Source organism: Lichenostomus cassidix, chromosome 2 (assembly GCF_008360975.1).
Source record: "Lichenostomus cassidix isolate B80296 chromosome 2, HeHo_3.0, whole genome shotgun sequence".
Taxonomy (NCBI): Eukaryota; Metazoa; Chordata; class Aves; order Passeriformes; family Meliphagidae; genus Lichenostomus; species Lichenostomus cassidix.
Genome location: NC_139482.1, coordinates 134,178,226 through 134,250,314, shown reverse-complemented (window position 1 = coordinate 134,250,314; position 72,089 = coordinate 134,178,226). Strand labels below are relative to the sequence as shown.

The 72,089-nt window shown below is 38.4% G+C and overlaps 1 protein-coding gene across 1 annotated transcript; it reads right to left on the bottom strand.

The window, feature by feature from the left end:
• Positions 1–22,437: 22,437 nt before the first annotated feature.
• On the bottom strand, positions 22,438–59,236 carry EMC2 (ER membrane protein complex subunit 2). Its single transcript, XM_085053414.1, has 11 exons — positions 59,086–59,236; positions 52,783–52,896; positions 52,071–52,135; positions 47,265–47,350; positions 44,378–44,435; positions 33,510–33,595; positions 33,288–33,347; positions 30,772–30,853; positions 29,553–29,663; positions 28,550–28,654; positions 22,438–22,847 (listed from the first exon to the last, which is right to left on the bottom strand). The coding sequence occupies exons 1-11, from the start codon at positions 59,123–59,125 to the stop codon at positions 22,761–22,763; spliced, it is 894 nt and encodes a 297-aa protein (XP_084909540.1). The 5' UTR covers positions 59,126–59,236; the 3' UTR covers positions 22,438–22,760.
• Between the last annotated feature and the right edge of the window lie 12,853 nt (positions 59,237–72,089).

Sequence of the window (72,089 nt, the reverse complement as noted above, 5' to 3'; positions counted from 1 at the left end):
GAGTGATAAGATGCTAAATACCAGATAAGTAACCTTTGGCAGGGAAGTTTGTTCATGGAACCTGAGGAACCCTGTGGTGATCTTCTACATACTTTGAAAACAACAGAAAGGCTTTAACTTTTCCAGATTCTTGTAATGAAATATTGCACTACAAAAATGCTTCCTGCAGCACACCCTACACTAACAAAAATCATATTTGTCAGTGCTTTAGAATGGAAATCAGCACTAGAGTGACCAGAAGAAAAGCATTTGAGTATGCAAAAACACTGAATAAACCACTAAGAAAATAAGTAATCCTCACAAATACCAAGATTTACCTAAATATTCTCTTTCAAAAGCAAAAAGAAGCGCTTTGGGAGGGTTCATAAAAAATGCCTCATGGCAAGCTGGCTTTAACTGTGTGATTCAAATCAATGCACAGGAGACTAAATTGTTGTCAAGATAAATGGAGCTGTAGTTTGATTTGACTGGTTTAGGGGTTCAGCAGGTCATCTGTGCAGACACCCCAACTCCTTCTGCAATTGGAGGACAAGCTAGAATAAGCAAGCATGGGTTTTGGTGCTGAAACTGAAAAATGAACCCTAATTCATGCTGTGAATGGTAAATGTGGTCCCTGGGGTGAGGTAAGCAGAGCCTAAAACTCTAAGGTAGAAACACTGAATCTTTCAGATGCTTTTGCTGCCTGTGACTATCTGTGAATGCTGTATATGAGGTGATGGCTGATGATGCAAATGTGCCTCTGGTGTGCTGTCTGGCACTGACACAGTTTCACCTGCACCACCCAGTGCTGGGCTGTGCACTGGGGGTGACATCCAGCCTGTGACATCTCCTGCATCAGCTGAATGGGCCCTCCAAAATTTCCTGAGGCAGGGAGAGCCCTGGCTACTGCCTATTTCACTAGCATAGAGATACCTCAACACACAGCATGCTGCTCCAAACACGCAGTGTGGTTCCCCTGTGCAAGTGACACAGGCACTCAGTGCTGGGCAGCAAACCATCCTTGCTCCCTGGTCAGTTCCCACACAAAAATACCTGGGATCAGGGCAAATGAAGGCAGGATTTAAGGCAGCATCACATCAGCATGGGTGCCATCGTGCTCCGCCTAAGCCAACAAGTGTAATATGATTAAGGGATGTAAAGTATCATTTCAAAACGCAAGTGTCAGAAGACATGGGGCCAGCCAAGGAGCAGCAGACGGGAGGTGCATCAGCCCTGCTGCTCCTCCTCAGTTCTGAGCCCTGTCTCTGGTGGGACCCAAAGCAGCAATACTTGCTGTTTGGGGAGCTGAAGCCAGGCCAGGAGCAGGGTCAAGCTCCAGCTGTCCATGCTGTTTAGCTGCTAGGCTGCTCTCACCCCACGCAGCACTCACCCAGGCAGTGTCAGGTCACACTGAGGGGCCAACATGTGCCAAGGACTTGTCCCAGTAGGCAGGAGGGGATGAAAAGAGTCTGCCTGGGCACAGCCTGGCCTGGTGCCTGCCCTTGGGCTGTTTGGTTTATGAAGATGTTGTGGGGATGGGAGTGAAGGCACTGTTACAGCCCTGCCACCCTCCTGCCACTGAGCCCCCAGCCCTTTGCAAGTCCAGCCCAAAGAAAAGTAAATGCTCATCTCAACATTTATAACAAAGAAAACCAAATGTCTTCAAATTTTTACAGCACTTCAGCTTGGCTTTGTAAGTTGTGTAGTGCTGGCACAAGGCATGTTTTTTACAAAGAAGCATGATTTTAAAAAGTAGAAATAACCCTACAGTAATTAGTCTTCTAACAGATATTAAAGCCATTTTCTGAATAAACTGCATTTTAAGCATGACAGAATGTCAGACTTTGGATGCAAAACTTTAAATGATCCAAATACCTTGGAAAACTCAGTGATGACTTTTGTGAGTCTTTGGGAGTAAAAACAACTAAAACTTTTTCCTCCCCTGTTATAAGCCAAAGTTCAAATATTGGAGCAAGGTCACTTTTAAATAGACACATTCCATCCAATCATTGTTTAGGTGAAACAAAATGTGAAAGTCTTTGTAGATTTATGCAGTAGCCACCAATGAAATTCTATTCAATATAAATCAAAGAAATTGGATCTATTCAGATTGATGGGGATAGGGGTCAGGGAAGCATGCCCGTTCCTCAGCAGTCAAAGTGACAGATTGTGTAGACTTTCCACAAATCTGACGTGGTTTCTTAATTAGAAACATAAAGGAAGCGGATATACAAATCCCACTGGTATCCGGTGGAAATGAGAGGAGAATGCCAAATGATAAACCAATATTTATAGGGGATTGTTTCCAAGAATTTATTACATTGTTTTTCCATTTAATTACCTTGAACTGGTCCTATAGAAATACTATAAAAAATATAAATGTGCTCTTCTTTAAAAAAAAAAACCCAAAGTCCTGTTTAAAATGAGCTAATTAGTCTTACTAAATACATTTGAGATCTGCTGTGAAATCCCAAGGCTTAGTCTGCTCACAGCATAACCACCTTAGCTGACATCTCTCAATGGAAAAGTCTAAGCTCTACAGGGCACTGGGAAAGACGAGCTCATATATTATTCCAACATTTACAAATCTCTAAGGCAACTGGTTCCATTTTTAGCAAAAAATCATACATATTGTATGATTTGCGGTTCATTATTTGCATTGAAAAAATTAATTGTATGTTTGCAAAAGAAAGAAGCAAGCAGCAAGAAAACCATTTGTCACAAAAATCACCTTTTTTTTAAAAGTAAGTTTTTCTAAAAGAAATTTTTAATCAGCATTCAGAATTAAACAAGTAAAAATATGTACCATTTCCTCTCAGTCATATCCTTGAACCAGATTCTGTTTTGATTTTAACTTTAAAAAAGACATCTTGGGAAATTGCTGGAATCAACACCTACTTTGAAATCAGAAACAGTAGTCAAGTGCTTCTGTTCCAGACCAACAAAAGTGTAACAGTACAAAAAAAACCCAGACAAACGCTGCAAGGCAGCAGAAGATAGGATATATTTCCCGCAGAATGAAGTAGGGTCAGGTATTTTTCCAAGTACTATTACTTTTTAAAATAATCTGTGCTACAATAACACCTTAGAGTTTATTCCTAGACCTGTCTGATTTAAATAATATGTCAGCCCTCCTCCAGAAGAATTTACCCCAAATTCAGAAAAAGCATTGAGCTTCATATGTCCTATTAAAATTTATAGTTCTGACAAGCTTAAATGTATTTTCAAACCTCATTTTTGCAATCACATTTAAAACAAAAGGCAATGGCTTGCTACAGATTGGCAAGACAATATAAATATGAGGTATGGATAGTCAGTTACACTTCACATTCAGCTAGTTTTCTATAGCCAGCAGGTAAAATGAAGATGTGGACATGGCTGTAAGGAATGGGGATGTGGATAGAGCCCTGCCTGGGCTGCAGGACAGCAAGGGAGAGAGCTTGGCATTGTCTGTCTGACAACTATCACGGGGTAATGGAAGGTGGAGTTGATCCTTTTTACTGAACAATGGGCAGGATGAAGGTTAAGTTTGGAAAGGTCTTATGAACTGAGAGAAAGGAGCTTATTTTTTAAATGATAAAGAAGGGGAATTGGGGAAGGATTACAGAGAGAAATGTCTCGGTCAAGGCAACAAGGCTGAAGGATACAGCAATAGGCTCGGTGGAAGCAAAGAGCAAGACTGCATTTATCATGTATTTATCATGCTAGAAAAAGCATGCAGAGATCAAGCCATGAGCTTGGTAAAGCTACAGGGTGAGCTTTAGCAGTGCTATTAGATAGGAAGGGCCATATCTAAGAGAGGCTAGGCTTCTTCAACCCTTCTTTCTCTCTGAAAACCCAGTCATCTTTCTAGGAGTAAAAGCTTTGAAAGATGTGGGGAGGTGATCTGTCAGGTAGGTGGGTGAGAGCCACGAGGTGCTGCTGTCTGCAGAAGGGATGATGAGGGGAGTCTCAGAGCCTGGCAGGCTGCTTTTTAGTATAAAGGAGACAAGATAGCTATGTACAGAGCATCAATGAGCAGAATCAGGTTACAGCCAGAGGACAATTTTTGTCCCCAAATACACACTCATCTGTTGCTATTTCATGGCATACAATGTGCCAGAGTGTTTTCTGGCTTGGTGCAGCACAGCTGATGTCAATGCAGCTTTACCCTGCCCCTCTCTCCTCCAAGAGGGTCCTCTCATTTCTTCTAGCTTTTGGGACATTTCCTTGGTTGCCCTCTTCCCCAGACTGTTGGGGATGCCCTTTCCATGGACATTCTTCCCCAGAGAAATGATAGTTGCCACAGCCCAGGTCAGGCTAGAAGGTGCTACCAAGTTACAAAATACGACTGCAGTACTGTGTTGTTTCATTTACTAGGAATTGTTGAGACTAATTTAGTTTACCAGACTAGTGTTACTTTGCTTGAGCCAACCTGAAAGTAGCCCTATTGCTGGGGAGAGTGGAGAGGGTGGAACATGTAGAGGGGAGACTTTGCTAAAGAAACAAATCCCAAGATTAACTAACTCACATAATCTCAAAAAACTCTTCCCCCATGGCATATCTACTTCTGGCTGGGAAATTCTACAAGGCCCAAGTTTCTGGATTGAGCTGTGAGCCTGGCTTTCCACCCACTTCAGGCTGTGGGGCTGACCAGATCCTTTTAACCTATCTGGTAACTCTTCATGCATATTAATCAATCACTTTAGTTCTAGGGACACACGTGCAAGCCCATCACCCATTTTACCAGAAAAATTAGGGCTGGCTTGTTCCACAGAGCTGTGTGCTCATCCCACAGCTCCCACCTTAAAGCTCTCCTGATGAGCAGAATTTATTATCTGCACCACAGCAGAGCCTGTGCACCCCGAGCCTCAGTGTATGAGGTGCTATATACAAAACCAGCACTAAAAGATGTTCCCAAGCTCCAAAGAGCTAATTCCGATCTGGCTGCTTAGCAATATTGAAATGTTTTGTTGAATATTGAGATTGAATAAGCAGACAAGGTTTGTGGCATGTACTCAAATATTTTTTAATGAAAATTTCTGACCCAGATGACCTTTGAAAGGTAGAAGCTGTCATTCCAAGAAATACATAGGGACAGGCGTCATCTTTTATGGTGCAGAATCTGACACACTTTCAAAACACTGGCATCAAAAGTGAGACTTGGGGACAATTTTTGGCATAAACATTAAGAAAAAGTGCCTAAACACTGGAAAAAACAGAAAAGCTTACACCTTTTTGAGAATTCAAACTAATCTATGGTGCTTCAGGGTATTTTCTTTTAGAATAAGTATTCTGTCTTCTATGGTGCTATGCAGTACATACAGCAGGGAATACCACTTTAGAGAAGCAAAATAAGGCTCATGACACAAATCCTGCTCACTGCACTTAAGCAAACATTCTTCATATTGAATCCAATAGGACAACTTATGAAAAGTAGAGGAGAGAATTTGGTCCATTATGTGGCTATCAGATTTAAATTACACCAATAACTGAGACGCATGAGGTATCAGTGACAGGAATACTGGACCCAGAGTGTATGATTACTCAATTACTTCAATGTCTGTTGGATGCTTAAAGGCTAAAACAATTTTGGGTTCCTTCCAGTCAGTGCATATCACTGTCAGCTCTTCAGACAGTTTACCTTTCCCAAGAAGCTTTTGCTTACCTTATCACCTTCCCAGATCTGCTGCCTGCATTCTCCAATTACTGCACTTAACTGCAAGCCACGTTACATATACTTTACACTTCATCTTTATCTGTTCAATTTCGGTGATGTGATATTAGGCAAACATCTTAAACTTACAGCACTGGGCTTTAAGTCACTGACATCTTAGATTTATTTTTCCCAAAGCTTTCAGTTTTAGCAGGAGCTCAAATGGAGCACTGAGAAAGTGGAGCAGGGAGCCATAGCCACAAATGTGAAGGCAGTTTGGGAAATTAATGTATTCTTAAAGTGCAAGACAAAAAGAGGCAAAAATCTTCAGTACTCTGTAATTCTGACTCATGAAGGAGATCACAAAATTTTAAGTTGAAAAGAAAGTTGAAACATAAAATATTTTGAACCAAAAAGGAGAAATGTGAAGCAAAGGGTCTAATGTAGATTACAAGAAATCTATAAAAGAGAACATATTAGCTAGAAATATTGCTTATTACTGTTGTTATTTCTATTTAAAAATCCTATAGGAAAGCAGCTATTCACAGAGTGAGTCAGAAATATCTACTTTCTTCATTAAACACTTTTATCTGATTTAGCTTTACCCTGCAGTACTACCACTTGAAATGTAATGCATCATTCAGGGAAATAACAGCCAAGACATAGATTACTTATAAAAGGAACATGCTTAATACTTAATATCAAAATCAAATGTGTTTGCCCATTCTAATTTGTCACTTGGGTCTTGCTTATGCATGCTGATAAAATTAATTCATAACCTAGTGGCTGCTGTTTCCATCCATCACACATTTTGGGCATCACTCATCACTTTATACAAATTCACACTAATATTTTCCTTGGTTTGTTATTTCTCTCTACTCTTTTCTGATCCAAAACTAAAGGAACAGTTGTGTAAGGCAAATAAAAAAATTCAGCAAAGACAAATGAAGTAAATTTATCACAGTCAATATATGCAGAAAATTTATATCAATAAAGGGAAATATTAAGAAAATAAGCAATGAATACCAAATAACCAAATTATTAAACTGCTTTTATATTTTTAATATCAAAATATGGTTGTAATATGAGATAATAATCAATACATTGAAAATATTGTCTAAAGAAAGCAGGGGTCTCTGCATAATTTCAGAATATTGCTTATCCTTGTGCTTCCAGGGCAAGGACTGAGGCTTACAAAGCACACAAATCGCACAGAGGAGGGCTAGAAACCTAAATACCTCTTCAGAGTCAGGCTACAGTCAGAAACAGGGCTCTGAAAGAAACTTTATGGGCACTGAAGGCCCTGATTTAAAACCATCTTTGGGTTACTGACATCTTCAGGGAAGCACTTCAGCATTCATTTGATTATAAGCAAATACTTAAACAGAGAAGACTCAAAAAACTTGAGAAACTTTCTTTCTTGAGAGGGTATCATCAGCACTGTCAGTTGCTCAGCAGCTCTGTAAATCATATTTTTTAAATATCAAGTCCAAGTCATACACACTTACCCGACCCATCTGTACATAAAATAAAATCATATAAATTCATGGACTGCCTTTCTCAATAAGGCTATATAAACACACTCCATTATTCACAATTTAAGAAAAAAAAACCCTCTCTAGGTAATTATATTAATCACTGGTTTGAACTTTGCATAATTCAGATCTAGTAACCCAAAACCTGTCTCAAATTAGAAAAAAAAAGGATATGGTAGTAGTTAATGTTAAGGTGGAATTCTCCTGATTGAACTATATATCTGGTAGTGTTTCAGATAATTAAACTGAGCTCTAAGTAATACGAAAGGGTACAGTTATGGTCAGTTTTTTATCTTCTAGCACTGCAGGGCTGTTGGGACTTGAAAATTATATGCAGGCAGGTTTGGAATGGGTCCAAGGTAGACCACACTGGACTAAGTAACATCTGGTGTATACAGCTTAGGTTTTTCAGAAGTGTGTCTGGACAGCTGTAAAATAGAAATGACAGACGTCTCTGACTAAAGGCTACACATAAAGTTGGCAGAGATAACTGTGTGTTACTTGGAAAGGTACTGCTCTCTTCTCAAAGCTGGGTACAACCATCCTGGAAAATGTGCAAAGACATTCCAGTTCTGCTGTAAAGAATTTGCTTTACATCAAGCGAATGAGAAATACTTGTAAAACCTTCACCAGTGACTAACATTTCTCCTACCTCTCTTTCATGTTTAACAAGTTGAAAATAAAACAAAACTGAGACACTTCTGAGAGCCAGGCCCAGCCTCAGGATGTTACCAACACAGCCAATATATAGATGATTTCAGAAACTGCTCCTGGGGTGTGAAGTGCTCCACAAAGCACCTCAGCCACCCAGTGCCCTGGGTGTTACTGCAATGACACTGTGTAAGGAAAGGGCATCTGACCTGGGCCTGAAAAGGCTTCTCCGTTTAAAAAGAGGTGGAGGAAACCAAATAGATGCTTCTAAGAAATTAAAGAATTACTGTCTTTGAGTACAAGTCAGGACTCCTTCTTTTTTTCTTTTTCTTTTTTTTTTTTTTAAGAAACAACTAGATGGCAGTTCATGATCTTAACAAAAACACCAAAAACATTTTTCTGTCATCTGACACATGCAAATTTTTGTTGGCAAAAAAAGAGGATTTGGGCAGAGAAAATTGTAATTAATCTTTAGTGAAACAAGTAAAAGGCAGGAAAACAATCCTATAAGTAAAATCATAGGCTGTCTTTAAAATAAGTTACATATTTAGGTCATTTTTACCATTCCCCAAGGAGAGCTGGTTGTTCCTGGGAGTGACTACAAGACATATGAGGCTGTAAGGCATAGCCTAAACCTCAGCTTCCCAAGGTAACTTCCACCTTGCAGCTCAGTGTGCTGAAACCTCAGACCTCACCTCCATGTGGTAGGTTGTGTCTGTTTTTTAATAGAAGCAGCTGAAATGCCTATTGATCAAATTTGCCTTGTCTGTGCCAGGATGGGGATCCTGACTGCTTTGGAGTGTCAGCAAGAGCGATGCTGGTCTTTGATGGAGGAGCTCTCACTCCACCCAATTTGTGTTGGAGCCTTTTTGCTGCTGTGACTGGAGGTGTGAGCACAGTGTGGGATTGGACCCTTGAGGAGGGGGAGGTAGGGCAGGGTGGTTCACGTGGAGGACTCTGCTTCTTCATTCGTAGGGAAAGGAAAAGACAAGAATTTCCTTTTAGGATCAACACGAAAAATATGCTTTTTGTTTATAATTAAGCTCAGAGCTAACCCAAATGCATGCCTGCGACAGTAAGAACAATATATTGTTGTATATAAATAAAGAAAAAATGTGTGAGATGGGGATGGCCATGGGGAGCTCCTGTTGAGAGCAAACCTCTCCCACTAGTTTGGGTGCCCAGCTAAGTGCCAGTTGTGGTAACTAAGTGGAGTCAATACTTCAGTTAAGATTGGGCCACGTATTTGCAACATGCCAAGCAATTATTAGTCCTTGAGACTATAAGATCTGAATGCTTTTTCATCTTCTCTGTATGCAATAGAACACATTTTTTCCAAAGGGATGTCTGAGTGCTGTCCCCTGCTGCAGCCACCCCGCCAGCATGGTGAAATGCTGGGCTGGGCAGGTTGGTCACACCCCACCAGGGTGGCTACAACACCAGCAACCTCAGCTGTCACTCCTGGCTGGCTGGAAGCCACTTCATGAAGGTTTGTGACCTGCTGCTTTCACAAAAAGTCATAGTGTAAGATTCCAAGAGACACCCCAGGACAAAGCACCTGCAAAATTCACTTACTCCAGAAATATTTTTTTCATTTAACAGCATCTGAAACCATTAAGTCAGAAAATAATAGTGTTCCTGAAAGTGAAAAAAAATTAAGCCAAACCATTTTGCTTCCAAAGTCTGAAACATAATTCCTAGGCTATGAGTATTGCCAATTTTTATCCCTCAATTACATTTTGCTAGTTTTAAATCTAAGTCTAATGCAAACTGCAACTGAGATTTTACAGTGTATCACCTCCATATTTAAAATTCTGTTACTAATTTCAACATGTCAGATTTCTTACAACAGGAAAAATGGACCCTTAAAAGCACTGGTTTATATTAAAAAGGGCTTAAAGGTCTAAGGAACTCTTTATAATAGGAATGCTCATTGCAAAGGTAAAGCGGAGAGAAGTAAAAGTGCAAGATTTAGAAATAGTACAATTTTGTCTTCAGAGCAGGAAGTTGCCTATGAAAATATGCCACTGCTCAGCAAAACATTTCAAGTGACCAAGGTGAAGGATGAGCAAAATTTTGCTATCAGAAATGAGACCTGGTTACAGGTCCTGTGGATGCTGAAGTGACAGCTGAGCAGAGTCCCCTTAGAACCACTGTCTGTCTGAGAGATGAAGAAATGCAGAAGTGAAGGACTGAAAACATGAAAGATTGGGCACATCAAACTTTCAGTGCAACAGTGTCACTTTAAGTTTTCTTCTCAAAACTCCTCCTCGCTTGAAGCAATACATCCATTTTATAAACTGTTTTGCAGCCATTTCAGAGAGGGAGATGTTAACACCACAGCCATGGAGCAGTGTGTACATGCTGAGCTGCAGTTATTTGCTGGACTTTTACTCCTGCTTCACCATCTTGCAGTGTGTACTTATGCTGGATACTCTAAATTCAGTCTCAAAGTCTTTAAGCAGAGATAGCAACATCCACCATGCCTCAGAGCTGCCCACCTGCCTGTTTCTGAAGTGCCATAAAAAATTTCCCTCCAAGCTTCCTTGGCAGCAGCCACTAACCCGAGGGGGAAAATTAATCCTTCCTTTGTGCTCCCCATATACACCATCTAAAAGTCATGCTTTGAAATATGAACAGCTTAGTATTTCACTACGTTTTCACTTTCACATGGAAAATACTATTACTTGCAAAGTACTCCCAGGTTTTCTTCTGCATCTGAAAATATTCATTCTGATTTGAGATACTGGGAGCACAGAAGAGGTCCTGCAAACTGAAATTCAGACAAGCTTCTAAGTGACACTATGGCCAGGGATAGCTTCACACTGATCTCTAATTGAATAACAGCTTGATCAATTTTCATAAGGCCCAAATACATAGAAGGTCAAAAAATGGCAAACGTACTTTTTATAATAAATTTTGGAAATTTACATACACCCTCATCCCCAGGTGCCCTATAAGTGGATTCACTCAGGAGCTACGAGATGCCACTGTGGACCACTGGAGGGAAAATCAGCAGACCTCTGCAGCACAGGTCCCAGGTTGCCTGAACCCCTTCATTCAGCTGAACTTTCCTCACATCCATGCTAGGTGATCACAAGCTAGGACACAACATTTTTTTTCTGTGACTGAATGCCAGGAGCAAAACCCTGGGTAGCATGGGTCAAAGTGTACACCAGTGTGTTCCCACCACACACGGACATGGACATGGAGTCAGACAGGCACTTGTCCCATGCTTCCAGGATCCCTTCATTTGCTGCCCATGGTAAGATGTTTTAGATCTTATCTCTAGCCAGCTTGCATGGAGTAAATAGTTTTGTGTCTTGGTGTTTTTCTAGGTCCGTCCTTGCAGTGCTTGTCCCAGTGCTGCTGCTGCTCTTCCTGACCACACCTTGGCTCCTCTCCCCATCCCACAAAAGAGAAGACCAAACATATCCCTCCTTGCTGGTCACCTGGCCAGAGCAGTACAGGGCAGAGTCCCTGTCATTACAAATCTGCTCCTTCCCAAAAGACAGGAATGGCTTGTTATTTCCTACAAGAAGGATTGGAACTTTACCTGTAGAAAGTTATACAAGTCACAGCCAAAGCAAAGCTACCACTCCAGTGTTGACCTCCAGCCACACCATGCACGCAACCAAAACCTGTTCCAAGTCAACATAAACCAAACTGAAATCCATGCAATACTCAATGTAATTAGAGCAGATCACGTTTAATTTCCCATTTAGCTTACCATGGTGAGTGTTCAGCACCCCCAATACAGCCTCCTCCACTCGTGAACAAAGCACTTTGCTGCTGATTCTTTTCCCAGCACAGTTCTCCAAGTATGCAGCTGGGTTTGGTGATTTCCTTGGCTGATGTGGCTGCTATATGAACAATCTGACCATATTACTAGGGTAGTTAATGTCCTTGCTTCATCTCTCTCAACATCTCTACTGACAGTCGTTAATAACTAAATAGAAGCCTTGCCTGGGAGTTTTCAAAAAGATTTTAATCTCTGCAAACCTGAATACTAGACTTTCAAGCTAGGCACATGGAAAAGAATTGCAGCAGGTGACACAATGAGATCTCAGCAACATCTCTGACTAACTTTTACAGAAATATTCTCCTTAGAATTGAAGCTTGCTATTTAATTCCTGCTAAAGTAATATTGCCAATAAAAAAGCACAGGAAAGGAGGAAGGTAATACAATACCAGAAACAATGCACTGTAGAAGCTTATGGTTGCAGCAATATCCATACAACATTCACAAAGAGGTGGTGAAGCTTAGCCCCATATCAGCCTAAAAAACATTAGGCCTGTGCTACACTCCTGTTGAAGCCCTCCAGCTCCCAGGGAATCCTCTGGGATTCCACAAGCAGGCACAGAGAAACATCCCCAGCTCAATGAGCCATGCACAGCCACCATGTGTTCCATGCACTCTGACAGCACCTCTGGTGCTCCTTCCCTGTTGGGTTTGAGGGCAGCAGAAGGCTGGAAGTCAAAAGTCTCTGCACTTCACCAGTGCACGTGGGATTTGTGCCCCAGACAAAAATCTTCTGTACAGCCTGGCTCTGGGGAGGGCTCTCTCACAGTGAACGAGCACAGCGAGTTTGGATATGCTGTACCTCATCAGGTAGAGGGTTTATCAGGACTTAAGCCTGACTATACCTCATAAACATGTCCCTTCAAAGAGTCACTCATAAACTGGAAACAACACATCCTGCAAAGGAGAAAGTGTGGCTTACAGTTAACTTATTTATTCCTATCTAACATACTACAGACATCCTGATTTTTACAGCATTACATGTTTTGAACCTTTTCAGTAAAGTGGAGGTTTCTCATTTCAGCCTAACTGCTGTTAATCTGTTCCAAATGTTAACATAGCAAATAAGGTCTGGTTACCATCTCTGCCCCAAGTCAATAATAGGAACAGAGCTGATCAGCATCTGGTTTAGTTCAGAGTACAACATGCTGCCTAATGCTGCAGAATTTGGGTTGGAAGATTGTTGTATTTCATGAACACCACAAAAAAAATTAACCAACAACACTCACATACAGTCATGTGTCATTATTTATTGCTCTATAGGTTTGCTAAAGATGGAATATCGCGTTACCAATTTTAGCAAATTTCAGCACACATAAACAGGCCAAAACCTCTTAACATAAATTGTACCAGAGCTGCCTAATGACAATTAAAGAAAAAATCAGTTGCTTACTTTCCAGACTTATGATGGAAAAATGGTTTAAAAATAAGAGAAAAAATTAGATTAATTTCTTATTTTATCTTGTACTTGAAACACTTGACTTTTCAGGTGTCCCATTCATTGCAAGGTATTTGGCAATCCAGCACCTTCAATATAGAGAAACCTATGATTATAAGTGAAAATGGTCTAAAAATTATTTGCAAAATATAAATTAGTATTTTAATGGAATATAATATTTGACCTAAAAGTCACAACATCAAGTTCACGTTCAGATCAAAATAAAAACTCCTGCTGAGTTAAATCAGAGCTGAACAAACTCTCAGTATACAGAATAATTAATCTCAGCCTTAGCTGTGAACCCACTAGCACTCAGAACCGCTTCTCATTTTTTTCTTTCAAGCCCTTTTCATGCTTTATTCCACAACCCTTTACTGTGTGATCTGTCATTTTGCAGTTGATCATATCAAAATTCTGCATACAACATATTTCAAATATATTTCTCTTGTTAAGCTAAATGGCAGATTATTTTCTATACAGTCAATGAAGACTACAGGATCAAAAGCTCTTGATAACTATACAAAATAAACCATGGATAAATAATAAAAGTTTTAGGTTAGCAAGACATGCTAATTTACATCCATCAATTCTTCATATTGAAGTTCAGCTTGAGCAGAAAAACTAACAACCACCTCAACTATTAAAAGACCATTTTTTAAAATGAATGCATAGAATGCTTAAAACATCTGGAGCTGGTATAAAATGTACATGAATACTGCCAAATTTACCCTACACTTTCCTGTCACTCGAAGCACTGACTGGAATGATCCACATGACATAAATTTCTTGTTACCTGCAAGAAATTACTTCTTTCCCCAGACAGATTTAGCTCGTTGATCAGCCAACTAGTAATATAATATTTATGAAGTTAAGCAGGATAAAACTGATAAGCACTGTATTAATTTCTTAGCAATACCTATGAGCAGTGATTTTTGGGGTCACAACAGATTTTATTGATTGTATTTTACATTTGAGAAATCTGAAGGAGAAAAATCCTAAATTACTGAATTGAACCATGTTGCAGAGCCAAGTCAGTAACAAAACTCAGGAAGTGGGAGGTTGCTTCACGCTGGTTACAGAACTATACCACTGCCCACAAGATTATTGTCATTAAAAAGGATTGAATAACTCCCATTGCGCAAGGGAAAAGTAACTAATCAAAGAAAATTTCCAGCTAAGTTACCTATTTTCTGCATACAGATTTCATCAGAGATATTTTAAACTACTTAGGAAGGCGAAAAAGGAATAACCCCACAGACTGAATGACTCAAGTGATAATGACATTTAGTGACAGTGATAGTGATTTATTAGTGACATTACTAATAAAACAAAGAATAGCATTTACAGGTGTCTTTTATAGAAAGATCAGCATGATAAAGAAATTTATCTACTTAGCCCTGCTAAAATCATATAAAAAACCAAAAATCCACCAACCTTAAGCAGGTAAGAAAAATGAAGTTATGTTTTAAGATCTGTCTTTGCAAGGGCATGCACCTTCCTTGCCATCACCAGTTATGGCACTTGATGTCTGAGACAAGCAATGTGCTAAGTTAATCTTAAAGCTTTGAAGATGCATCTGTATGTCTGGAAGACAACTCACTTAATTCAAGCTCAGTTAACACTTCAGTAGTTTGCTGATATATAAAGTTCACCATGAAAGAAAGGCAAAGTGTCTAAACAAGGTTTCTTGTCTTTTCAAGCTGCCAAGAGAAGCTTTCTCATACTGAGTTCTCCCTTTTTCCCAACTATCTCTGGGCCAGAGACTTGACTCCACAACATGATGGTTAGGTCATTTGCTGGGAATACAAGAAACACAAGTTCAAAGTCTCTTGTAATCAGGTAGACAACATAAACCCTCACCTCCTACCACAGAGGGAAATGACTCAGTCATTAGGTTACTGGTAATCCAGTGTGGAGTAAACCTTGTGGGTATGGCTTTTTCAGCAGTGAAAAGGTTTCTGTTGGCTTTTTCTCTTTTTCTGTTATGGAACCAAAACAGCAGTCAAACCTCAATTTTATTGTAAAATGAAATCTTGCATTCTAGCCAGTCCTCAGTAGTATTACTTCCCATCTATTTAGTGGTCTTCATTCAAGGTGTTTGTGCTCCCCTCTCTCCTACTCCCATGGTGGCACTGAAACACTGCTCCCACAGATTTCTTCTGATCTCTGGGGTTGCAACAGCAGACAGACATCCTCATGACACTTATGATTTCTCTGGCTCACTTACCTGAAATGACCAGAGGTAAGTGAACACAGCCAATAATATATGGCAGTCTTCTGGTATTTCTTGTTCACTGCCAAAGAACACACTCTCAAGGTCTCACCCACCACTGAAAAGGAAACAGGACAAAACAACAGAAAAACCACCACCCAGACGTCATCCCTCCATCCTCATCTGTGTCACAGTTGGCCACAGCACATGGACAGGAACCTGCCTCAAAGAATCACCACAAAAGACGTAACTGGTGGGAAGCAACAGGCAAGAGACTGTGGGAATGGACATGGAGGCATGAAGAAAAAGGACCACAGGGCTTCTCCAGAACCCAGCAGTGCACAGACTTTGTTACGCCTTCCATATTTCTAGCAGAGATCTAACCTCACTAACTCATACTATTTCCAGTATCTGTAGCCTTTTTTGCATTAATTTAGTTTAAAATGCTTATCTTACTGCAGTAGTCAGCAGTCACTTTCATCGCTTTCTTTCTCCACTTTAGGTGCAGATGGCCATCTGAAAAGTCACACTTCAACTGCTTACAAACACAGAGCCAGGGTGATTCAGAAAACTATCTGTTCTGCTTCCACTTAGGAGTCTGGCAAATGAAGGACACAAAATAAAATTTTAAAAAATTGGTGCCTAAATCTAAGAATAAAATCCATGTCTAAGCACTTAAGCACTTAAATATGTGGTCTAATTTTCAAAAAAATTTGGAACCAAAAAGGTGCCAGCAAGGCCAACTGGGAGCTGATGACTTGGAGAATTCCATCCCCAATTTTGTTGTCTAAATAGGAATCCAGGAACAGGGCCCAGGATCTCATTTTGAAAAAAATATTTGTATGTATGCTGCCTGGAGCTGGAAGGAATAAACTGGATCATTGATCTCCTCTGAACTGGGAAATCACTGGAGTTTTTTTTTTAAAAGCACTGTTCATATTGTACAGGCATTCAGAAGATTGAATACGACAGTTGGGCATTGAAAAGGCACGAGAATGGCTGTTCTCATCCTAAACACTGATGTTAGAGCAGGGTACCAGCTTGGGTACCTGCCTTGGCCCAGGTTTATCAACCTGAAACCAGGGTAAGACACTGCTCTTTGCACTGACCTCAGGTACCCACCAGCCTGTCAGGCTCATACCCCCCAAAATTCACTTTCTGTTACGTAGTTAGACAGCTGAAACACCAAACTTCTTTCACAGAAGGCTTTTTCTTCAGCAAACTTCACACTAAAAGAAGTGCCTAAAGAAAGACAGACGTAAGTCTCTTGCTAGGCTTCTCCATCCAACTCCAACAATGGTATAATGTATTGATTTGTTCTCAAAGATACTCCCAAATGACTGCATCTACATCTCTGCTTTACGGAGAAGATGGTTTGTATGTGGAAAAGCCTTGATACTCTTTGAAACTACTCTAATAGTTATAGCTGTTTCTTTCATATGGCTATCCGGCTCAGAATTACCTGCATATGGGAGCTTCCCAAGAGGAACAAATTATCTGTATTAGCAAAGGCTCCTTTCTAAGTCTGGGCGGTGCCCACACTTAACAAAATCAAATTTTACTTAAAAGCTTATTAGAGCTTTTGGCTCCATATAGACATCACATTTCTGGGAAGTTTTGATCAAAAAGCTTGGCATGACTACAATTACAATATTGTTACAAGTCACTAAATGTTATTGAAATGTTTAAAACAGAAATTCTGTGTTCATTTTATATACAATATATCTCAATTGCATAAATACCAAGGTATTTATAGATTTCTCAGTTTTCATCCTCTTTGAATCTTTCAAACATATTTCCAGTTTACAATAAAGCCTGCTAATAATGACCAAGAAGCCAACAGAATAATAATTTAATTTAAAAAAGGAATAACAACACTGATTCCAGAATTAAACAGACACAGCAGCTAGTGACTTTTAATAGATCTATTAATAATTTTTTATAGTTTTATTCTCGAGTCTAACTTACACAGAATAAACTGCAACAGCTGTCCAGGGAAAGAGATACAGTTCTACTGGGTAGTTTTATTTCGTTGCTGCCCACCTCATGATCTATTCACATTTACAAGCTTTTCAAAGTCTAAACTGAAACAAATACTCTCAGATGGGCAGTCACAGCTTTGAGTGTCATATCTGTATTTAATGGAATAAAAAACACAAACCAACTTGTCAGACACACCACTGTGTCAAGTTCAATCACCTAAATAAACAGAGGCAGTGGTTAATTTTACTTGCTGCTCACTTTTTTTGAAACTGCTTCAATGTTGATTTTTGCAGCCTCTTCCTGGGAGGATTACATCTGCCTGGTTTGAAGTTTCACTCCCAAACATCATGTCCAAAACCTAAAAGCTTGCTACAGAAAAACTGTATAAATATGGGAAAAGATCCTTCATTCTCTGGGGAAAATTAGCCTTGATCCTAAGAGGAATCTTATTTAAGCAAGCCCCTTTAGGAGACAAGCAGTGCGTCTATTGCCAGTGCAAACAGGTCGTGGTATGCCATGATGGAAGCCCACCAGAAACTTCCCATGTGAGCAGTCACTGTAAATGTGTCCTTCTCCACTGCCTTGATGTAGATGCCTTTGCGCCACCCAAATGCTGCAAGGAACCCTAATACCAATGTTGCATTGAAAGCAGTTAAAATCCACAGGGATGAGGAGACAAACATTTCTGCACAATTTCTTTTTTTAAACACAGCCTATCATTATTTTGGAAATGCAAAAGTGCAGCAGTTTTTGTTACCTTCTACAGGGCAGAGAGCTACCAGACCTCTGCTGCCTCACTCAAGCTGAAAAGGTGGCTCCTCCTCCCTCCAGGCATCTCTTTGACCTTGGATAAAGGGCCTCCCATCTGGAACTGTTTTCCTGAAGTGATTCACCCCACACTGTTTCAGACACACAAACACAAAGACCCAGTGATTGTGAGACCCAAACTGCAGTCACCATGTCACCGCAACAGATCTTTCCATACACTTACAGGTCATTCAGCACAGATCACATCCAACCTCAGACATTCTTTGTCAAGCACCCACAAAGGATTTGAGCAGACTCAGTCCAAGGCAGAGCCTCACATGCTGACCTTTAGGTGTGCATTGGTCACTCAGTGCGCTGAAAGCAATAATGTGCAAAACCTTCACGGAGCCAGGATCACTCCAGCAAGTTGATCCATCTATACCCTCTACACCAGCCCCAAAGCAAAAATGGAACTTCTGCAAGATTCCAGCTGTGGAGATGCCAAGGGGAGAACGTAAAGCAGAACACAGGACAGTCCTTAGGAGGAGCAAGATCCTGCAGGGAGACTTATGGCAACGTGCAGCCCAGCAGCAGCTGCACAGAGCTCAGCTGCTGTGCTGGGTCTCTGAGCAAATGGCCCTGAGACCCAATTTCGCAGGCTCCACGCTGGCCAGGCCACTGTGCACCATGACTGCTCACCTCTGGGATCCCGAGTGCAGATAAATGGCACGTTCTTTGCAACTTGCCAGTGGAAACCCTACCAATGCATTGGGTTGACCAGGCTGTCTGCTCCTCTCCAGCCTTTCTTCCTTCCTCACAAGCATTGAAAGGATTGCACTGCTCTGTACAGGGGACTTCCTCATCACAGGGCAAAATAAATTCACCTATGAAGTGCACTGAAAAAGGTTTTCCATTTCACATCCAGCAGCTGAAAAACGAACTTTATCAGGTGACTTTGGTGGGGTTGATTTCTTTTTTTCCTTTGGGTTTTTTTTTGTTTGTCTGGTTTTTGGGTTTTGGTTTTTTTGTGTTGTTGTTTGGGTTGTTTTAGTTTTGTTTAGGTCTGGGATTTTTGGTTGGTTGGTTTTTTTGTTGTTTTGTGTTGTGGTTTTTGTTGTTTTTTCTTTTGGGTTTTGTTGTTTAGGGGTTTTTTTCTGTTTAAGAGGCAGGTAGATTAATGACCCATTTATGTCTGGGTAGACCCAAGTAGTATACTGTAGACAGCAATACAGTAGGCTACTTGCTGTAGTTAAGCAATACACCTAAAATTCTATTCATACACTGAGCAGTGCAAGTACTAAGAAATATATTGAGAAATATTAATAAAATATTAATATTTTGAGAAATATTAAGCTGTATTAACTTTCTAGAAAATGCCAGTCAAAAACTGTATTAATGCTCCTCTACTCTGACACTAGCTTGAAGGAGGATGGGAGTAGTCCTTTGCTGCATATGGGGGTATGTGCACATCACATAGCACTGTTTCACTGGAATCTCTATGGTTTAGATTTTAATGGAGTTTTGAGCTGAACATATAGAAGTTCTTAAATTACAAGAATTATTATTGCAAACCTGACTGCAGCTACAGTTGGTGTTCTTGGAAGATGAGAGTGCAAGTAACAAGAAGCTAACAAATTCATGCCAGTAAGTCAAGTTTAATTTGCTTTCCTTTTCCCCTCCCTTCTAAAGCTGGCTGAAATGCAAGTTCCACTGTAAATGCAGTGACTAGCAAACATGGATGCCATTACAAATACAGCATTGCCAAGAGGAAGTCCTCCGTTGACTAATAACAGAGTTTCCAATAGCAACTGCATGATATTCTGGGCACTGAACTGAAGAGATTTAGGGATATATTCTAAACAAGACGTGCTTTTTGCAGCTACATAATATGAATTGTATAATGTTTGGTCAAAAGGTTTTGAAGAAGTCACCAGTAACTTGTATCACAAAGGCAGAACGGGAGGTTTTGCTGGCTCTTCCATGACCTTTACCTCCTCGGGTAACACTGAGCTCTCCCTGTCAAGCCCATTACCGAAGCCTGGTTGAGAAAATAAAGACACAGTCATCGCTACACAGTCTGGCATTGCAAAGGTCCCAAGCTTTTGCTGTCAGCTGAAACGATATGAAAACATAGCCTTTCATTTTGGAAAGAGGAGACTGAATGCTTGATAATATTTTTGTGTAGCATTTGTCACTGTCAGAGCACAGTACAGACCATAATGAAGTTCGTTTGTTAATTAAGTAACCCATTCTCTGAAAACCTATTCTTTAATGCAACACAGCATCCGTAACATTACAAAATCATTTACCAGAACTGGAAAATTACTTTTACAAAAATCATATTATATGACAGCTTCTCTTCTCAGCAAGCCCTTTCTTGCTGAGAAGTGCAGGGCATTTCATGCAGTTACTTCCCCTGAAGACAGAGGATTTTTAAACCATATTTTTAAATTTGAATGCGGAACATACTCTCAATTTCCATTGCTGCAATTCAATAGTTCTGTCAGAGACTGCTCATGCATTTTCATAGAAGTAATGTATTTAACCTTGAAGTAAACACAAATTTGTCAGAAATATTTGCAAGGTTAACTTGTAAGCTCTACTATGTGGAATTTTTGCCAAAATACAAGCACAAAACCAAGTGCTAAACCGTAATTTCAAAGAGATGCTAAGCAGTAATGAAAATAAGAAGGGGCTAAGCAGCCAAATGACATTAAAATTGTCATCAAATAACTGAAAACAAGAAACAGAACGAATTTCCTTACAGAGAAACCAATATACTAAATACCAAAGTCTGTCATTTTTATATTAAAAGCTGCCTCTGAGCAAAGCTTTATATCCACCACATTTCAGCAGTAGATGCCTGCTGCACAAAAATACTGCACGGTTGGTTTTTAATACCTTGGAGGTAAAATGCTAGGCACTAAGTAATTTTAACCTTCAATACAACTTCCCACCATTTGTAACTTTAGAATGCAACCAAGTTATAAGAGATGTAGGCACAACAGAAAAAAATACTAATGAGGGCTTAAAACTCTAGATGGCACACTCATACTATCAAAGACTACAACAGAAATACACAGGTTCAACTATGACACTCTCTTGGTTTTCCACCCAAAGCATATATAATCTAGCCACAAGTACTGTTCTGAGGCCAGTTTGTGAATTATTACTATAACAGGATCTGCATTATATCCCTGAGTTAGAATTGGATGATTTAATATACTATGCAGTATTCACAGTTTGGTATTTCAACAGCAGTGAATTAAGCTATTTTATGATTCCACATAGAATTAATTCTCATGACATTGCATGCATTCTGTGACTATTAAACTCCAACCTACTTCATGGATAACAGGAGTAAGGTCTTACATGTTTTTTAAAGGCCCAGTCTCATGCAAAAAAGCAGCTCAATTACATGAATTTTCAAGCTTTGAAGGAAGTTTTTGTTGCTGCTTTGTTTTTAAGAAGGAACTCAGCTGTGTTTTATTACATCAAGGCCAGGATCTTAATAAGGACATTTTAATACACAGCCTTTAACCTACTCATCTATATAGATTAGGCAGTATAAATTCTGAAAGTCTCATTATCTTGGATGGTGCCAACAGCCATGAAAACAACATTGCAATGTTGTTATTAGAATTTGTCAAGGGTATCTTGCTGCTGTTATGCAATCTTACTGAAGCTGTAATAAATGAAATTATAGCTGTGCAAGTGAATTGCCACAGTACACATCTGAACAACATCCAGAATGATCAGAAGTGCAAAATGCTTTAATTAGGGTGTTTGACTAATTATGAGTAAATAAACAAGTGCCTAAAGACAAGCAGAATACAGTTTTACAGTGTGCTAGATGCTTCGTGCTGATGGTGTAACAAACACTACCCTTCAGTAAGTGCAAGGTAGCTGAACAAGCTGTCTCATGTCACCCTTGCAGCGCAGTAACTCTTGCTCGCTGTGGAGAAGCCAAAGCACCACAGCCAAGGGGTGCCTGAACGAGGGGCACAGAACCAGCACAGACCAGCACAGACCCCCAGCTGAAATTCATCACGTGAAACACATGGACAACAAAGGACAAAAAGGTATGAAAAAAACTGAATATGCATATACCGATTGGAGAATCACGTGGATATGGAAGCATTTGCCCACAAAGCCACAGGGAAAAATATCTTTGGCCTCAAGCCAGTATAACAGCACCTCTGAAGCAAAGTACATGAGTAAGTTTTCTCCATTTCTACAGTACCAGATGTCAACTCATTAACAAAACCCTTAATGAACCTTCTTCTCTAATAAAGTGTACTCATAATCACTCCTTGATGTATTTCCCAGAAAGTGTACCTCTGTAGCATGCTTTTACTCTTAAATATGCAAATAAGAAAAATGTTTAACATACTTTATTAATCTACATATATAAATTTGTGATTTCCATTTGCAAGTTCAATAAGTCACTGTATATTTTTTTAATCATTTAACAAGTTTATTTCTACAAATTATGGCTTAGAAGCAGGTACTGTACATACAAAATTCTGAGAAGGCTGATGTGCAGCGCGTCATTTCTTTATGTTATTTATGTGGATAAGTTACTAATTTCAGTGGGTATTCATTTCATTTCTTATAGCAGCAATAAATAGGCATTTTACTTTTCATAAAATGTTATTTTATATAGCATGTTAATCAATACAAAATTAACTTTTAACAGCACTAGAGTAACATAACCCACAGGTCATTATAGGTTGAGTGTGGTATTGGAAAATTTCATATTAGATCTCTGTGCCAAACTACGACTGAGTGATTTGCAGGGTCTCCAACATGTCTTCCACTGCCTTCAAAGAATATTTAGTTTCTTTCTTACTGCGACCTGCAAACTAAACAGGAAAGAAAAGATTGGTTTTTGCCATTTATCAGAAATTCTGTGTCTAAATCCTGTGAAAATAACAGTTTTAAACAGCAATAATTAACTATTTACTACAAACTTTAAAGCAGAAAACTAAAACTCAGAATTTTTACCAGAATACCAACTATATCACCCCTCTTCTATAAAGTGTAGAAAAATCACTTTTTGTTAAAGCAAGACAAAGTTCTACTTACCAAAATTTACAATAAAATAATCAAGACATCACATAATTATATTTTATGGTTCAAAGTAACCATGAGTGATGACATTGTACTTGATTATAGACTACTATTAAAACAGCCATTTCAGAGAACATTTGAAATTGTCTGCCTTGATAAGAAAGATACAGCTCAATACATACTAGTAATGGTTTTAGAAAGGAAGGGGCATAAGGATAGGAAATAATGACCACCCCATGTTGAACTCAAAAAGGTTTTTTAAATGATGCTGACAATTCCCATCACTCATCAGCCATATCTAACACAGGGGATTTGTTGACCAGGTTGGTCTTCAGTGAAATGAAACTCCTAACCATTTTTAATACACCTGCACTGAAAAGTTTTTCATTTCAGTTTGGGAGGGGTGGTAAAGAAATTACAGAAACAGTAACTGAAACTTGCTTCCAGTAAAACAGCCTATTCTCAAATGTTAACATCTAAACACTCAATAAATTTTCAATTTGAAGTTTTTTACTTCAAATACCACTGGTGTCCCACATAGTTAGTCCTTGATTTATAATGTGTCCCTTCTCCCTTGTAATTAACTTAATTTAGCAAACTCTTCATGACCTGTTAAGAAAGATTAAGTCATCAAACTCAGGTAATATCACACCAGCAACAAGCTGCAGGACCTGTTAACCTGCTTTTGACCCCCAGGCTACAATCTAGCATTGTGATTCCCAATCAGCACTGAGTTTTTAAAAAAGTAGTTTTGGCACAGTAAATGACAAGATATTTCAAATTAAATTGTTAGGCAAAATTTTGTTACTGTGACAACACTTTACAGCTTAGAGGTGTACCGAAAACACCATATTTTCACATTTTATATTTCCAGGTGATTAACTGATGCACCAAGGTTTGATTCTAGTAGTATGTATAAACCCATTCTTCAGGTTGTGCAGTTTCCATAGTGACATGGCAATAGTCAACTTCAGAGGAAAATCCAAGATTTTTTAACACAGTCCAAGGTGAAAGCAGCAACTTTTGCCTATATCTGATTGAATAAAATATCCTCTCTTTGTTTACATTAAACAGACACTTGGGAATTCTAAATCCTTTTACAAAACAAAGCAAGTTAAAAAAAACAAGTCAAAAGCTTCAAGTGAAAAATTGTTTCAAACTCAAACCATTCAGAGATTTCAATAAAAAGCACAGAAGCCTAAATATACCGTGGTCAAAAATTACACTTGGCAAGACACACAGAAGGCATGCAGAGAAAAGCCTCAAAATAAGAAAAATTTTACTTATTCTCGTCATGGACACTGGAAACAAAATTGACATATGACATTAGTTTAAAAAAATGCTACTTGCTAATTTCAAGAGCAGTTGCCTTCATGATACTGACATGTAGTTTAAGCTGAACAAATAAAACCAAACTCTGCGTCATAACAACCAGAAGTACACTTGGAAATGTAATCACTTCAAATTTGCCCTGACGAACAATTATTTTGTCTATTCAGCCATTACACAGCAATTTGACTGATTGAGCTGGAATCCATTTCTTAAATCACGATTTAATTTTCTGTTTCCCAAATGGTTAGTAACAAAATCACCTCTCTCCAGCCATAAATAACATGTAGATTGCTAACACAGAAGAGTTTAGCAATGTACCCAAGAAGCATGTATCTGGAAAATTACTATGAGTAGGATCACATTAAAGATTTTTGTGAACATTCATCAAACTTGCCTGCCTCTGCTGAAATGCTTCTACCAGAGGACATGCTAAACCAATTACCTAATTGAAGAGCACCAGGTAGCCTTATTTTGTTTTAGTGTTGAAGTAACTGTGACTCATGTCCTCAGTTAGAACAGACAGAAGTTCTTCTCGGGGTCTGCACAGATGAAATGATCCAGTTTCCTAGTCATAAGGCAAAACTAAGCTTATGATAATAATAAACTTAAAACTAATTCTTTGAATAATGAGAACTTCACTAACTTCTGAAATAAAAGATTAAAATAAAATTTTATTTAGGTTTTTTTCCACCCAGTCAATTAAATTTAAGAAGCCTGGAGAATAATGACCTTTTTTTTTTTGTTCAGAGGATGTGTTAGCAGTCAGGAATTCCAGCTCCATACAGCAGCCCTAGCTACAAAACCTTTCTGTCTTCCTGAAGAAGTTTACATTTCTCCTAGATTAGACACAGATAAGAAGTACTAATCAGCATGGATGATTACATATTTAACATCAAAATAAAAGTATTAACTAGTGGAGTGTCAAATATCTGTGCTTTTCAGAATTTTTTTTAACTATTCTTTATCACCATATTTTCCCGTAAAGACAGTGCTGCACAGTCTAACCAACACGGGTGAAATAAGGTTTTCTTTCTCCACTCAAACACTGCTTTCTTTAAATAATAATAAACTGAGAAGTTTCTCTGATTTCATAGAGGAATGCACAGGAAAAGCAAAAATAAAGTGCCAAGGCACACTGCCTGAATGACAGAACAAATTGAAAGAAGGGGACCAGTAAAAATATTTCAAGTAAATTGCATATAAAGAAATAAAAATAATTAAGTCATTAAAAAAGCAACTATAGCCAGTAATTTGAAAAAAATAAAGGCAGTTTTCCAAAATTATTGAGCAAACTGCTGGTAATTCAAGTTCAAATCCAAACTGGAAACAGGGAAAGATCTCACAGCAAAACCATTGCTCAAAAGTAACTTTCTGCATTACTAACTTGGAATTTCAAGTCACAAATTCATATTATTTGCCTAGACATCCAAATAAGGATTCCAAATGCATCTTGCTCTCTTGGGCAAGACCACCAGAAAAATTTCATTCAGCAGCATGAGAAGGTCCAACCAATAAAACAAGTCAATGTCAAACCCAACAAGCTTTTAAGGCTCTTATTGCACTTTACAGGTAGATAATGCACGGAAAGTGGGGAGGATTTATAGAGATCATATAACTATCCATCTTAAAACCTGTCTAGACATACCCTCCACTCAGGCAGGAACACTGTAAGGGCTTTCCCTGGCACAAGTGACCAAGGTTTCATCTTCAGGTCCAAATGATGTCAATTTCCAACTGCTCACCTCACCAAGGGAGCAACAAATCAACACTGACTCACAGGGTGAACTGCATCACCCAACACCACCGGCTGTAGCTGCTGGATGTTCTTCTGACAGAGAGACTGGAGTAGCCAAACACTTCTGCAGCCATTTAACAAGGTCAGGAGGGTTGGGCTGGGGCCATCCTGCCCAGCTGGACTCACTAGAGCTTCTTGTGGTTCTTCTAGGAAGAGAAAGGGGGTGTTCACCCCATTTACTTGCCAGATCCTGGCTTCAGCTTGAGCACTTTCATTTTCTCAAGAGCTGAATTTCCCTTAAGATTCTTATCACACACAATGTTCTTCCCTTTATATCCCTAACAGCTAACAAGAGCAGGTAAAGTATGCAATGTATCACAAAAGGATGAAGGCATAAAGTTATGACAGGTGTTTTTATATATATGTATGTGTATATGTCATGTTAACATGGCCTGTTCTGATAAGAATCAACCAAAAATGCTTAATATACGATCCGAAAGAATGCCAGAGAAACAGTAATAAAAAACCCCTCAAACTAAAAGGAATAAAGCCAACAAAACAACCTCCCCAAAAACCCCCCACACCCAAAAATGCCCCCAGTACCACACCACTCTCAATAAAATTCTTGTTTTATTAGAGACATTATGATGTTAATAGAAAGCCATGTGGAGAGAAAAAAAAAGGAAAAGAAAAAAAAAACAAAACAGGTATGCTTATCAGGACGTAAATCATTTAACTAGAAACTTTCATAATTAAACATCCATTATATTTAGAACCAGGAGATGCCTACTTCCAGGTCTTCCAAGCCATTCCACAACCAACACTAGTTTAAAATTTCCACCCTGATGCATCCTGAAAGTGGCTGTTCCCAGAAGTGCTACCAAGTCTCTACTGGTACTTTGAACTGCAGTCATAGCATTTACTTAAAACATGTGCAAATCCGCTCTAATATTAGCAGTTCATTTTACTAAGATATAAAACATTAAATACTAGTTTTCACTAAAAATTCACACCTCTTAAAACCTGTTTTGTTCTATCAGTGATGAATCCATAGTGTATTCCATTCTTTGAGGTTCTTTTGTGAGTGTTTGGTTGTTTTGGTTGGGTTTGTTTGTGTTGGGGTTTTTTTTCTGATTTTTTTTTCTTGGTTTTAATCCTGCAATACTTGAGTTTTCCATCAGTGTTTACAGGAACATCAGACATATTTCAAGTCAAAAGAAGCCCTGGTTATTTATGAGACATCAGACAAAGTAGTTAATTCATCCACACCTTACCATCATGAGAAGGTAAGTGGTTTATTAATGAAAAGCAGAGAGATTTAAAGAGCAGAAGAGAAATAAACTTTAGCCATATAAGTATAAAATGCTTCATTATGTCCCCAGGGATACAACACTCTTCACTGTACAGTCAGAAGCTACAGGGCCAATTAGGAGAAATGGAAAATACCTCTAAGTTGGAATATATCAAAAACAGGTCAGCCACAAGAAGCTGCACTCTTGGCAAAGAATTGACATGCAGTATGTATTAAGAAAAATGCATTGGCTGTAAAAGGAAAATCTAATTTAATTCCATAATAGACAGTGCTTGTAAAAAGGCCATTTGGTAGTATTAACTGTGAAATAGTAGCAACAAGCAAAAAATTAAATATTGGGTTCAGATTCTGAAATATTGCAGAGAGGAAGAAGTGTTACATGTATACAAAGTCTTTGCCTTTATTATCAATACTTTTGCTCCAAAAAAAAGTTGTGGGGAGAATTGGACAGTATGATGTTGATATTCAGTATTACTTATATATGAATTTTTATTGGCAGATCATTAAGAACAGCTGCAAGGGAGTCAAATAAATATACTGTATTTGGGATGCACAGACAGCAGAGCCTATGAGCTAAAAAGTTTTCATTCATAGTTATAGAAAGAAATAGAGGCTTATAATACAATAAGAAATATAAAAATTTACACATAATTTTTCAAAAAGTTGAAAAGACTCCTAATGACTTCAGCAAGCTTTGATTGTGGCCTACAAAGTCTATGTTTTCACAACTCAATGAGCATTTTCTACAAAACTACACAAAACCAACTTCAGTCACAGAATGAAGACATACCAAGTTGTACCAAAATAGCTGTAGAACCAAGTCTTGCAGATCAACATTACACTAATGTAACATAATTACATAATTACACATTCAGTTAATGTTAGTAGGAAAAAAATCTGTTTAAAGCCATTGAATAAATAATACTATTTAATAAATGTAAAACATCAACCTTAATTAAGGCTTCCAGAAAATCAAACAGAAGCAGAACACAAAAAATCAAAACAGATTATGCTGATTTACATGTCATATTTAACCTCTTGAACGGCAGCTGATCAATGTGCAGAAAATAACTATAGAGCATGTTAAGAGTATCATAAAGCAATGAAGTACTAACCTGGTATGCTCTGTTTATTTGGTTTGCTGCCCAGCTGGCATATTTCATATTATCTTTTTTCATTTTTGCACTTGCTTTTGGATTGGAAGCAATATGGCTGGCAGACTAGGAATACAATAAAATAAAAAAAAAAACCAAACAACAGTGTAACTATAAAATTTATGTGCATGAAATAAGCTGAGAACATTCAGCATCCTTACAGTCCAAGCCCCATGCACAATGATAGTGGAAAAAGACAAAAAAAATTTTCAAAGTTACTGGCAAACAGCATCCAGATAAGAATTAGCTAGACTTTTTGACCTATTGTTTGTTCTATTTAAAGCTACAGTAGACTTCAGTTCAGTTGTCTATTGAGTTAAGAACCAAACCTGGACATGATCAGCTAATTCAATTCACTTTTTCCTAAAGTGTGAATTACGAATTAATTTTCCACCTTCGATTTGTTACCGAAGACAATATAAAGCACATCACTTGTATGTCCAAACTGCCATTAAAAACGTGACAATTTCCCTGTAGCATCCAAAACCACATTTTAAAAGCAGGTAAGACTCTACATAAACTATGCCCACCTTCACCTGAAAGAATAAAAAATATTACTTAAGAGCCAAAGAGAGTTTTTCACTTATATCAATAAATCCACTATGCAAGGAATCACTGCTACAGCGCTGGTATGCTTGAGCAGTTCATCACCCTCTAGAGACGAGCATGTCTTTAAATCCTTTTTGAAGAAGTTACCTTCATGTGCCTATAATTATAATTCTTTTGAAAATAGAGGCAAGACTTAAATGTTAAGAGCACTTCAAGTAAGGAGTACTTACTGGCACAAAATTATCCTTACTCCAAATATATATAAAATACTCCGTATTTTAAAGCAGTGTTAATAATCTGAGCTATTAAGTCAAAACAGCAGGAGGAAGAAAACAAAACAGCAAATGGCAATGGATAATACATCTGCATAAACATATTCAAAATAATAATATGGAAAATATATAATCATGCTTACCATGTAAAGTCCAAATAGAGCTCTCATATTTCTGTTGTTAAGCTTCAGTGCTTGTGCAAAATATTTTCTTGATAGCTCAAGGTTTTCAAGCCCCCCCTGAGTGTATTTAACCTGCAAAAATGATAAGCTCCTGAAACTTGCATGTCATTCATACCTCAGGCATTCACTCTGAAGCAGTGATATTACAAAAATTCACTCCAAGTTTGTTTCACATGATATTTCCTATCAGGCGAGTCCTATCAAAGGCCTTGCAATATATAAATTTTAAAATATTTAACTATAGGAGAAAAAAACCCAGCATTAATTTAATTAATATATTGCTACAAGATTAAAAAGTGATCACTTTTCACCTTGGGATAGTCTCATATAAAAAGTAGCACAAACTTTAAATCTAAGTTTTAACTAGTAGAAATCCATACTGACATGATGTTCCCCCAGCATGCATGAAACCAGTACACAAAACAACACAATGCCTTTCATTATGTATTTAACTACAAAATAGCATACAAAGTTTAGATGGAGGACTACTCCGCTGTTTTTCTATTCATTTTTCCAGATATTAGATCAACAAAAAGAGGGATAAATACTAGAAGATATCTTCAAAGTCTTTCTGTGAGAAAGCTACTTAGGCTTTCAAGTTTTGATGTCAACCCAATTTTATCTACCTTAACTAAACAAATTAAACCCATTCTATGGAGTGAACAGTACAATTTAGGGAAAAAAATATAATCTGTAAAAAAAAAAAAAAAAAAAAGGAAGAATTCAAATGGCTAAAACCTTGAGCTAAAACTTCTAAGTTTACCTCCAGTTTTTTTTCTCTTCTGCCAGTGCTCCTTCAGGCAGAATTGATGTGTGGATTCCAAGATCTGATTCCACAGTAACAGGCAATATATCATAACCTCTTAGGCAGCATTGTTGTAGAAAAGTTTAACTTCTCATGCACTTAATTTGGAAAGTGCATAAACACTTCAACAAGAACAGTTCACTTAAAATTAGTTTTTATCTTCAATAATTCCTGCCCTAACTCTTTTATTTAGCTTAGTCACACTGAGTAAGAAAACAGAGTTTTCAGAACATGTTCAGGTCTATGAGATGTTAACATTCTCTGTGTACTCTTTTAAATCTCCTAGGGAAAACTTAAAGAAACCATTTTCACCACTTCTGTAACATAAAAACAGAAAATGTAATCAAACATAATTGATTTTTCTGAAATACCTACTTCAGCATATTGCTGACAATATAAGTGGTTGTGTGGATTAGTCATCATAAGCTCCTCTAAGCAGAAGGCTGCCTTTGCATAGCTGCGGAATACAAAAAAACAGTGACAAAATGAAACAAGAGTATATAGCTCTTTGCTTCAGTTTTTTTACACGACAATAAAAGCCTTCCTTTCTCCCCATAAAATCACAATTCACAATTAACTAAAATGTTTAATTTTAAAATTATGTTTAGAACCAAGTTACTAATTTTACATTATAGAGAAGGAAAAAATACACAAAATCTAATGGTCTAGGCATATATGGTACTGCTCATGAAAAGCATTTAATATACTAATCTCTTATTAATAAAGTGCAATTTCTAATCAGCAAAAGTGATGAGAAGAACCTGGCATTAGGTACTGTAAGACACTGAACTGAGACTACAAAATAATTCATTTTTGTTCCCAAGAAAATTCAGCTACCCAAGGATTCATAAACCCAGCTACAGACCACAGCATTTACACTGTCAATTAACTTTACCTGCCAAGAGTCAACCACAGAACTGAGATAAAAAAACCATACTAAGAACAGTTCTAAAGTTTGAACAGTTCAACTACATGTATGAAAATGCATGAGACCTGTTCAAATGAGAAAAAACTTATCATTTGAAAGAAAAGGCTAGTCCTTCAGTTTTTTTAGTGAAAGCTTTCAGAAACAATTAAGAAGTCAAGCTCAAAATGCAGGTTTATTGAGAAGAATATTATCTTTGTAATCTTTCAAATTACACTATTTCCTGCACAGTTTGCATTGTCTAGAGATACATGATAGTACTATTGCACAGTTTACATGATAAGATTCCAAAATTCAGAGACACAAGGTTTATAGTGACAGTGTGGGTAGATATTTAATATCTCAGTAAAAGCAATTAAGCAATTATGAGACCATATTAAACCACATAATCTGTAAAATCTTGTATCCTAAAATAAATATATTTTCTCTACATGCATGTTATGATAGTCATGTATCTGTATCAATTATTAATTTGGAGATAAAAGGGCAGCCACCTCATTCTCCAAAAGCAGGAGCCAGAGTCATCATTGCAGAACAGGGTGGAACTGAGGACTGTGTAAACTTTGTACATCTGTGTGTGTTTATGAACAACAGAAAGAGCATGGTGATTTCACAAGCCCTTTGACTTGTGATGCCGATAAGACAAATAAGATGATGAACTGTCTTTTTTTTAACTTAATTTTTAGCTGCTTTTAGTCAAGAGCCCAATTTTTTCCCTTTTATCAAAATAACAATAATGATGCTCATAGAAGTACAGTGAGCACACCGAATTCTTTCCATGAACTGAGGCTCTACATATTGCTTTTCGCTGGAATTACAGACCAAGCAAAAGCAATTTCTTTCTTGGGTTTTATTGCACAATTTCGTAATAAAAATTATAGCAAAAAGCCCCCAACCCAATAATGGAACACGTGTGTTTGCACCACTCTATCATTCACTTTCGTACTGACAGATTTGACAAGCTTAAATATCTTTCTAGCCAATTTTTAATTTTTTTAGTAGCTATTTTTTTGGAAAAGTGGCTGGTAGATTTCCCCAACCAAATGGAAATCTGGGTATCAAAATTCTACATTATTATTGCTGAAGTCATCATTTAGAAGAGTTTAATAACTATTTTCTTTGAGAATGGGGTGCAAAGAGAGGTTACTGAGGAACAATTTTTTCATCACAGTGAGAATGACTATTTCTTCCTTGACAATTTGATTCTTTTACTACCCTCTGAAAAGGAAAGAAGGAAACAATGTGATATAATTCAGACTGGGCTGAAGAACTAAAGAAAGAGGGGAAAAAAAGATACGCCTTTGGGTGGAGGTTTGAATTAATGCTGTGATATTAGAAAACTTGCACTAAGGCTTTGAGCTAATCCTCTCACACTGGGATTTCCTCCTGTCACTACAGCAATAAAAAAAGCTAACAAAAACATTAAATATCCAATAAGCAAGTTACTACAACATTCAGCATTCTTGATCGCTTTGGGTTTTGTACCCAGGCGACCAGATGCCTCCAACTCTGGATCCATGTTTTGCTTTGTGGGGCTTTTTTAAAAGGTTACTATACGTTCAGGGAGAGGTAGACTAAAAGAAAATTGGAATATCGGTTGCTGTGATCAATTCATTTCAGAAATAAAGAATTTAACATCTTTAACATGTAAAATACGTAACTTGAATGAAAAATGAAGGGAAATAAGTGCTGTTCCCTGCCGCACTCAAACAACTTCTTTTAAACATCAGATTTAAAAAAAAATACTGAAACATAGAGTTTCTTTCCGTTTTAAAATCAAATGCCTTCTTAAAGCATTTGGTAGCCACATAACCTTGGTAATTATTTACAGTTGAGGCCTGTTATATTGGAAATGAGACAGCATACTTTGTAACATTACTCCTTAAAAAAAGTCACTGAGGTTTTTGATTTACACAGAGTGGGTTTCAAATTAACATTTTTTATGTGGACTTAGCAAACAACTTACTCATGTTCATTGATGTAAAGTTCTGCAAGTTCATGCCAAGCTTCTTGGTCACCAACAAATCTGTACAGAGATGACAGGAGAGGAAAAAAAGAAAGAATGTGCAAGGGATTCTGTAAATGACTAGCACTGAAGCAAAAGCGTAAATTAAATGCAAATTCCATTTTAATTAAAAAGATTTATCAGAATAGCAAAACACAATCCGTATTCTTGTAAGACACTCACTGTTCCAGATACTCATTCAGCTCTCGGATGGCCTCGAGATTTTTCCCCTGGGCTTTTCGAATGGCAATCTTACGCTTTCTTGCTGCCTATGGGTTGACATTAATAAAGGATTAGGCCTCATAATTCCCTGGGTTTTTGTAAGGAAAGCAATTTGACTGTGCAAATTATTATCTCAATACCAGTGGAATTCCACTGCAGGGACACTGCTAGGTTGAAGTTTATAAACATACCCTATGGCATCCCACTGAGAGATTGAAAACCTCTTCTTACAATCACATTATGTATGCTTTTCTTTGGAAGCACAAACTGTATGCATTATTTCATTCAAATAAATGACTGTCCAGATTCTGATAATTACAAAACAGCAGGGGATGCTAATCTTCAGCCATTCCAACGACCCCCACCTTGTCATTCACAAGATCATGACTGTATGGGAGAAATGGTGACTAAGTCCTAGAGAATCCCACAGATGCATTTTGGTTGTCTCTGTGTAAGTATGGCTTTCAGACATGTAAAAATATCCTTGTTGGAGTGCTGAATGCCATCTTTAACTAATGCTAAATATACACCAATTTCCTAAACAAGTCTCTCATCACTCTTGGAGCACAAAGTAGGCTCTGCAATGTAAAGGGAATACAAAATAGCCCGTTCAATGGCAAAAACTGAGTACTACTTTGATATGTGGGTAGAAAATGTATTTCAACTTAAAACAATATAAAAATTAGCTATAAGAATTATAATGTATTTAAATTTTGACGTCCACAGAAGCTGTTAGAGACCAGAGGGAAAAAAGATATACAGAATTTTAACAGTTGATTATTCTGTACTTCAATCCAATATTTCACCTTCTGAATGATGCTGGTTACAGCTTTCAGGCCTGTAGGTGTTGTGAATCTTACAGATTATTCTGAGCTGGAAGGGACCCACAAGGATCTCATCGAGTCCAACTCTTACAAAAACTGTCCATATGGAGATCGAACCTTGATGTTATCAGCACCATGCTCAAACCAACTGAACATCACCATACACTTGAGGTGCGATTCAAAACAAAGGAATCTTCCCAGCTGGGAGCAAACAGCCCACCTCAGCCAGCCTGAAAGTCATCAGATCAGAAATCTGATAAAATGAAAGGAAAATACAACTTCAGCATAACATAACTCAAAGAAGGAATGCCATCATCCTCTTTCCTTGCCTCTAATCCCTGTGCTCTTGGGTGATCACAACCACTGTGGCCAGACATGGGACAAACAGATGGTCTGGTTTGTATCGGCATGTACGCACACTCTCTTGTATGCCATTTCTCCATGAGATAATATTAATGACAAAAAATATAAAGCACACTTTTCTGGTCATTAAGTCCTACTCCTTATTCCCTTCATAGCTCTCATCCTATTTCATATCTTAAAAAGAGTTTATACAGTTGAGGATCACCTTTCAGAAGCCTCGACAGCACAGGGACAGACAACTCTTGAACAAAATCTTAAACATTTCTAATCTTTGAATTTCAGATAGCTTTCAGATAAATTTCTTCATTATGTACCCCAATTTCACAGTCACATATACCCTGCATGAGTTCGTTTACATTTACAGCATTTTAAACATAACTACTCCCCAAAATATTTTTTTATCTTTTAGTTCACCCTCTTCATCTCCCTCACGAACAGGTATTCAATGAGAGTTCAGTGAAAACAACTGAAGTGAGGAAAAAAGTATTTCACTCTTCTGATTAAACGTAAGACACAGGCAGAGAGAACACTCATCGAACACTCAAATTAGAACCCAGGCAGTGTGGTTTCCACTGCGTCTTTGTCAAACTGCAACCTGTGAAGTTACATACATCATTCTACTTTTACTGGGAGAGACTTGGCTAAAAGCCATAACTGGACATTTTAACTGCTGACACATTTATCACTATAACAGTAACACACTCCATTTTATTTTTGCTTTTTTAAAAATAAAGATAGCAGCAAAATTAAACTTATTTTCTTTAAATTCAAAAAGAACAATCCCACATGCTTATCATGCTGCTATTATAAACAAAACCACAAAATAAGAAACAAAAAAACCCCAAGCAAAACCATTGTTGTCTGTCACATTTTATGGAGCTCTCAAAGCGTTTGTAAAGCAGGTCACCCCCTTGCTATGGTGGGAACACCAGGGCAGTGTTAACCCACTACCCAAAGCTGACATTATACACAGCCCAGTGACCTGCCCACTGAGCCTGAAACATGAGAAAAGGGAAAGTGGGGATAACAGCGTGCACAGCCAGAGGAATGCATCAAGCAATTACAGCCGACCAAGACAGAACGGTTTTTGCAGGTAACAGACTATCGACATTATAAATGTAGCTTTTTAAACGTAGCTCTTGGATTAACAACTCAGTTATTTTCCAAATTCAGAGAAATTAAGAGCCTGATCAAAAGTACACCCCTGAGAACTGAAATAATCTATTAAATACGTAAAATCAATCAATGCATATGACAACTTAATTTGCAATGGAAAACAGGAACAGTCTACGTAAGTCACTCTCCTCTTTATTTTTAATGCAACTCCTTCAATTGCATCCAAGTCAGTTCTCCAAAAGAGTCTGGAAACAGATTTTTCTCCATGGCTGCTTTATTTCTTAACCACAGCACTCCCAAGTAACATAAATCACAGGAGCCTCAAGACAATAATTTATGAAAAGCTACAACTATTTCTAGTCACAAATATAAGCTGATGTTTACCTACAGCAAGCATGTAATGTAACGCAATCAAATAACAAGGACAAAAGCATTAGAAATAATTAACATATTCTGGTGGTAGCACTTAGGGATTAAATGAATTGCATATACATTTCACAGAATCTCCCTGCTATACCAATTCCCATTAAATTTCTTCAAAAATACATTTTTACACAGGAAAAATAGTATTTAAACCTTCCCTTTTTTATCCACCTTCCTCATCGCCAAAAGTAAAGCAGCATCTGGGCTTGAAATTTGCACTCTCTTCACCCTCAAAAATGCTGAGAGATATGTTTATTTACAGCGAATTCTGAGTTTACAAAAGAGAAGCTCAGCAACTCAAAACAGTGCTGACATCCTGACGATGAACAAAATGTTGGCTAGCAGAACAGAATTGCTGAAAGACTTTTTAAAACCACTGGAAAGAATTCAGTGAGGATGAAGAGGTTTATTTAGGCAATTTCTAATGTTTTTCCATCACATGAATAAAATCATAAAGCCAAGAGGTATGCACAGAGGTGTTCAGTAGATCAGAAGTATTCAGATCTGTGATTCACAGGAGTGATATGACAGGTGGAAAAAAATAGACATGATAACAAACTACTATTGTTTTTACTGGTATTCACAGACAACTCTCCTATCTGACTTCCTGGTTTTTCTTTGAATCACGAAGTCTATTAGATTTTTTTAAAATAAAAATAAAATTCAATAATGCCAGTAGTCAGTGCTTTAAGAAGAATATATACAAAAAGGCCTGCATTACAACCAAAACATCAGCCAGTTTGTGTGCTGTAAACTTCTAATTCTTGTTCTCATTTATACTGCCCCTGAGCTGTGTGAGTCAGCTTAAGTGCTGCCCTGTGAGCTGGGGCTCACACAGCTTCCTGAGCATCCTGAGGACAGCAGCATAACTAACAACAATTTACACTCATAGCATCAATTTTTCTTTATTTCCATACAAATTAAATAAAATGCCTTACTGCGCAGAACCACTGCCAACACTAATAACCACTCCAGCATAGGAAAAGTTATTTGTTAAGTAAGGCCAGACTCACACCAATTCTACAGAAGCTTTACCTTGGCATTGTTATCATATTTCCAATTTATTACTTGCCTTACAATTAGCTGATAAAAGAAAACCAGGCAATTTTGTGTTTTATTTTAACATAATAAGCCCTTTTTACCAAAAACCTCACATATCAAAACACAAACTCACTTTTAGGGAACCTATTGCAAGATACTAGAAGAATTGCAAAATGCAGAATACAAATCTGTTCAATTATTAATTTCAAACCCACGAAAAATATTCTTGAGAAATTCATTTTTAACTGCAGGGATTTGCGATAATTTTGAAGTCTAAGAGAGGTTTTCCTGAGAAACCTCTGAGAAGTTTTTTCTAAGAAACCTCCCAAAATAGTCACAACATTTACACTGATCAAGATTTAAGAAATAGCATTCAAGGGGTACGTTTCAATTCTTCACATTACAACAGTAAGACTTTCTAGAACAAGCCTCACACAAAAGTGAACTCAATCTTCTTTCCCCTTCCACCATAAGTAAAAAGAAAAGGCAAAACCTTGAGTGCTGTAACAAGATCTGCAGTGTTTGACCACGCAAATACTATGCTATGGATTTCCCCCATCAATTTTCCAGAGTTTAAAGCAAAACACTAGAATGGTTATTGGCTAATTCTGTAAATCCAGAATTCTTAACTGAAAGATATATGCATCTTAAAGAAATACTGTAATCGGTATCATATGGACCAAGGTACTTCAGCATGTACAATTTATTAAAAAGTGAACCTTTCTACGATATTTCTTCTAAAGACTAATAATCCCCAATCTGGCATAAGAACTAATTCTCCATTTGTCATGATTCTTTTTAATTAGCATTGAGTAGACCTAAAATGAAGTGAGGACTTGAACATCTATCAACTTCTGCAATTCACTAATAAAACATACCAACAGAAAGTCTAAGATTGTTCTAAATTTCATGGCTGTAGAGAAAGTATTAGTAGGAGAATTTTCAGTGACCAACACCTCTAGGAAAGGAACAATTTATCTGTATAACTACTACAGCATTAAACAAATTATACTCTTCATCTAAAAAGGAAATTTTTCTCTTTTCAACACTTCAGAAAATGTGCATTTGCTCTAAGAGTTTCATACACTGAAACCTTTTCCTTCAAATTGCAATATGAGAATCAAAGCAGAAGTATAAACAACTACAAAAAAGGTACAGGTAAAAAATTACACAGATGTCAAAAATAGCACATAATCAAATACAACCACAATAATGCATGTATTCTTATCAGAATTCAGGCTTTTTCAAAGTTAAGTCATGAAAGATAGTTAAATCTTGCAAATTTATGCAGGCACAGAGCTACTGGGTTGAAGCTGCTCATTTAGGGACAACGTCAAAGCAAAATATAACTTTTTATAGAATTCTGGGGGAATCCAATAAACAATCTGCAAAGTCTAACACCAGCACAGAGCAAACTGGTAGAAACTGTAAAGGCTGAAAAGCTAAAGCCTAGAATTGGCAAGCATGAAATATGTTATACACCAACAAAAAGTAAGAACAATTTACACCGAGGAAAGTAAGGCTTCCCTAATCTACAGGAGTTCCTCAAGGAGTCACTAAGTGTGGATGAACTAAGACCCACGTAAAAGTCATCTTTGACTTAAAAAATAATTTCAACAAGATGCCTCACCCTGAAGCTCCAAGCTCTGAAGGAAACTAAGCTACCACAGTCTAAGAGGGGAAGGGCTTCACATGAATAAATAAATAAGTCAGAAGATATAAAATAGAGGAGGAAAGAGTTCTTGCACTGAGAATCCCAGAACCACCGCAATGCTGGTGTACTAAAAACTACTGCTCAGCAATCTTAATAAGTGATCTAACATGGGAACGAATAGTGATGTAAAGTTAAATGTTGACAAGGAGTTATTTAAGTATAAAGAACAAAAGATAACAGCAAAGAATAGCATTCAAAATCCTGAATCATAATGAATACTTCTATCAGCATGATAAAACAATGAAATTTAATCTACATAAACGGTTGCACATAGGGCCAAAGAATACCAATTTAACGTACACAAAAAAGCTGTCTGAATTTGTCCAGTTAAGAGGGAGCTACTGGACTTGCAACAAACATTTCTGTAAAATATCAGTTCAATGTTCAGAAGCCATTTAAGAAAGCCAAAATCCTTGCCTCAAAACCCCAAACTGAAAATACTGTGGTATTGGAATTATCAGAAAGGAATACAGAAGAGACGCATCCGTGGCATCATTTTGTTATTTTTAAGTCCATAATGCTCTTGCGTTTTTAATACTGACTGCTGCTCTGCCCTGTCATTTCTCACCCAAATATAGGAAAAAACACAGAAATGACACTCAGGACAACAGCAGAGTTTTAAGGCACAGAATGGCAACAAGAACTGCTGTACATTAGGACTTCTTAGCTTAGAGGGAAGAAAAGTGGAAAAGATCCCTGAAGTAATGAGTATTAATAGAGTGAAAACAACTGCTGACTGTAACACACAAATTCAGAGGCATTAAATAAAAAATTTTGAAACATAAATAAAATTGTTAGATTGAAGATGTGGGAAGGAAAAAAAAACAGGGGAGATTTGCCCAATCCATTAATAAATTACAAAATTTAATTTCTCAATTATGTTGTAGATGTAGACATGGCAACCTTAAACAAGTTTAAAAATAAATCTATGCAGAAATTTCATGAAGAGCCATTAAAAACAGAGTTATCACTTCTGGCACAGGAAAACTGCAACATGAAGATGAATAGAAACTGGCAGAACAGACCAGAGCATACTGTCATTGCCCTGCTCTTACACGTTTCTGGTATCTGCAATAAGTCAAAATCAGACACAAGACAAGGAAAATGGATTTTTGCCACAACTGCAGTACTACTGTTCTTATGTTCTCAAATACTTAATTTCAAGAGACAAAATCGCCATCAACATTTAAAAGTGCTACACTCAACAAAACATGGGAAAAATGGTGGAATGCACTCTGCTCTCTCACTTCACTGATCATGACTGAACAAGAAGCAAAAAACCTCTGCAATGGTAAACTATGCTCTGTGAAAAGCAAAAAAACCCATTTTTTTTAGGGACCACATAGTGCATTCCCAGTTTACCCATCAGTTCTCATCAGAAACTAACCGAGGCAGCAGCTGCAGTTCTTCACATCTCTCACCAGCTCCATTCTGTGTCAGACAGTGCCAAGCTATCTTTTTCAATTCCCTTTAAAACTACCACCATACACACCTAACTTTAGGTCTAGTTCTGTCTTTCCTGGCAGCGCTGCCAACATATTTAATGAAACATACATGTCACCTCAGAAAATTCTCACTATTAGTAGATGTTTCATTTGCTGAGCATTTTTCCGTTTTGCAGCTTAGAGCATCCTGTAACATAAATGTACAAAGCTGCAAGATCTTCATAAGAGGTCTCTGTTAAAAATTAATTCACAGCTACTGCAGTAGTTTTAAGAAATTATCATATTTCAGATGATAAACAGATATCCAGTGCTCAAATTGAGTGCTCATTCTCATCTTATTTAGTGGAGACAAGGAGGTGGGGAAAAAAAAAAGTTACCTATACAGTCAAGGTGGTAGTAATGAACAATCACAGAAAGAGATTAACTCAGATATTCATGATATACAATTGCTGCCTATTTACACAACACAAAGTACTAAGATTTTGCTCTGAATCTCTCTAGTATTCTGGGTTCCCAGAGGTCTTCAACTACCTCCTGTGCCTCTTGTGAAACACATCCAGCTCAGCTACAAAAAAAATTTCAAAATAGTATGAAAAAGGTTAACTTCATGTGACCATATGCTAACTTCACGTGACCATATGCATACACTTGTTCCTGCCCCTTCCCATAAACACTAGAGTTGATCAGAACACTGCCTTATTATGAAAATTTTAATTCTTCATTCACATAATTTTATTACTAAACCCATGGAGTTAATGAGACAATCCACATGTCCTAAGCTAAGCAAGCATACAGAGTATCTTGCATGAAAAGCTTGGTTGAAAAAGTGGCAAGAAAAAAAGCCAAAGAATTACACCAGATCTTCCATGTATTAGAATTAAGGCAGAACTTTGTACCTCATCTCACTTTCTCCTGCTGTTGACCAAGTGCTCCCTAATCTTCTTGATGGTTAAACTGAATAATCAGGAGAAACTGCAGGTGCACTTGGACGACAGTGGAGTGGGTTAGACACCAACCTAAGTCTTGAACACATGAACTCAATTTCTTATCAACAATCTTCTCTGTACTGCTGGACAGACCACCTCAAGAAGGGCCCAAAAATATTTAGCTGTCTAACTAGAAGGCTTTCCTCCAAAACAGAGCAGAATAACAATTTCTCAATGAAATACATAAAGAGCAAAACCAAAAAGTCCTTTCTACGAACACTCCTAAAAACCCAATGACTCTCTTTTATTTTGTTCTGAGAAACAGAATAAGCATTTTATCTGAAGATCTACAAACAAATCAGTCACTGTTCAGTATCACTATAAACATTTTCAATTGGACCCTACATGAAATTTTAATTAATAAAAAAGCCCTGCAATAGAAAATACTATGCAGCCTTAATTGATCTGTCAGTTTGACCCCTCATTTCAACCAAAATGGACAAGAATAGAAAACGTTCCAATTCTTACCCCATCGAAATGTATGCAAGTTATGCATTTCACTGGAGTCACATTTCATTCATTAAAGCCTCTTTAGAAATATTACTCAACATCTACATGATTTGAAAAATGAAACAAAATCTCTGACATGACATTAGTGTTGTTCCATTGTCAAATGAGTCATCTTTTTCAGCAAGTAAGTGCAGAGTGAGATAAAACTTAGAGAGGATCATATTTTAAATATAAAAACTACTTTGAATTCTATCCTAAGAAATGAAATAAAATAATTACTGCTATCTTAATTTCAGCATTTTGCATGCAACAAAACCACAGTAAATGTCCATTACATAATTCGAGTTCAAACTTCACTTTTCATAGTGGAAAATTCTGCTGTGTGTCTAAGAGAAGTAATTTTTTGGAAAAACCTTTTTCCATGCTTCTTTTAGATCAGTCAATGCAAGGTATGATTTTTACATGATTTGTGTGAACAAATGTCTATGTTTCACTTAAAGCACTTGCCAAAACATTTAATGTATATAAGCAACTCCATGTGTCAGCAGAGCAGGAGAAATTTCTATAAAGTAAGGTGAATGCCAAGACAAACTCAGTATGAGCTCCTTTTTTGAAATCTTGAAATATTTATTTTCCTACAGCAGCCACATGTGTGTATGGAAATAATCAACAGGTAAATGACACAAAGAAATCTGCATATGCCAATTTATCAAAAGCTTTTACTTTCACTCTTCACATGCAAGCCTTACCCAACCTATTCCACAGTTATACAGCAAGGAACCTTTCCTTTGCGTTTAACATTTCACCAATTCTGTTATCAGATCTTATGAAATCCAGCCACATAACTGTTCTAATATTTACAATTTATGTTTCTAAGTATATTTACTTTATGGATCTTTATGATTCGGTTACCGAGAAAAACCAAATCAAGAAATAATCATGCATTTCACTTATCTAAATATATAATTTTGTTTTATAAAGCCATCCAACAAACCATTCAATTGATGTTAGCTACGTTAAGATAGCTGAAGAGCAGAAGTCACTGTAATGTGGTGCTCCATTTCCCACTGGTGTCAACAAAAGGTCATAAAACATGCACCAAAGTGACCCATTCTGTGACTTCACTGCAAATGAGTTCCACATTGGTTCAACCTGACCCTGAAGAGAGTGTCTCTGAAACTCTTTGGGCCATGCACTGATAAAATCCACCATTTCCTGTGGACATCAATGCATATTCTGCTCAAAACTTCTTGAGCCCAAGCTTCTACTACTTCAGGGAGAGTGAAAAAGAAGAGCGAAGAACTGAAATAGTTCTTTTTTACTCTTGCACAAAATCTGTAGTTCTATCATGCTAATAGACAGACTTTCACCTACCACTGTTGTCCAAGTGCTTAACTTGGTATTGTTTCCAGATGTGCTGCCTAGAAAATAACTTTCTTGTGGTTTGGAGTGTTTTTTATTGTTGCTGCTGACTTTTTAATTTGTTTTGCCATTTTTAAAAATGGTTTACTTAGTTTAAGTGATGGCACTTGATCTATATCCAGCTCTGACATACCCTAAATAATCACAGTTATCTGTGTTCTTGTGGGTTTTCCCCTCCTGAACAACAGACCGCATCAAATAAGTTGACTGAAGAAAGGCAGAGGTTCAACACACACCTAGGAAGATTTACCTGTGACTGCCAAAACATCTGCAATAGCCCAAGTATTACATTTACACAGAAGTTCACCCAACAGAGAGTTCCTCAAAACCAAGTAACACTTATACCCTCTATGATTAATAATAATTTATTGACTTTCCAACATGTCATATAAAAATCTGAAACTCTATAGTTTCTTCATATTTCTACTTTTATCCTTGTGGGGAAAAAATCCATGAAAATATATTGCTACAAGTTTCTCTAGACTTTTATTTTGGCATCTAATAGCTCATAGTGGCTTTCACAAACAGTATTCAAAAAATGCTTAGAAGAACAGAACAGTCTGTCTCAGATTTTGTTTTATACAATTGGCATGCTTTATGCATTTTGATTCAAGAGCTAGTAAAGTGTCCCAGACATAAATTAAAAGAACTTCTATTCAAGCACTACTCTGAGTGTATTAATAGTTAATTCTTAAGTAAGATTAATAGGATAAGATACTAGGAGTATAGAAGACACACAGCAGACTATACTAGCCTTTTAAATACTGAATATTCTGGGAAATGAAAGAGTTGAAAGGCCCAAATCTAAACAGACTGCTGGAAAGATCACTAGTTTTAATCTGTCCCCTAAAATCAGTGTTTAAGCAGGTATTACAATCACATCTTCCCACCATGAAATGATGGAAATATAGGTTATTATAAAAGAAAACTAAAGGAAACAAATACAGTAGTAAAGACACACAGTTTTCCACACTGAAACACAGAAAATCTAGTCACAATTTCAAACAACACATCACTGGAATTTAGAGTTATATTTTAAACTTACTGTATTAGTTGAATCTTCTTGTAAAATTCTATCATATAACTGGATAGCATCATCATACCTGTTCAAAGAAATCATTCATGTTTATTTCTGCTAAGACAGAACTTCTGACTTTTTGACTTTCCTTGCAGTAGTTACTAACAGCCCTCCTGCATTTTTTACACTGAAACATAATATACACGTACTAAGCAAACTATTTTTATGCAAAATTCTTTTGACTGAGTGCTAAGTATCAACAGCAGTATTTTATGTCACCGATGAAAAAAAACACATGGGAATTGCTTCATGGAATACTACTTCAGCAGTAACTTAGATATTTTACACCCAGTATCTTATTCTCCTGTCTGTTCTCTCTTTATCTATACCCAATAGGTCCAACCATCACATTCCTACTCCCCGCCTTTCCCAACTCCTAAGAAACAGAAACTCCAAAATCTGAAAGGCCATCCAAAGTAACAACATTTCACTTCACTGTAACTTAAAACTTCACGTAAAGTTTCTTCCGTTGTGACTTTAAAATGTATAAGCAGCTGCACACAACGAACTGGAAAGATCCACACAGAAGCCTACCCCAGATTATAACATAAATCTTGAAAGAAAATGTTTTCCACTATTTCCCACTTTTTATTATTTGTTTATCAATTAATTCTGCTATCTGAAGTATGCTTGAAACAGTTTACTTCAGGTGCTATGAGCACTCCAAACCTGGGAAACAGATCTGTGTCCAGTCAGCTGTGTCCATGACCCAAACAAACAAAATAATTCAATTCAAGCCATATTTCACTATACAGCTGTTGTGCTATTGCCACAGAACTAGGGCATACATTGTGTCTTCATGTGTAGTTTGACAAGCAGGTTTTCAGAGATACTGCTGATTGATTTTTGATGCTACACATTCCTTAGACATCACCTCAGACACTCATTTACATACTCTCACTGTTCCTTAAGCACTGCTGACATCAGCATAGCTCAGCTGTCCAGCCCAGCTACCATAAGGTACAGGAACTAATGCGAAAGGAAGTACAAAAGCAAAAACAAGTAGAAGGTGACTGCTACAGACTTGAGCTGATGTGCTGCAAAATGCTGTGTTTGTGTTCTCTGTTAGTTGCTGCTTAATCAAATGCATTTTAGAAGGGAATATGATGTCCATAATCCCAGCTTTACATGGTGAAATTCCAGAACAATATTATTTTTATTAGCAAGTGTCTACAGGGTGTCTCAGTCTATGGGGATGTTCTTCACTGTATCCTCTTCCTGTGGAGAAAGCAGGATTCTCCCCAGATCCTACAAGTCACTTAGAACTTAAGAAGTTCATTTCTTCAATTGAAAACATGATGCCTCCAGCATAAATCTTTCTAGACTTCTTTTAGTCAGTGGAGACAGACAGGCTCCTCCAGGGCATGGCTTAGAGCACCTGCAGATGGGTTCCTGCTCAGAACAACCCCAAGATGAAGCCTCTTTCTTCTCTGACTTTCTAGAGATAACCTCTGGACATGAAACCTAAACTTTTGTTCTCTGCTCCCTCATACTCTAATCTCAAGGATCTGACCTGATAGGGACATTTTGTCAAGAATTTTGATGAGCACTTTCAGAAAACTATGGCTCAATAGTGCTTCACTGCTGAAACCACACACAATGTGCAGCACTCATCTCCCACAAAGATCAGTTCCCATGCAATAGCATCTTCCATGTAGTCACATAAGCCTGAACTGAATTACAATCTATTGTATTTCTGAATAGGTTTCAGGAAGGGGGAAAAGCTGCTGCCATTATCTCACTGTCTTCCTACCCCATATAAAATGAAGACAAGAAAACTAAATTTAATGGAAATTCTTCGAAAATGTGTATTTTGCATAAAGTGAGTGTGAAACAGAGAGCATCTGGTTGCCCTGAGACAGCTTCTGTGAACTGAGTCCATTTATTCATTCCTGTTGATCCAAGCAATGGACATTTATCAGTGTTTCATATAAAATATAATTTTCAAAGTTAATTTTGCAAGAATGTAATAGATGAAAAACATATGCTAAGTAAGCATCTCTTAAAAAAGCATTTAGGGTGTACTTCCAATTCCTTTTTATAAAGATGGCCTAAAGGCTCCAAACTCACCAACTCTGCATGCAAAATGTGGCATGGAACAGACTTGTTAGCATTCAAAGGCACTGGAAGTCCTTCTCAACACCCAAGACAAGTGCTATAGAACAGAATGTTGACAACAAAGATGTATCCAAGGAGAAATGTGTGCAATAAAGTTCATCCCCAAGCCCTGAGGTCATTCATTTGATTTAATCTGTTCATTATTTTAGTAATTTCTGTTAAACTTAGTATGTTGTAACCCTTCCATAGGATATTTCAAAAAGGTCAGTCTGATCTTTGTATTTTCTGCCATTCTATTCCACATGTTTTTTGATTTGTTTCTACAACAAACTCTATAGATTTAATCCTTTTTAAGTTCATTTACCCACACTCAGAAAACAAGGGTAAAGAGCTGCACCCTGCAGTAATTAGGAGTATAGGAGAACACGTAAGACACAGAAAATGCTGGCACCGATTTTCATATAATGCCCTAGCTCTGTGAGATGAAACTTACACCTCACAGAATCTGCCAGAAAACTGTAAAGTGTTCTACTGTATAATGACTTATGCTGCTGCCTAAGAGATACTTCTGATCTATGATGTCTGATAGGAAGACTGCAAAAATGAAACACTGCATAGTACCTGGAAAAATGCAATACAGATGTCCAAAAATCATAATACGATCATGCACACTGTTATTTCCTACAAAGAAACTGCCCAGCATTATTTTGCCATTTTGTAATGGCTGAATGCTTTCTTTAAAAAGAGCAAACATTGTCTCAGATAGAAAGTACATTTTTTAAAATTCAGGTTTTACCTTTCCATAGCTTCAAATCGCATTCCAGTTAATCGTTTAACTCTGTGGCTCCCAGGAAACTGCCGCCTCAGTTCCTGAAGACAAAACTATACAAAGAACCAAAAATATTATTGTGAATATAATTATCTACACAGAAGCTAGAAGAAGAAAATATAGAAAAAGACCTTGACCCATAATTCAACAACTTGGCGTGCCAGTTCTGAGTAAAAGTAAATACCAATTTTTGAAACAAGCAATAAAATGCATTGATAAAGAAAAAGTCAGAAACTGAAATTCAGCCTTTTAGAAGACTACTTTTAAGAATTATCTTCCATACAGGGCACTAGATTGTCAGGCCCCCTTGGAAATAGTTACTTGCCCAGAAAATTACACTCACCTACTAAAACAGCTCTGATACTACTAAAACTTGAATTCTATTAGTTGCCGCATAGTAACACAAGACAGTAAAAAAACAAAATAAAGACAGTAAGAGCTTAAGTGATACTTGTTTAATAAATGGATATTTCACAATGGAACAAACTATGCTAATACAATGCTCTGTGTTTATTTTTAAAATAAAACTTCGAAATCCAAAGAAAATGTTTGCCACTGGCTTGGGTACAGCCTGCTGGCAGAAGAAGCATAGTTTTTAACTACTGAAATCAATGAGACACCTGGGCTGGATAAAAAGAATTCATCACAGGCAGATTTCTCTGGATTAGCAGAGGATGTTTGGTAGAGGGACTGAGTCACAACTTCCCCAGAGCAAACTAACTTGTAACCACATAATGAATGTGGCTAAATAGCATTGCAAAGTTTGTAGCTGACTCATGACACTGGGAGGCAGGACAGTCCACAGGCTCTCAAACAGACCAGCGGTGCGCATCATGTTAAAAGCTTCACACTGAATCCTCCTCTTCTAGGCACTTACTCATACAGCTCAACTTAGAAACTTGTTCTTCAGACCTAAGGCTCTAGCAGAGGCTTATCTACATAATCTGTTCCATCTCATCACATCCAACAGCCAAAACTGAAAAAGTACAAATTGGTAACAATTAGGATGATCCCTCTTTGTTTCGGTAGATAAAGAGGTTGCTAAAGCACATACAAGAAGAATATTTGCATCTATCCCAGATGCTAAAAAACAGGAATGGAAGAGAGAAAAGCCACAGTAACCAAATTAGCGATGCTTCGCCTCTAGTAAGAACAGACTATTTTCATCACGTTCCATTTAATTTGCAATGAACCAAGATTTTTACATTGCAATTTCACATAGAAAGGCACAGGTTTAGAACAGAAGTAGTTTACTGGCACTTTGAGTGATGTCTAGGTGAACTGGCCATTCTTAAGGGACAGGAAAATGTACATAAAACTCCGGAAAAGTAGATTCACTCCAGCTTTTAAAACCCAGACAACCTTGTAGACTTTAAAAAGAACTTTTGCATAAAATAAATTCACCCTGTGGTTCAGTGATCAGTGAATCCTGAAAGACAGTGATTTTTACAAATACATGTACTATTTTTCTCCAATAAAATGTACAAATAACAAAAATTGTAACACTTACAACACTAAATTCCACAATCTGCAGATTGACTTTTACATCTAAAAAATCCTCGTTGACAATATAAAAGTAGTGCTCAAGTGCAGGAGTAATACAAGACCAGAATTGTTCACATTAGATCTCACTATACAATCATTACTCAACCAAACACAGCAGTCAAAGGGCCAAAATAAACTCCTGTAGATTAAGCTATCACACACAATAAAGTGACAGGAAAAGTTGTAAGAAAGTCTCAAACAACTCACTGTAACACTAAAAAAACCAAAAGCACATGAATAAACTACACCAGCTACATCTTCAAAATGTTCTCGACTCAGCAGCACTGAATGTCCTCTTTTTAAATGGAACTTGTAATCCCCATAATTTATTTTACTGATGACTGGTTTTGCACCATGTCAATAATCTACTTGCAAGATTCCCTCAGAATTCACTCAGTTAGAATGGCAAATGTAACTTGCATGTGAAACTTCACCTTGCACTTAATTTGCTTTCTGACTTTTTTAATTTTAAACATCAAAGGCAGAAAAATATAAACCTGGACTTCAGCAGGTAAAATGCTGGTAATGCAAGTGCTGCCAGCAATAGGTGATTGCACTAATCATCTAAATAGGTGATTCACCTCCGTTAAACAACTGGCTGGTTGCAGCAGGAACGTGCATTACATGTGGGCTTTTTGTGCAGGAGAGAAAGGACAAAGTAATAAACAGAGGAAAGAAAAAAAAAATCCCAAAAGTTAGATAAATGACTCTGAAAACTACCTCGGCTTCTCATTTGGTGTAGATGAGACCTATCCCCCTAAGCAAAATGCATCACAGCTGTCAGAAGCTCACTGCTAAAAACCCAGAAGTTCCAAAGCTGTTTGTCTACTTTGGAGCTACAGATGTAGTCAAACGCCACAAATGATGCTGACTTGTTTGAATTAACTACTTCTTTATTATACATCAATGATGTGAAAAAACAAAAAAATAACCCTAAGATTCCTCCTATGCTTTTAATCTCATTTCTGAGCTGGATATAAAATGTTGCATTCCCTCATCTCAAGCAAGATTCCTCAAAGGGCACAGAGACTGAAATTCAAACTCCTTTCCAGGGTTAGTAAAAACAAAGAGTGTTTCACAACTAATCTTTCAACACTGACTCCGTCAACAATTTTGTGAAAGTCTTCTTTAAAAAACTCTGGAAATAAAGACCAAATCTGTTTTACATATAAATAAGGACACAGAAACATATTTATTTAAACAGTAAGTCTATTTGTTTTTGTTTAAACAAACAGCTATACTACAACAGTATTTTCTTCTGCGGGACAAAAGAGAGGGAAGTCTAGTGAGTTCACAAGTTCAAAGTCTTGTACTATATTGTCCAGCATATTCCATTTTACCATATATCTATATATATGGGATGCCAGATAAACCTGTCTAGTTCTGCCTACTTCCAAACCACCCTTCTCCCAACTACATCCTCTAGCCTAACCCCTTGCATTAAGTTTTACCCAAACCACATCACATGAAGCTCAAAGGCTTTATGAAGCACTTTGTCATGTGAGAGAGAACAAGGCACTGGAGGAGTAATTGCTATGAAAGACCTGAAGCCCTGAAAATGGCTTTTTACTTGGAATAAGCTCAAGCTTGATGGCTTTCAGGGCACAAGCCAAGCCTCTGTTTTCTTCTATTTTGTGAAGGAGGGGTGAAAAGATTAAAAGTTTGCTGTTAGACACACTCTTACCTTTTCCTGTTGCTGCCTTTAGAGGATAAGCTCAATTGACTGGGTTGTTTTGTTTGTTTGTTTCAGTGGCTTTTTTTGTTTTTTTAACCTCACAAACAGATGTTAACAGTTCAAAATAAGCTAATTCTATCTAAATTGTTATTTGCATCATCCAAATAAATTAGAACCCAAACTGACAAAACCCAAATATCCATTAACATTAATATTTTTATTACCAATCACCAAATAATTTGGATTGCAAGGGACCTTTGGAGTTCAGATGCTCCAATGTAGCAACGTGGGATTTTAGGATTCCATGTGCTCCTTTGTGCCTCTGCTTTGTATACCATTGGTTCATTCTGAAATATGCTCTGCTGTACCCCAAAATCTATTGGTGGGTTCCCTATGCCTGTCTTCCCTTCAGACTCCCCGGGACTGGCTCTAGGGGAGACAGTCCCTCCCCTTCCTTTCCCTTTATAAGGCGATGTCCAGACCTGCTCGAGGTCTCTGCATCTCTGGGCTGGCAGCCCTTATCCCGTCCCTGCCTTTCCTCCCCCCTTCTCCTCCCCTGCAACCCCCTTTTCCCCATTACCCCAAATAAACCAATCTGCCAGAACAGAGATGGAGTCCAGTTCTTTCCTAGTCTCACGATATTCCTGCTTGAATTGACGTGGTTGGAAGACTGCTGCCATGCCGCAGAACCTCGGGGGCTGCCCGCCCCGGATCCGGTGGGATTTACACACCCGGTCCGCGGGGGGAGCCAGCCTGTGCCACCCTCCCGGCCTGTGCTACAACACTCCAAATCCCCACAAACAGAGCCAGTTTACAAGGGAGTGCAGAGCCATATCCCAATCTATTTTTAAGCATTTCCAGAGGAGATTCCACAGCTTCAATGTGCCATTTGTCATAAAGTGTTCACTAAGTTTTTCCTAATATCTGACTGGAATTTCCTTTGTTGTAGCTTATGTCCCAGACTTGTCTTTTGCTGCTCATCTATGAGAATATGTGCTCAACTTCTTTATACCTTCCCATCAGTACATATTCAAAAATCCCTTCTTGGCTTTCCTCAGACTTAACATGGATGTCTCAGCCTTTCCTTATACATTATGCAGTCCAGCCCCTTATTCATCCTGAAGATGTGCTCCAATATGTCAATGACTTTCTCTAATGCTAGCCAACATAACATATAATATGATATGTAAGATGGGTCATTTTACCCAAAACATTCAGGAAACCAATATAATTTGAGAGCTTTTCAATAAACAAACACTCTTGGTACAATATGGCAACTTCAATATTATTCTTGACATTTAGCCCATACCAGTGTAGCTGTAAATATTTTCATGGCTATTGGAAGAGATGTGATCTGTCTAAACAAAAGTTACGCCTTAGAGGAGGTAGATGGTGGCAGTTTCTTCACAGCCGTGTATTTCTTGATAGATCTTCTTTCTACCAGTCCAAGCTATGGAATTCAGAATAACCTGTAACTGTCCAAAAAACTACCTGGAAGAGATACCCAGGATGAAAACATACAGTGTGAAAGAAAAGTCAACTTGAAAACTTACCAATGCCAAATCATCTCGACTGCAGTCCAGGGCAGCAATCATCACCTGTTCATAAATTATCCAAACTGGAAACAAAGAGACAATAAATGCAGATAATTGGTTTGGGTTTGTTTAAGATAATAGGAAGCACTTCTCATGTAAACAGAATTAATTAATTCTGTCTGAACATTTTTCCCCTTCTACTCCCATGAATCACGTCTAAAACAGGGACAAATTAAGAAACTGCTGGAATTAATTAAAAACGTATTTAAGCAATTTAGTGCTTTTAGTGCCGAAGTACCTTCTGACATCTTGAAAGGCAAAAAAGCTCTAATTCTCTATTTTTCCCAACATTATAAATGCCCTGTTCTAGACAGATCCCTGTGAGGACTTGCTTCAATTTCTGCCACAGTGTTGAAGAACAGAAATCAGGCAAATAACATCTCAGTGACAGTTTAACACAAAGTTTTCAGGTAGCAGTCTAAATACTAACAGCGCAAGTTAATAGTTCTACCAGGTAATTTTTACAGATGTTTTCACTGCAGCCCACATTTCATAAAGAAATAAACTCTTGAAATTCTGGAAGCCTATTAGACTAAGAAAGTAATAAATATTTCATCAACATCAGCATGTACTGAAAGACAACACAAAGGCTGTTAAATAAAATATGAGGCTAAAAAAAGAAAAGCATATCAGACAATGAAATTTTTAAAAATAATGATTGTTTACTTACTGTCATCTCCAAGTTTAGATGCATATTCGTTAATTAACTCTTCTCCAACATCTACTATCTGTTCACTGTTTCGGTAGTTTTCTTCCCTCCATTTCCTCATTTTATCACGCATATCTGCGGGCAAAGGAGAGAAAAAAACCTCAAATTTCCATATAGTAGTGGAATTTGACTGTGTATATGATAGATAAGATATACTTATAAAGAATGGGTATAAAGAGCAACAGAACTAAAAAGTGACTTCTACTAATATTAAAATACTAGTATATTAAAATATATTAAAATACTAATATTAAAATAAAATAGTAAGGTAAAATAGGCTACAAGAGATTTCTCCCAAGTAGTTTCACACATTTACAAACAACACTAAAATTGCATTTCTGCTGCAGGTGGAAAAACTTTCACATGAAATTTTAGAAAAACCATTAGAACTTCCACTCTCTGAAAGGAATCTACATGCTCCTAGAGAACTGAGCTTCCAGAAAGACAGACATGAATTGGAAGGCTTTCACCAGGGAAGTGTACAAAGGTGTAAAAATATCACTGTTTACCTAGGCAAGATAGAAAAGACAGTTTATTTTAACATTAGGATTTTTGTTTCAAGAGTACGTTTAAGATCTCCAAAAGAGCAGGCATATTCATCACATCAGCTAGAGAGCACTGCCTTGCCTGAACTTTATTTATCCTCTAGATCAGGAAATTGCTAAGAATGTGATTTTATATACACATACATTTATGTATGTACAGACATTCTATACACAAGAACAAATTTCGGGAAAACTTAAGGAAAATAGTTTTCATTACTAGATAGTGGCTTTAGCAATAAGAAGGTACCAGGAAAACTGTTGCCAGTATTTTAAAAAAAATTTACAACAGCTGGAAAAACAAATACAGTGATAGATCTAAATACTGTCAGTTTTTCTTGCACTTCAAAACACAGAGTTCATGTAAATGACATTTAAAAATTAAGCACTGAAAGTTGTTCCATCTACCTGAAGTGTTCTCGGATCGCTCATAAGACTGTTATTGTGCTACATTTTGTGTTTTGAAATTCAACCAAAACCACCACAGGGTTACATTTCATATGCATGGGCAAAGTTAAACGGTTCTAGACACATGATGGTCCCTGGAAATTCAACGTTAGACGGCAAGAATGTGAGTGAACACAAACATTCACAAAAGCTGACAAGCTAAACGCCTAAAAATAAATAAGCTGTCTGATTTCCACCGCTCATTTACTTGGAAATTATCAATGCCTTCATTCCAGTGTGATTCCAAATGGAATAGTGTCTGAATTATGTATTAACAGAAGGTACATCTACCATTCCTCACACAACTACAACATTTACAGCAACAGAAAAAAAACTGTAGGACAAAGAATAGAACATCAGCTGATGAATCAAAGATTTATTAATTTTAGAAATACTGAATTTTATGTAAAAGGTAGAAGAAAGCACTACAAACTGTACTAAAATTACACAAGGCTTTTTACAATGTTGTTAAATGATGAATGTTTTACTAAGAAATCAATCAAAAGAGTCAGACAATAACAACTTAAATCTTCAAGACATAACACGAGGCTGGGCAGGAGCAATTAGGGATTTTAGAAGAAAAAAAAAGTATGGTAAAGAAACGTCTAATTTTAAGTACAATTTCTCCTCTCACATATAGGTTGGTGCTGAGCAATTGATACATTTGTTTTAGACTTGGGTTTTTCTAAACTGGCAAGCTTGGCATGAGTAAATCAAAATGTTACAAGTTCAAAGAAGTAGAGGCATTTGGGACAAACGTTTCCCGTTTCCTAAAACCACACAAGAAGTCCACCACAAGTTTTATTTTTGTGTCCGGTAAGGTGTCAGTTCATTCAGCCTGAGCAACCAGATATGAAGTAATCATCTTACAATTACTTACTGATGAATTGGATCATAGTTTTCAAGTCCCTGATATCTAAAAGCACCTGATGAAATGAAGGAAATTGCCACTTTTGGGCAGACAGAAATTGCAAACTCTGAAATGTAACCTTGGCCATATAGCTGCTACCATGGCAGTCACTCAGGGACCCTGCAACCACAACATTTCCAGAGCTCTTTTGCATATTGATTCTCTATTTCAAACACCAAATCTTCACCCACAGCACACCTCTGTGCCCTTTCATCTGACAGGTGCAAGCAGAGGCACAGGTGTCATAGCTGGGTGCTGCAGATGCTGCCTCTAAACCTGGCAACTCTGCTGTCAAAAGGGCCTCAGTTAAAAAAAACAACTCAGCATCTCACCTTTGCTTGATGTAATTCCATAAATCCATATATAAAACCCAGAGTACATTGATCTGACCCCTTGATTCCAACTGAATATTAGGAATAACTAAATGAGAGCAAAGACAGCACGGAACACAACAAACCCACATCAAAAACAGTTAACTGCACATAGATTATCACAGAGATAAAATGCTAGACTGTTTCATATTTCCTAGATTTTCCATACAAACTAAATACTAATTCAGTTTCTAAGTCACAGAAAGGAAGTTTGTCACATAAAGTGGACTCTAATAACTAGAGACATTAAAGACAGACGTGCTCAGTTTTTAAGTTCACTAGGAATTTTCTCTTACTTTATATAACATGTTTCCGGATATGCACATTTGCAAGAAAATGCCCTTACAGAGACACACTGTTAAACTTCACTTTATAAAGCATTATATGGTATTTTCAAAAATGAAAAAGGGTTACTTGAAAAGTCTCACATGAACATAGTAATGACAACTTCTGAAGTGCCACTAGTGAAGCAGGGCAATTTTTAATATAGAAAATAGCACTACTAATTTAATTATACAGAGAACTTAAACAAAAGGCATTCAGAGCTAATAAAAATCTTAAAAAATATTTTTTCTCTTTTTCTGTTTATATCAAAAGAAAGCTAGTTTAGAGAATATGCCATCCCTTTCTCTTTTTCATTTTGATATCCATATGCCATCCCTTTCTCTTTTTCATTTTGATATCCACTGAAGAGAATCACTGACTGAAACAAGAATTGCCACGACAGCATTCAAGGATCCCCAGAAGCTCAGCCATGACAGCCGAAAGTCACTGCTTCACTTTAACAAGGTTTCATCGGTTAACACCACTATGCTGCTGTGCAAGGTTAAGAAAACTTGGTTTATTCTGCCCAAATCTGACAATATGTCAGATGCATTTTCTGTGAAAGTCAATTGTTATTTTAATAGCTCTTGAACTGTTTTGCCTGTTTGCAAATCATGTTAATTTTCATATAGAGGTTTATTTACGTGCTCCAAAACCTGTTCCTAAAATGAAGTTACAGAGGTGTTTGCTTTTTTTAGTATTTCCATGCATGGGACAAATCAATATTTAATGTAGCACTGAAAAGATGATAAATATTTATTCTATGAAGTTCTACATATCTTAAGAAACTCCTAGTAAGAGGCTGCATATCACCAGGTACCAAGTGATGTGCAAACCTACATCATGCTACCTGCTACAACCTGCACCTTTACTACACATGCAGTTCTCAGCTTCCTGTCACTCCACATAGCTTCTAATTCTTTTATATATGAAGGAAGCAGGAAATATGCCATTTTTATAGGATAATTAGTAACACTATATAAAAAAAAAGGAGCAACATATCACCTCTGTCTCAAGTAAATAAACTGTAAAATATATGTTACATGACCACATATAAGCTTCTCTTTCAATGCCATAGCACTCGGAATCTGTTTGGATGTTTGGATCATCTAAGTCCATTGATCAAGACCATGAAGTTAAATGAGAGGTTCTCCTGCTCCACAAATTTCCAAATACACTTTAAACCTTGACACACAGAGTAGTGAAAGAAAAAATAAAAACAACACTTCCCACACTGGAAAAACAGTTCTTTTCAGTTATCTTTTCTAACCATCTGTACTACACATGTACCTAACAAAATTTAACCATGGTTAAACTCCTACCTCTGTCTCAAAGAACCTGAGTGAAAAGCAAAGAGAGGGACAAACTATTTAACTTTCTCATGTTACTCTTCTTTCCTAACCTTGAATCACAGATTCATCTTTGAGCAATATGTAAGTATAAAATGTCGTGTTTAGAAAGGCCTCAGTACATGAAGGACATAATAACCATACACCTGGTTTCACAGAAATCAGGCATTTTAGAAAGATTTAAAATGCACTACGTAAAATCTCCAGAACTGTGTTCAAGTTCTTTGCTATGAACTAGGTCACAATACTGCTGCGATCACCTCACCCATGAAAAGTTTTATTACACCACGATCTGTTAAAGCTCACACAGAGAAAAGAGGAAAGTCTTCTTTAGGAAGAGACTTTGCATAGTCTGTTGCAGGACTCCTTTTTCACTTTACTTCTCATCTCTTAAAACAGAGGGAAAAAAATACAGAATTTTTCAAATGTGTGCTTCCAAAGTGGAGACAGACCCTCCTACCAACACACACCAGCTTTTCATTTGGGTGTACACTTGAAGATACCAACTGAGAAGTTGATATGATAAAACTCACCAGCTGGTCCTCCAAAATTTCTCATTCAACCCCACCCATACACAAAACTCTACACCTAGCACAATGCAACAAATGTCAATCAGAACTTTTGGAAACAGAATGTGGAGGGTATTTCTAAGAGCAGGCAGCTCACCTCAGTATGAATTAGCCAAGTCCAGAAGCAGTAGGCTTGAGTATCCTACACCTGGCCTCTACATCAGAGCATTAATATACACCCAGCAATGCCCTGGGCCAAAACAATCTCAGGCTAAATGTACAGAGACATCTACACAGTGCACATCACCCATCCTGTGAAAAAGCTCATTTCTCATTCCAGTCACCGATACCCAAGAACAACAGGGGGAAAAAATCCACCCTAAATTTCTGCATTTCGTAGCAATGTCTGCTCAAGAAAAATAAAAACTAGGAATTTTTCTACAGAAGGTGGTTTAGAGCAACTTCTGGGAAAATCTAACACCACCACCAGTAATGATCCATACAATCTCCCTTTATGTACAGAGGCCTGCCTGCTCTCCATCCAAGCTGAGCTTCCAAGTACTGTACCTTCATTCAACAGATGTAAAAGAGTGGTCAGTCAAGGTTTTCCCAACTAGCCTAATGACATACTGGTGATACAACCAAATACCAAAGTAAAATTACCTATAAACTGATCTCCAGGCTGGCTTCTTTATCCTTAGTAATTCAGTTATAGCACTATTTTCTCCTATACCAGCTAAAACTTTTTCTGACATTAATGCAATTTGAGCCAAAACCTGAATGTCTGGAATTCCATTTTGTTTTGCTTCAGTCCTACAGAACAAGGTGCAGGAAAGACAGCATGGGCAGTATTTCAATGGACAAGTTACTGGCATCTGCTAAAATACATCCCATGCAATGTTTGTCCTGTTAGCTACAAAACCAAACTAAGCAATAATTCACGACTGGGGAATTTTTCTATTGCTCAATTATTTCTTCATAGATTGGCAGTAAATAAATGAAAGCCAAAGATCACACAGCTTCTCTCTGCATTATCTTCTCGACACTATAATATCTGTATTGCATGGTACACAGATAAAGGTTCCCCCTTTATGGCCAAAACTATTATTATAAGCCATTCATTTATTCCTGATAGGAGACTGTAAAGGGCTTGAGTGCTGTCTTGAGCTCACATGTGAATACTGGTTATGAAAGAACCACTGAGAAGGTCGAGTAAAGCTCAAACACTATTGCTATGTGAAAAATAAATCACCATTATGATCAATGATGATCGTAATGAAAGCTATAAATGGGATTTTCAAAAACTTTTGTCACTTCAGACCTTGAAGTTTCCCCATAAACGCTTATGATCAAGTTTTACGAAAATGTCAGGTAATTTATAACTCCCCAAAAGATGAACTGTGACACACGCTGCTGACCCTGCCAAGAGCCCATTTTTCCTGCTAGGCGCTGTATCTACCCTGCGGGGCAGGCCGGGAAGCGGGGCCGCCGTGCCCGCGCAGGGAGGCAGGGCAGGCCGGCCGCCGAGCACCGGGGCAGCGCGGGCGGGGCGCTCCGGGCCGGGTGGGGACCTGCGGGACCGAGCATAGGTCGCCGCTTTTGCAGCCCGGAGCCCACAGCCCGAGAAGCCGGCGACGGACAGAACCGCCGCGCCTCTCCCCTGTTCCCCGGGCCTGGGTTCGGCCGCCCGGCGCCTGCCCGGGCCCGCCGCGCTGCGGGGCTCCGGGAGCGCCGCCCCTCCCCGCCGCCGCGGGCCGGTCGGGCCGGCAGAGCCCCTGCCCCGGGCGGGGACCGCCGGCTGCGCGGCGTTACCTTCCCAAGTCACGTCGTACATCTCCGACACCTTCGCCATCTTGGCGGCCGCCCCGTGACGCACACGGTGACGATCCCGGCCGTCATTGGCGGGAGGGCGGGAGCGGGGCAGGCCCGGCCGGGAAGCGCCCGGGGATGGAGCGGGGCAGGCCCGGCCGGCAGCGATCGGGGATGGAGCGGGGCAGGCCCGGCCGGGAAGCGCCCGGGGATGGAGCGGGGCAGGCCCGGCCGGGAAGCGCCCGGGGACGGCGCGGGGCTGCGAGCTGCCTGCAGTGCCCGCGCAGCCCGGTCCGGGCCGCCGCAGGACTCTCTCCGAGCCCTCCATGCCCTCCGCCACCGTCGCGGCGGCTAGAGGGAGCCTGGCCCCGCTGGGGGAGCCCCGAAGGGCCGGAGCGTCAGGCAGCTGGCGCCTGTCCGCCGGCCCTAGGCTCTTAGTCGCGGGCCGGCAGCGCAGTGAGGGCACACGCGCGATCCCAGCCCGCCGCGCTCCGATCCTGTCCCGCTCGCGGATACCGGGCTTAAAACCTCGGAGCCCAAACGGCAGCTGGCACTAAGGGCTGCAGGTGATTTTCCTGTTTTATAGTCCGCATAAACTGTCCAGGACCAGTTGGCATGGCATGAGGTTGTGCATCTTGAACACACGCCGGGCGAAGATGTACCCGGTGCGGTTTGGGTTCAGCGTGAGGACTGCCAGTGCTTTTCCTGCCCCTGGAATCCTGGAGAGGAGCATGAACTGTCCAGGGTGACCCATCGGTTTCTCTGTGTGCCCCAGACACCGCATGGGCAGTGAACCGACACAGCGACACATTTCTGACCGCGGCTCAGGACAGGCCCCGAGGGGCTCTGCAGACAGGAGTGCGGCCAGCCGTGCCCACCTCTGTGTCTTCTCCACTGATTACCTTCTGACATCACAGCTTCTGCTGTGGAGATGAAGTGTTTCTTAGTAAATAGGGCTCCCGGTATCAATACTGTATAGTTATTAAATTCATGTAGCTCTGCCGAAGATATTTTAAAAAAGAAATAATAAAGCAATGGATTTTTAACTCCATATAAAAAAGTTAAAGAAACTAAAGAAACTATTTTAGAAAATATTGCCAGAAACTTAGTTGTCTGACATTTAACTCTGACAAGACCTTTTATGGGAAATGCCTCAGACTCCATATTCAAAATTAATCCCCTAGCTCCATCAACAAATGAACCTTAGTATCAAAAAAGCTTTCTCTATTTATTATGTTCCCCCTCTGGCTAGAATAAACTACTAATTCTTAATACTATCTGCCGTGTAATTACATATAACTTCGACAGCTAAAAGGCCTCAACTGGAATTCAAATGATGGTCTAGAAAGACAGGGTGTGCCTGACTTTTCTTCATTCGAAAGTGGTTTCTGATCTTTTAAGTGACTATTGTTTAGACCTTGTATAGCACAGCTGTCCTTCCCTGTAATTTTAAAATGCCAGTGTCTGTATTATGTGAACACTTCCAAAAACTTTTATATATTTATTCTCATAGTATGTGAGTGGGGAACTGATACTCTTGTTCTACGAGTAAAGGAATGAATACAGACTGCTTATGATCCTGATCCATAAAGAATTTAGCACACACCTGCTCTGCACTTACAGGCTACATTGAAATAGCTGAAGTAAAAAGAAAAATTAGCTTGCAGAGTTCAGCCAGTGCTGCTGGAATGCCTCATGTGGGACAGATAGAACTTTTAAGCATAGAAATAAAAAATTTTGATCCTTTTAAAAGCCTAGTCAGGTGTCATCTAATGCTGAAGGAGCTGAAATTTCAGAATTGTGTGTTTGGGAGGTGTTTGGACTTTCTGTTCCCTGCACATCTAGCTCTATGCTTGTGCACCTGCCCACATCTTTGTCTTGGCAGGAGGCAGGAGATAGTACCCCCCAGGCACTCAGTCCAGTTACTGTTCTCAGTGATAGCTCTGATCTCTCCCCTGGCTAGATTTAGACAATTCCCCAGTTATGTTGGATTCCTTCCCGAGACCTGCAGTCCTTCACCTGAACTGTAAGAGGAGACCAGGCCCTGAAGTTATGCACTGGAAGTGTTGCTTTCTGCCTTTCTTGGACGTGGTCTCAAACGACTTGCCTAAAATCACATATGCTGTGTTCTGCCAAGCTCAAAGCTGACCCTTCCACTGCATACCTCTGCTCTTACTGTGGAGCAGAAAGCCATCCACACTCACCAAGAGACAGGAATTACTGTTACAATATCACATTTTGCCAGATACTGTTATAGTTGGAAACAGAAATGTTTTTCGTATTAAGCTTTTTCTTCTTGGAAACGAAAACAGTGGTTTTCAAAGCTGTTTTCTAATGCCAAAGAGCTTAATCACTTAATTCAAAGTTTAAAGTGTTTTGTTAATAAAGCTTAAAATGCTCTAAAAAGGGAATAGTCATGTGAAATCTCTTTTCTGGATCTGTCATTTTCTGCTCTTCTGTTATTTTCTGCCACTTCTGCTGGAGCCAAGTAGGAAGGTCATGATCCCAATCTCACGTACAAAGTTGTAAATGCACAGGTTGTTTGAGGGCATTATTTAAAAGTGCAGAAAACCCACAACCTACTTTTTGTAGGTACACAGCTATTTCTACATTTATTAAATGAAAATGAAAAAAAAAGTCGTTTGGGGTGGTTTTTTTTGCTCAGTGTTCTGTTAAAAAACCTTTCTCTTTCATTATGAAGCCAATCAGTCAGTTCAATAATAATCCAGTCAGAATTGCTGTTCAGACAAGTGACACCTGCTAAGGAAGAAAAACATAATAATTTAATTTGCAGCTTATGAAAAGCATGGGAGTCTGTGTCCTGTGCATGAGATATGGGGCATATAGAGACATTTAGGCTTGTCACCTAATAAATAAGATCTAGGATAGCTTTTAGTTCAGTAATGTTGGGGTGTTAGTTTAGTAATGTGACAATGGTGGCATCCTTCAAGTAAGTAGGACATAGGAGAAAATAACTCCAGGACAGCATGACACAAGGAAAAAAGTACGCATGTAGGACCCATGTATGTTGTGAATGAATAAAATGAGAATTTATCCTTGGTGTATCAATGATTCATTTGCTTGTTAAGATGCACTTTTCCACTGTGAAAGATATGGACAAACTTCATTTTATGTAAGGAGCATTTAAAGATATTACTTCTTTAGCGATGCCAAAGATCAGTCGCAGAAGTTAAATCAGTGGATGAAAAATATAGGGTATTTAAAAAATTTGAGTCATTCAATTTAAGGACTTTGTGCTTTGAGTCTGCCTTTGAGTCTGATCCTACTCGGCATTCATTTATTAATGTCAGAGCTTCAGATATTTTCTTATATCAAATTAAAAATTTACCAAAGTGAAAAAAACATAGGTAAGAAAATAGATTAATGCATTTGCTTTAAGAGAATTACTGTGATGGGTAATATATACAGGAGAATTTTTTATATACTTTTAGGTTTTATCACAGCATCAGCACAGTAAGAAATGGCAAGTAAAATTTTTTTCAGTCATTTTAAAAATTTGAGGCTTTTCATATCATTTTGACCAGCACAAAATATTATATATTGGAACATACGTAGCAAAGTGGTATAATTTTGAATTTTTAATTCAGCACTAGTATTTACAGTAAATTTAAAGTAATTCTCTCTTTCTGACTCCTAAGCTAAAGAACAAGAGGAGACCATAGCCAGAGGAATTTTTTATCCTCAGGCTATAAATCTTCCTGGCTATTGACGATCACAAAAATGGAGAACATGCCAGAATCACATCATTCGGCATGACATGAGAAAAGGCAAAGAGGAGACACTTCTGGAAAGCTGGGGAAAAGAAATATAAATCAACTTGATGAATTGACAATGTTAGCAACCCTTAGGCAAGTAAAACAGCACTTTGTCTATGGCTTGATACTCTAAACCGTACCCTGAGAGCCTTCTGAGACTGATTCTAAAGTGGCACCGAGGTGAACAAACACTGCAAACACTACAAATCCAAGTTTCTGATTCCACAGTCAGGTAGCCTGTGTTTCAAAGTTCGTGTTTACTAGCTGAGTGTACTCAAGCTGGAAACTTCTCTCCTTAAGATACCTCTCAGCGTACTTAATTAACAATTTTTGCAGAGTCTTAACTGTGCCTGTGGGCATTAAACAATTGTAAGACTTCATTAATTGTAATACGTTGCAGAGGCTTGAATTTGGTGCTGGAAGCTGCTTTTTCCTGTAGCTAAAGCAAATTTGCAGTAAGGAGAAGCCTTTGCCGGGGTCGAGCGGGAGCTGAGGAGGGGACATGGGGCCAGGGCAGCCTCCTTTCCGTCCCTCGGGGTGGATGCCAGGAACGGGGCCAGCCCCGCCGGGCTGTGGCCGATCGTGGCCGTGCCAGCGCAGCGGTGCCGGGGCGGCAGGAGCGCTCTGTGCGCACCGCAGCTGCCCCAGCCGAGCTCTCCGCTCTGCCCGGGCCGTGCCCTTCTCTCTCAGCACGGCTCGGCAGCCTGTGCTTGCAGCGGCAATGCTCCTCTGAGGGCATAGCAGAAGAAAGAAATGTCTTGCCTTGGCGGCGGGGAGGAGTGCTTCTCTCTTGCCCGAGAAAAGAGGACGATCAGCGGTGGGATGTGAGGAAGCCCCTCTCCGGTCAGCTGGGAAGACACAGAGCTCCGGAGGGCTGGGGACTGGGGGTCTGCAGCTGAGCACATCCCATGGATTTCCTTCAAGGATGGCGGGGACGCTGCAGACAGCTGTCAAGGAGGGTCAGATGTTCCGTCCTGCACTCACCTCTCCAGCTCCCAGCCCAGTTACTCATCTCCTCATAGCTGCAGTAATGTGTCATATACATTTGGGGTCTTTTTTGACTGACTTGAAATAAATTGTACTGAAGTTAAGGGAATTACAGTATTCTCCCTGGGCTGAAGTCTGCTCTTGGAATGTTTCTTTAACACCCTCCTGACATCCTGGCCATTTAAAAATCTTCTCATTTCTGAACCACATGTCTGTCTCACAAAGAATTCTCCTGTGCTTTCCCCCATCCTTATTTATTAACTTTGCTCCCTTTCTCAAGTTCTCTCCTTGTGTTCAGCTACATCTCATTATTTTTGTGGTGTTTCTGAGATGATTTTGTCTGGGCAGCCACTAGATTTGGAGAGGAAATGATCTCTTTGTAGGACAGCATGTTTTATTCATGGATAAAGTGATTTCTGTTTTTATCCTTAAAAAGAAAGATAGAGGAACTGCTTATTCTACCTGCCAAGGCAAAATGATGGTGACAGTTTGTCACTGGTATATAATCCATTCTTGCTTCAGCAGAGGCAGAAATGACTTCCATGCTGTTCCTTGAGCTACACATCACCTCATACTAAGGAAAATAACCAGATTCTGTATACATGTTTCTCATCTCAGTATTTGAGATGAGAAAATCAAAATACAGGGAGCTCATGTAAACTCCTAAAGCAAAACAAAAGACTTATTCCCCATTTATGCATAATCTAACTGTCCAAATGGAAAGTCCTTATTCTTGCTTTCAACCATATTACTATTTATTATTTATTATTCACACACATTTCTTTTATGTGCTGCTTACAATGTGCACTGCCAAATGGAAAGTCCTTATTCTTGCTTTCAACCATATTACTATTTATTATTTATTATTCACACACATTTCTTTTATGTGCTGCTTACAATGTGCACTGCCAGGTCCTGCTGCAGTTTGGGTAAGTTTGTGAGGTGTCAAATTTCAACATTGCTTTGGTTTTGGGTTTTTTTTTCCTAGGTATTCCAGCCCTTCTCCTGCTTTGACTTCTTAGAAACTTAGTGGCAATATATACCTCATTATTTGTTATTTAATCCCTCATTTTCCTTACAAATTGTTCGAGGCTGCTTGACCAGCCTTTATGAGCTTCCACACTGCCAGCTAGCTGCTGTTTTACCAGTCCAACCAATTGCTCTCATACTGAAATCACAGGTTAGAAAAGTAGAATTTGTGTCCAAAGAATGGGGCATGTCTGGAGGAGCTGCAGTGAACACAACCATTGCAGTAGTAAAGCACATCAGTATTAACAGCAGCCACCTCAGTTGTGTTCTTATTTTACCAGAGCCACGAGCACATCAAACGTATAAACCAGCTCAGCGGGGAATCAAATGAAATTCATTAAAGGGCCTACAATGTCTTGACTATGTACCCTGCTACAAAATCCTGAATTTAGACACTTGCTGATTTTCTCAGTGCTAATCTACTCTTTGCTTCATTCAGTTCTTCTTCAGCTTGGGGCTTCTTTGTGGGGGCAGAAACAGACTAGAGGAGCAGTAGCAGAGCATGAGCACTGCAATAGCAGGTATCCCCCACCAAGTGCAAACCTCTGTGCTCTGAGCCTGCTCCATGAGATGGCCTGGGGAGTTTCTCCACGGGTGCTTTTGGTAGGGCAGCCTCAGTTGCACCCTGAGCTACCAGGAAGTCTCAAATTTGCCCTCTTTGCTTGATCTCGGAAGAAAAATTTTGGAGGGGAGGAAGTTTTCTCATGGATTGATAATGAAAATAGAGGATTCTTTCCTGGGGTGTTGCTAGCTTTGATTTGGGATAGAAACTTTAGTAAATCATTTACACATCTCCCCCACCTTGCTACAGTCTTGGCCATGTGGCTGCCAAATGACAGAAATTACATTTTAGAAGCACAAACCAAGCAGAAAATGCCTCATAATAGTCAAAACTATGATTCTAATTACCATGACATTGTTACACACTACAGCTGTTATATAAGATTTAAAAAGAATATACAATACATCATTACAATCTTCATGAGTGAGTGTTAATTGATTGCAGCTCCAGAAAAAAGTTAATCAAAACAAGGCTGTGATTTTGCCTGCAAATAGTATGACTCCATCCATGGAAACTGTTCCTGTTAAAAGTCAGCAGCAGAAGGGTTCCTCTCACTTTACTTTAAATGCATATAAATGGTATAAATGGTATAAATGTCTATATACAAGCTATTTATCTCAGGTTCAATTTATACTCAGTGGAGCAAATTATGCATTTGTGGGGTACATTTCATCCTATAGAAGGTGTCCAAGGCATAGGGTGATTCACAACCAAATGAAACTCTTCCTTTCCATTAACTATAAAAGGAATTGAGCAGACTAACTCAGCTGCAGATGTCTTCATTGACAATATCTGTGTTTAGTTAGATGAACTATCCCTGGAGGGGTGTATCCTGTCCTTGCTTAGCCTTGCTACAGCCACTGAAAATGAAACAGAAGAAACTGCTTTTAAGAAATCTCTGTCTCTTAGGGAATAGACTATTACTGTTTTCAACACAAAACTCCGGAGCATCTCCTTTCTTCACCCTGGTGATGTTCTTCTGTGGCACTGATGAGCAACGTAGGGACCCCAGGCAGATGCAAAAGAATGCTCTTTATTGCAAAAATCCTGGCCTCTTTAAGCAGTTAACCGGTTATCAGTTTACATAGTTTTAAGGAGCAACAAGCCCAAGTCAACCAACCACCACACACCACGAGGTGGACACGCGACTGTCACACAGCAGTCTCTCAGGTTCTCACGTCTCTCTATTCCAGTTGAGTCATTCTCCCATTGTTCCCTTCTACTTAGCCTAAGTAACAGGCCAGAGCCATATTACAAAGCCTTTCCTTTATAAGGCCTTACGTATCAGTAACATTCTTCCTTTCTCTCATTATTATAAAGATGTGAGATTGCAAGTTTTTATACATTGATTAATTGGTGAGTTAAGGAAATTATCACACCTCTTAGTTTATGTGTATATTTTGCAGTCACCAGACTTTTAAAAGAGTGTCTTTGAATAAAGTTCTTCACTGGCCTGAAGAGCAGCCATGCATTTCCCATCAGGGACCTCTGGAAAATATATGTCCTGAACAAGATGATCAGCTTAAAAGAAAGCTATGGAGCCTTGAGTAATGAAAGAGATCTTTTTTATCAATCATAACCATGTTCCATTTGCAGAAAAATTGCAACCAACCAAGTTAAAAAAGACGGTGAAGTTAATTAAATGTTGTATGAGACTGCTTGGGCAAATTACGGAGTCTGTCAGTGACAGGTGTTAAGAACAGACAAAATAGGAGTGATTGCATCAGAGGATGGATTTCATGTTTCTATGACTGCCCATATTACCTGATAGAAAAAGAAGACACTAACTTGCCTTCTAATATGGCAGCAGTTGCTTTGCCTTTCACTGTTCACCTCTGCTTTACCCATCTTGGATATGTATAGTCATGATAAAACCATAACATGCAAACTGTAGCTTTATAATACTCAAGACAGGATACAAGAGGAAATTAGGAGAAACTATATGTAGTCTATAGAAACTATATGTAGTCAACTGAAAACGAAAATGAATCAACTATTTTTATTTCCCACTGAAAGCATATGGGGACTTGTGGGGTGAGTTGCCTGCTGCTCAGCATGAGTATGGCAGTGCTGCTGCGGGTGGCTGGAAGGTGAACCCTGATGGTCATTCCATGGCTGCTCAAGAAGCTCAGCAGATGCAAGGCCATAGCTGTCTCCTTACAGACTTGTTCATGGGAGAAAAGATGGGAGGGGAAAGTAGAAAGCAAAGGGAAAAGATTCTAGAGGGTGTCATTTCTAGGGGATCCATACTTCTACCACATGTAAGATTAGGCAGCAAGGCTTGTGTGAAGAGTTGCCCATCTTGTCCACCTGTCATCCTGAGAAAACAGTATCTCCTCCATTGTGCTGGTGCAACTGCTCTGTGGTTCTCAACCAGTGAACAGAGACAGGTGAAAATTAACCCTAAAAAAACCTTTAAAGGAGGAGGATCATTTGCTCCAGCCTAGGGATGGCGCTCCAGTCTCTCAGTTAAGTTGAAAGAGCAATGCACTGTGGCCACAGATAGCAGAAAATGGCTAAGGATTTCCTTACACATGGAATGATGAATCTCTCCCGTAGTGGAACTGCAGCTGCATGGTGTGACTATTTTTCTCTTGAATTTTAATTTTATACGCACTTCAGTTTTGGAATTATACTGCATTTTAGTTTTTTTTGAGCCTTGTTTGTACATTATGATAGCATTTAAAAGAAAACATTTGTTTATTTTTGCCACAGCTGACAGTGGGCTTGTTTAGCTTTCTTTATCACATATTTTGCCAGTTTAATAAAATTCAATATTTGTTGAACAGTTTATTGCTGTAAATGCAATTGCAATGAAACAGAAAGCCTCAAGGCATTACTGAAATATTGCAAACCACCAAGCAATATGTACAAGCCTTAGAATAGTGTTCCATGAACTCAAAATTGGAGGCAGAAGAAGCTCCAATTAAATCAATACTTAATTCAGCAGAAAAATCAATGTTTTATACACTACCAGACTTTGAATTTTTTCAGGGATAACATCTGTCCTACAGATCAGCATCTTCTCCAGTGCTGTATTGCAGCAGTAAGAGCACTTCCAGTTTGCAGAACAGCACAAGTTAGCAGGTGACTTCTTGAAAGGATAACTATGTGTGGCATGAATGTGAGCACATACATACTCAGAGTGCCATATGGGCTATATTTATTTGGTGTATATATGCAGAGGAGAAAGAAGTATATGTGTTACATTTCATATAATAAAACAGGTGGTGTTGCTTTTTGTAAAACACTTTTTGTCCTTCTCTTGCTTTTCTGTGAAGGCAGAAAAAGTAAGCAGGGAAAAAAAATTTGAAGAATTTCAATAACAAAAGGTGCTATAAAAATGCTATTTACCATAAAGTGGTCCAAAAAAAACCCCTTGCAATTATTTGACACTAAAGTTCCAGTGTGACTTTCCTAATTTCCCTAGTCTCTTGAACTGGGACCTCCACTGCCTTTGGGAGTCCTTTCCAGATTTTCAGATCAGCTAATGAGTTCATCAGTATTCAGATATTATTCTGATAACAAACAAAATTACCTCCAGCTCCCCATGTGTTGTAAATAGGTAAAGCAGATCATCATCATATGTGTAGTATTTACAATATTGGCATTTGGGTGACTCTGGAAACCATGCCGTCTTGCCTCCAGCTTTCCTAGTGAATTATCCACCACCATTCCGCAACTGTTACACGATGTAATAGTGTGCACTGGGTGGATGCACTTTGTGCATATTTGGCTTCTTAAGTCCTGGCAGTTGGAGCTAGATGGAATTCCTCAGAATAACAGGAGACACCTGCACCCCATTGAGAATGTTATTAGTGGGAGAGAATAAAGATCTCTGCTTGTCCAAGGGGCTGTGTGTCTTATCTGCTCCAAACACAGATGTTGCATATCTTGCCAATGCCTCCTAGGCTTATGCTCATAAGCTTTCTCCATAGTCCTCAGGGCTCTTAAGGAACTTCTTATGGTTCACTTACACACTGCCTTCTTTGGTAAAGGACAAATAATGAGTACATTTGTGCCATCTATTGCCTTACTGCAGTTTGTAAACCCCGTTCTCTGAAAGCCACACTCCAATACTTATCACTCAGAGGTTGACGATTTTTAAACAAGCATCACAAATCTGTACTAAAACATGCAAGGTGGTTTCAAGAACACATGATAGTCTTGATTGACTTTCAGATAATGATTTTTTGTTGTCATAACTTCTTTAATTTGTATGCTTCAATAATAGAGTGATGGGTAGACTTTTCAGGTTGACCAAGGGATAGGAGATCATCTTGGACAATTGATTATCCAAATGTCTCCCATTTTGTCATTGTGCTGCAGATCTTCTGGCCTGATCATATTGGAAAATTCACCAAAGTCATCCAGCTCTCTGATCATCTGTCTGCCTAGCAAACACTTGTTTCACATTCTAAGTAATTTATTCTGGTAGATTCTGTGGTGGCTGCTTAATAGCACATGACTAGTTTTTGTCCTTTTATTTACAGCACTTCTGTGAATATTTTCTTTAAGTTTATACAATTATAAACTTATCTATTGTAAGAGGGGCACTGTGATGGCACTCCCAAAGTGATGAATGGGTTGGGGACCTTTTGTGATACCACAGGGATCCTTTTGCCTGCTGGCCTACTCTTCTGAGTCTTGAAACTCACACTGTACTCATTTTTCAGTTCTATCTTCTGCCATCTGCCGTTGTTCGTCTACTGATCTTTAACAAGAGCTCCTCTGAAGGGCAGACCTGACTTCTCTTAGCCTAGATCTTAAGTTCTACTTTTTCATCTTCTCCCAGCTTTCTGAGTATCACTAAGCCTTTTGTTATTTCTGATGATATCCTAAATATCCTGATGATTTCTACATAAGATGTGACCATAGACTATCACTACCATGTTTCTTCTCTGCTTCTTCCTTCCACCTTTTGTTTCATTTGGTCATATGATGGCTTTCTGTTACCAGTCACAGATCTGTCTTTTGAGTTGTCTCATCAGCTCATGTCTGCAAACCTTATTTTTCCTCTCCTCTTCCACTGCGTGCTTCTCTCAACTTCATTATGGACTCCAGACACTTTTCTGGATATTGTCGTCCTTGAGGTCTATCAGATGATTGGATATGGAACAAACTTCTGTTGAATGCTCAGCAGTTACATTCAACTCACAACTTTTGTGTGCAGATAATCCATCTCTGCATTTTTCCAGATCTCTTCCACTTCTCCAACAGCTGCTGTCTTCTCTTCTCTGTCTTACCAGTAATAAACACACCACAGCAACCACAAAAACCAGACCCAGTTTCCCTCTTTCAGTCTTTCCCTCTTTCTACTGTCTTCCTGCTGTTGTCCTTAATTAAAGGACTCAGGCACTGACAACTTTTTAAGCTTCCTTGCTTCAAAAGAAGTGTTTCACTTTATCAATAAAAAATTTGACAATTCAAATCTAAAAAATTTGACAAGTCAAATCAAAAACACTAATAGTGATAACCACACTGATTGAGGATAAAATTGGACCACCAGTAACCTGAATTTCCTGTCTGTTCTATGATGAGACCCTGTTATTAAAAGGCAAAGACTTCCATCTGTCTAGGTCCACCAAAGTGTCCAACAGAGTTTTCTTGCACAAGCACTTCTTTGGTCTTTTTTCACATTTCACTGGTTTTTGGTAAAGGCCAGGAGCATGCTGTTAAAATGAACATTGTGCCTTTTCAAAACCATGTTAGCATACATCCAACTTCCTTGGAAATTCAAGGGCATAGTCTAACCAGATATTTTCACATGCCCACTACTTTTGTTTTGTGTCTTAAGCAATAAAAAAATAATTCTATTAATATCATTGTAAGAAGATCAAGCAAATACATAACTAAGACCTAACTAGGTTTTTATGAGATTGTGCTGGAAGTATGAGATAAAAATGCATTACTATTCCTTTAAATTCAAGAATTAATTCTATTATCTATTTTTAACTGAGTATTTCCTCTGCATTTCTTTTTTTTTACTCATTTGCCATTATGTGGAAGCCCCATTTTTGGAAAAGGCAGCAGTGAATATAAAAATGCTGAATGTGTCCTTAAAGGTCAGTAAGTAGAACACTGGTGTAGGATCTGTAAAATTTAATGTCTTTGAAGGCCACAAAAAGAAATGTATATGGTAATGTTTAAAATTTCTGCTTCTGTCATGCCTCGGTCTTAAATTTTAATATCTTCAGATAATTGTGGGTGGCTATGCATCCAGACTTACCAGGGAACCCAAAAATTTCTCTAAAATAATCAACTGCCTTTTGTCTAACAGCAGCTTTTCTAAAAAGAACCAAAGAATAAGGGAAGTTATAATCTCAAGCTGCACTCCAGATCTGCCCCAAACAAGACTTGATGTCAGCAGCCCTTTCTTGCAGGAACTGCTTGCCTTACAGCTTCAGAAAGCAAGCCACAGATGGAAGCTTTGACTAGGAAGGAAGACAGCTTACGTCCTGAAATTGCTTTCTGTGGAAACCCAAAGAAACTGTGCATATGTCTTCAGCCTCGTTCTGCAGACAAGAGGGAAAAAAGTTGAATATATACATTTTAACAGCCCTTCTCTAGTGTAAAGAATCATACTGCGTCATTTACAATCATAACATCTCTTGAAGAACTAGCATCATAGAAGCAGAAGTGAGAGCTAATGG

Bases quoted from the DNA above. Each gene is read 5' to 3' on its own strand.
- EMC2 (XM_085053414.1), bottom strand. From the start codon at position 59,125: ATGGCGAAGGTGTCGGAGATGTACGACGTGACTTGGGAAG. The intron at 47,351-52,070 runs GTAAGTTTTCAA...TTCTTTGTATAG, and splicing joins GTCGAGATGATTTGGCATTG to TTTTGTCTTCAGGAACTGAG. The intron at 30,854-33,287 runs GTAAGTTGTTTG...TGTATTCCGCAG, and splicing joins CTTTACATCAATGAACATGA to CTATGCAAAGGCAGCCTTCT.